A 54495-nucleotide genomic window follows, 5' to 3' on the forward strand; every position below is an offset into this window, starting at 1 on the left:
AGTTGGTGTATTTAAGGCGGTGATTGATATGCAACTTGAAGCGTTGAACCATTGTTTTAATGAAATCAACACGAATTTACTTCTTTTTAATGTTTGTTTGTGCTCGAGTGTGTAACGTCCCAAAAATCTGTACCGAAAATTTTCTTTAAATCATTACTAAAAACCATATTCATAAATAAACCATAACATAATTCAGGGTATTAATTTCCAAAACATGTGTTCATTATCAGAGTAAAACATCCCAGGCTGTCTAATCTATGGTGTGTGCCATGCGATCACCCCGAGCTCTTCCCTCCGCTACCTGAAACCAAAACTGAAAACCGTAAGCACGAAGCTTAGTGAGTTCCCCAACCTACCACATACCCTGCACAAACACATACAACATATACTGTGTAACGCCTGTGTTTCCGGGCTTGCCATTTTTAGCAATGTAATGGTCTAGGTTAACCTTTGTAACCCGTTTTGAAATAATAAGATTTCATTATTTGAGTATTGTTTGTTTTGTGCTTAATTGCTTAATTATGTGGTTTGATTAATTAAGAATAAAAATAAGCGTCAAAATTTAAGTGTAAAATAAACTTGATATCTTCGAATAATGTTGTAGTAGTTGAGACGAGGTTTCCGAATATATATAGAACGCCAAAATCTGACTTCGTATGAGGAAGTTATGATTTATCGAAGTTTCGGCTTTGCGGTATGCAACCCGAAATACTCGATTTGAGATCGAGCGGTTTTTAGTCGAAGCAATCTAAACGAGGATCGAAGGTCTCGTTGTTGGTATCGAAGCGATAAAAAGTTAGGCGAGAACGGACGTCAAACGAAAAAGTTATGAATTTATAACGAAGTTTTTCTGTCCCGGCCTATTAAAAATAAATAATAAAAATAAAGTTAAAATTAGCCGACGGAGTCTAAATAAAAGTTGTAGAGCGTAGTCTCACTTTCGCGTGGATATAAAGAACGTCGAAAACGGAGTTCGTATGAAGAAGATATGAATTTCCGAAGTTTATTAAATATTTTGTATTTAAATTTAATCTTTAATTCGGATGATTATCCGAAGGAGTCACCGATCTGATCCGAAGTACGCCCCGCGTACAGCGAAGCATGACGACCTTCGCACTCGAGTTCTTCGGATGACGAACGCCATGACGTTTCGGAGCAGTACGCCCCGCGTACTCTGAGGCTCCAGCCTCCTATAAATAGGATGCGAGGGCAGCCGAGTTCTTTTGCTATTTTCTCTCTTCTCTCTCCCGTTTTGCATCGATTTGCGTGCCAGAAATACCCCGAAGCCCCGGTATTATTCTTGAGCCCCGAAGCAAGTCCCGAGTGATGGGTTTTAGCCATAAGAACTTTCCTATGTGCACATGGAAAACCCTAATGCTTGGATCTAGGCTTTCTAATAAACATGCTTTGAATCCAAGACTTATAATTACTAATTAGGTTAAACAAGGACATTGAAACAGATCTAGAATCATACCTTTGAGTTCCTTGTTGATCTTGAGGTCTTGGAGCTTCTAGAGTCACAAATGTCACTCCTCTAATGGCTTACAAACACCAAAGCAAGGAGGATGATTTGGGAGAGAGGAGAGGGGAGGAATTTCGACCAAAGGTTCCTTACTTTAGGCCAAGTGTCGAATTCCATCAGCCATGGGGTCTATTTATACTTGTAGACTCCTTAAGGATTACAGATAAGTCCCTATCAGATAATCTTCTCTTAAGGCTATCCAAATCCATTCCTAGATAACTCTAATGGACGATTTTAGCTATCCTAATCCTCTTAGAATTCGTCCATAGTATATCCAAATGGATTTACAGTTTAAAGCTTAACTATCAAACAATTGACAGTTTATACCCCTTTATTTAATTAATCTCTTTAAGTCACCAAATTAATTCTAATTAATTCTATGACTTATATTAATCAAATAACAAATATATTATTCATTATATTATTCCCATAATATATTAATAATATTTATTCTCTCTTAATAAATCATCCTATCAAGTTGCTATGGTGAAGGCAACCCAAAAGGACCATGCACAACCGGATATAGTTACAGCCTTAGACACTATTCCAACAGTCTCCCACTTGGATAAGTCTAGTAACTATACAAGTACAATTTGGTTTGCAATCGTAGCTCTCAAAGACGCTGTCAACTCTGATCTAATCAATCTTGTCCTTTAGATAAGGGAACGTACAGTCCTCTGTTAGATATCATGCTGACAATCCTATGGAATGGTTAGTCAAGCATTTAGGTTTCTCGATCTCTGATTTATTTGACATAGAACTTAATCGAACACATCAATTCAGTTCTGACCGGGCCCGGCACATAAGTCAAATCAAATCATCGAGCGGCCGAGATATCGCTTTTACCTTCTTAGATAAAAGTTACAGATAAACTTCGACTTATATGCATTTACTTATTCATTTACCAACTATACACAACAATACGTTTTATAACACCAAGTTACTGATGCGTTTTCGTATTATCAATGTACAATCAATTAACAAATAATAAACCATATATCTAGGTTTTAAGACTATATGATATTATCGTCTTGCGATCACCTTTTATATCTTATTCCATAAGGTGATTCCAGCAAGCGCGGGTTTATTCCAATGCTCAAAACTAGTTCATAAGCACTCATGAACGTTGCAGCAATCCTTTGCTATGTCTAACATCATTTAGACATTCTACACACCAATTCACGACAATCTTCTTTCATATCTACTTCCAACATATGAACGATTGTGGACCATTTGAATAATTCGATTATTCCTAATAACCTCAATTATTCTGGAAGTCAAAACATGCAAAGTGAAACAATAGCTAAACAATTAACATAAGATAGTAACATTACTCATAAATAAAACTCCTTTATTTAATCATCAAATGTCAATTACATTTATCTATTACACGTTTCTAATACTATCTAATCTATGCTAATATCATCCTTCAGCCCAATACTCCTAGCATGCTGCAAGTGCTTAACCCTACTCAGTCCCTTCGTAAGCGGATCTGCTGGGTTATCTTCTGATGATATCCTCTTAACTACGAGTTGTCCTTCTTCTACACGATGTCTAATGAAGTGATACTTTCTGTCGATATGTCTTGATCTACCATGATCCCTCGGTTCCTTGGTTAAGGCAACCGCACCTTCGTTATCACAGAAAATCTCCATTGGCTCCTTTATGGCAGGTACGACTCCAAGATCACCGATGAAGTTCTTTAGCCATATTGCCTCCTTCGACGCTTCGCTCGCTGCAATGTACTCTGATTCGCACGTTGAATCAGCTACGGTTTCCTGCTTGGAACTTTTCCATGTCACTGCTCCTCCATTTAGGGTAAAGACCCAGCCCGACTGCGAACGGTAGTTGTCCCTGTCGGTTTGAAAACTGGCGTCACTATACCCTCGCACCTTCAAGTCATCACTTCCTCCGAGGACTAAGAACCATTCCTTCGTCCTCCGAAGGTACTTAAGGATATTCTTCACCGCTATCCAATGGGCTTTGCCAGGATTCCCTTGATATCTGCTAACCATGCTCAAAGCGAAGGCTACATCAGGGCGAGTACAAGTCATAGCGTACATGATTGAGCCAACTGCGGAAGCGTATGGTACTTGGCTCATTTCTGCTATCTCAGCTTCGGTACTCGGACTTTGAGTCTTACTCAATTTGGCATTACTTTGTATCGGTAGTTCTCCCTTCTTTGAGTTTTCCATACTAAAACGTTTTAGTACCTTCTCTAAGTAAGTATTCTGACTAAGTCCAATTAGTCTCTTACTTCTTTCTCTTATTATCCTTATTCCCAAAATGTAAGAGGCCTCTCCGAGGTTCTTCATAGCGAAACACTTCCCGAGCCAGGACTTTACCTCCTGCAGAGTCGGGATGTCGTTTCCTATGAGTAATATGTCATCGACATATAGAACGAGGAAGCTTACTATACTCCCACTGGCTTTGACATATACACAAGATTCGTCTTTGCTTCGTACAAATCCAAACTCTTTGACTTTCTCATCGAAACAAAGATTCCATCTGCGAGATGCTTGCTTAAGTCCATAAATGGACTTCTCAAGCTTACACACTCTATCCGGATGCTTCGGATCCACAAACCCCTCTGGCTGAGCCATGTAAACATCCTCAGCCAACTTTCCGTTAAGGAAAGCGGTCTTGACATCCATTTGCCAAATCTCATAATCATGAAATGCGGCAATTGCTAACATCACTCTAATAGATTTAATCTTTGCAACTGGTGAGAAGGTCTCATCATAGTCAACTCCGGGAGTTTGAGTAAAGCCCTTCGCGACCAATCGCGCTTTATATGTGTGTACGTTCCCATCCACGTCGGTCTTCTTCTTGAAGATCCATTTGCACCCAACGGTCTTACGTCCGGGCACGTAATCAACCAAATTCCAAACTTGGTTATCATACATGGATTGGATCTCGCTATCCATTGCCTCTTTCCACTTTACAGACTCCGGGCCTGCCATGGCTTCCTTGTAGCTATTAGGTTCATCAAGATTTACTAGTGTACCATCACTAATATACGTGTCCCCTTCGGTAGTAATATGAAAGCCATAGAACTGGGGATGAACTCTAACTCTATCGGAACGTCTAAGAGGTAAGGATTCGTCAATTGGTTCAACCGGAGTTTCCTCCTCGGGTTGAGTGCCAGCGGTAGAGGTTCCTTCATCCATCGACTCTTGAATCTCTTCAAGTTCGATTTGCCTCCCACTGTCTCCTTGGCTTATGAGTTCTCGCTCTCGGAAAACTCCTCTCCTCGCAACATTGTCCTTCGGTCTATAGAAGAGATATCCAAAGGATGTCTGCGGGTAGCCGATGAAAATACATCGCTCACTTCGAGGTTCAAGCTTGTCGTGAGTATCTCGTCTTACGAAAGCCTCGCAACCCCAAACCTTGATATGTGCCAACGAGGGAGCTTTCCCTGTCCACATCTCGTGAAGTGTTTTGGCAACCTTCTTAGTAGGGACTCGGTTAAGGATATGGGCGGCAGTCTCTAAGGCATACCCCCAAAAAGAGATTGGTAGTGAAGCACGACTCATCATAGAGCGAACCATATCCAATAAGGTTCGATTACGCCTTTCTGCCACACCATTTAACTGCGGTGTCCTAGGAGGCGTCAATTGCGAAACTATTCCACACTCCTTGAGATAATCGTGGAATTCAAGACTTAGGTACTCTCCTCCTCGATCGGATCGAAGCATCTTGATTTTCCTGCCCAATTGATTCTCCACTTCATTCTTGAACTCTTTGAACTTTTCAAAGGTGTCTGACTTTTGCTTCATTAAGTAGATATACCCATATCTACTATAGTCATCGGTAAAAGTCACATAGAAGCGGTTCCCATCCTTCGTGGTTGATCTAAACGGTCCACATACATCGGTATGTATTAGGTCCAATAGACCCTCGCCCCTTTCACAAGTACTTGTGAAGGGCGACTTAGTCATCTTTCCAAGCAAACAAGACTCGCATGTGTCATCTTCCCTAAGGTCGAATGACTCCAACACTCCATCCTTTTGGAGTTGGGCTATGCGTTTCTTGTTGACATGTCCAAGACGACAATGCCACAAGGAAGCTTTATCCATACTAGTGGAAGAATCAATATTCAAAACATCATTTCCAAAGTCATCAACAATCATAACAGTTTCATATATTCCATTACATGGTATAGCTTCAAAGTAAAAGACACCATTTAGATAAGCCAAAATAGAACCATTCTCATTATTAAAAGAAAATCTAAATCCTTGTCTAAATAAACCATGAAATGAAATGATGTTTCTTGCCATTTCTGGCGAATAGCAACAATTGTTCAAATCTAAAACTAAACTATTCCTAAGCACTAAGGAATACACTCCAATCTTGGTTACAGGCGACGATCTTCTGTTCCCCATGATTAGATTGATCCTTCCTTGCTCCACATCCCTACTTCTTCTTAGTCCCTGCACATTAGAACAAATGTGATAACCACAACCGGTATCAAGAACCCAAGAAATAGCATGATTAGAATCGTTAGATTTGATTGTATATATACCTGCGAAAGATGGCTTGATCTTTCCTTCTTTGATTGCTTGCAGGTAATCCGGGCAGCTTCTCTTCCAATGTCCTATCTTGTGGCAGTGGTGACACTCTGCCTCCTTCGGGTTAGAGCAGGGCTTGGCGGGATCAACTTTGGTCCCACTAGAAGAGGCACCATCTCGGGCTTTCACCTTGCGATAGTTCTTCGATGAAGCTTTCCTCTTCTTTCCCTTCCCTTGTCCAATAGCCAAGACAGGAGCAGCGGGCGGATTGGGAGTAGGTGCAACAGACTTGTCTTTAAAGTTGCTCTCAGCAACCCTCAAGAGACCTTGGAGCTTGCTTAGGGTGACCTCTTCTTTGTTCATGTGGTAGGTCATCCTAAATTGATTGTACATCGGAGGCAAAGAGTGAAGCACCATGTCGATCGCCAAATCCTCACCGAAGTCAACATTTAACTTGCGAAGGCGGTCGACATACCTTTGCATCTTTTGCAAGTGCACGGTAAGAGATTCTCCATGACCCATCTTCGCGGAAATCATGTTAGTGAAAATCTCGTACCTCTCTTGTCTCGCGTTTTGGTGGTACCTTTCCAATAAGTCTTGGTGCATCTCGTACGGGTACATGTCCTCGTAGGACTTTTGGAATTCGGAGTTCATGGTGGCGATCATGATGCAATGTACCTTCGTTGCATCTCGCTCATGAGTTTCAAAGGCGGTGATTTCGGCTGGAGTAGCGATTTCGGTGTTGATTTTCTCGAGCTTCTCATCAAGGACATACTCTTTGTCCTCATAGCGAGCAATGGTGCGAATGTATCTTATCCATTCGCTAAAGTTCGTTCCATCGAAGGTGACCTTTTGGCAAAGGCTCATCAATGTGAAAGAACTAGCAGCAGCGTTGTTTGCGTTCGACATCTTTAATTAGAAAAAGACAAAGATAGATTAGAATAAGAATCCCTAATTATCACCCAATAAGAAAATTAGGGCTAGGATCCAACAATAACATTTACATACTAGAAAAGGGATGCCGTAATCTAACATGCAAATAAATTGAAGGTAAGTGAATGACGATTCACTAATTCTCCATCACGAAACTTAAACTATTAGTCCTAAGTGTTTTTGAGAATTCCTAGGTTCGGATGAGATTCATTGAAACTATTCAATGGCATGTTTAAATCTCGATATGCCCCTCTTGTTTGTGACTGGGATGCCGAGGATCACAAAGCGGGTGTGAATTACCATGCAAATTCACATGGCGCCTTCATTGTAACAATCACCTATTCGATGTGCCGGTAAGCCACACACGCTCCATTGAACTATGATAAACAACGAATCACCCTTTGCCACCTTCGCTTAGAACCAATTAGTGTGCCGGTAAACCACACACGCTCCACCAACATCTTAGCAAGGTGCAAAGTGTAATTTCATGGGATTGCATCAATTCACTTTTCCTAAAGTAACTAGGATTGGGAAATTTTAAAATATGTGTAGTTACTTTGTATTTCTTATTATACTTTTAATGAGAGGATGAGGCTGCCCTATCCTACCCGTTCGGCTAACGACCCTCCACCAATCAAGCAAGCGGTGGGTGTGAGTGTACACCCATTAAGCGCCATTTTATAGGCCGCAACCTTATACCCACCTTATAGATCGGCTTCGTGAATGAGGCCTACTAACGGTAAGACTAGCATTTAGTTATACATATATATATTATTCTAGTAATATCTTATTAGTATAGGGTTGTATTTTAAAACTTTTAAAATCTAGGGTTTGAAATTTAAGTTGTCTAAATTAAAACTTTTAATCACAAAAGTAAATTTCAAAACATGAGGGTAGGTTTTAAACATTTAAAACATGGAGGATCAAATAACAAATAATTCCAATTAACAATTAATATCCTAATTATCTATATTTGATTTATTCAAGATTTCTTTTCAAAATAATCAATTAATTATCATATAAGGAAATTAAGTATTTAATTAGTTGATAATTACCTTTAACTAGATCAAGATAATAGTTATATTTATCAGAAAAACGAATTAATATTGATCTAATTAGTTTATGGTAAGTTAAGATAAGATAAACACAAAGAAATCCCGAATCTGGCCATTCCTGACGCCTGGACTCGCCGAGTGCACAAATGGACTCGCCGAGTCAGGCCTACTCGCCGAGTCCACTTTGAGACTCGCCGAGTCCATGACTCAGAAACCAAAAATCGAATTTTGCAGGTTTGTTTCAGTTAATCAAGCAACAATTTACAGAAAACCAAGCTAGGCTCTGATACCACTGATGGGTTTTAGCCATAAGAACTTTCCTATGTGCACATGGAAAACCCTAATGCTTGGATCTAGGCTTTCTAATAAACATGCTTTGAATCCAAGACTTCTAATTACTAATTAGGTTAAACAAGGACATTGAAACAGATCTAGAATCATACCTTTGAGTTCCTTGTTGATCTTGAGGTCTTGGAGCTTCTAGAGTCACAAATGTCACTCCTCTAATGGCTTACAAACACCAAAGCAAGGAGGATGATTTGGGAGAGAGGAGAGGGGAGGAATTTCGACCAGAGGTTCCTTACTTTAGGCCAAGTGTCGAATTCCATCAGCCATGGGGTCTATTTATACTTGTAGACTCCTTAAGGATTACAGATAAGTCCCTATCAGATAATCTTCTCTTAAGGCTATCCAAATCCATTCCTAGATAACTCTAATGGACGATTTTAGCTATCCTAATCCTCTTAGAATTCGTCCATAGTATATCCAAATGGATTTACAGTTTAAAGCTTAACTATCAAACAATTGACAGTTTATACCCCTTTATTTAATTAATCTCTTTAAGTCACCAAATTAATTCTAATTAATTCTATGACTTATATTAATCAAATAACAAATATATTATTCATTATATTATTCCCATAATATATTAATAATATTTATTCTCTCTTAATAAATCATCCTATCAAGTTGCTATGGTGAAGGCAACCCAAAAGGACCATGCACAACCGGATATAGTTACAGCCTTAGACACTATTCCAACACCGAGATCCCGAGATCCCGAGAAGTGTGATTCCCGAGCCGAAGCTCTGCCCTTGAGAAGTTCGATTTTTGTGAAGATCTTCCAGATCTGCTGAGGATTACTACTTCTGCAAGCCGTAGTGCTGTCCGATCATCTTCTGATCAAGTGAGTGTATACTATCTTTCATAAACACGATAATCATACAAGTATGGTTCGAGTGTATTAAGTATATTGTTGTTTATAGGTGTGAGTGTGTGGTTACTTTCTTCTAACGCATAATCATGAAGTATTTTATACGAAATACGTGTTATGTGTACATTTTGTGTTATATGTGTGAATGTATATTCACTCTCTTCTATCTCATAGATCTGATTTGTTTTCTATGAAATACGCGTTATGTGTGTGTGCCTCATCTGTTATGTGGAATATGTATCCATCAAAGCATGCTATACAGGTTTTTATCTATGAATAAAAATGTATATTTTTATCTACTAATATGTTGGGTAGAACATGGGTAGATAGTTGGTGTGTAATAAACAGATGAGAGGCCTCGTTGTTGTTTGATTTAGTCATCTAGCGGAGTTTAGATGACGAACACGGACTTTTCTAGACAGTCTTGTGGAAACATTAGCAGGTTCGCCACCTGTAGGTGGTAATGAACTCGGGTGTTCATTCGCTGTACTCCATCCCCCTCATGGTTGCCTTATTTGACTTATATTGCTGAGGAACCCCCGAAGCATGTGTTGTCGCCCCGATGAAATATTCTTAGACTAGGTCCCTTATGTTAGTTGTTTTAGGGACATAAAGTGAGAATAACGGGAATGGGTAATTGGGTTATTGTTGGTTGGTGGAAATTAAATATAATTATTTATTGTGGGTTGAAAACCCTATATGCTCACCAGGCTCCCAAGCCTGACCCACTCAGTTTTATTTGTATTACAGGAAGTGGCGCGAGGGCATAAGATGGATGAACCATCAAGTTGTTTTGTTTACAAGTCTGTATATGTATATATTTGTTGAATGACTTGTAATGTTATCGTTTATGCTTATTGGTCTGTATCGGAACATGACACCCCGAGTTTTGATTATATAATGAAAATACATTTCTTTTATGAAATGTTTTGGTAAACATTGTTTTATCATGTTTTCTTTTTGGGAACAAATTCTGCAACTCTTTCAAATCAAAAGGATTTACTCTGAAATTATTTAAAAGCATAAATGAAAATCGGTCTTTTCTGGCCGAGATTTTGGGGATGTCACATACTGGGCCATGCCCGCTATTTCGGGCCTCGCCCCTACCTCGGGCCCCGCCCGCTTCAACGGCCCCCCTGGCTTCGAGCCCCGCTCGAATACAGATCTGTTTCTCTTAGGCCCCGTCTGTCTCTGGGCCCCGCCCGCTAATCCACATAATACAATTAGCATATAACACATAACTGAACATACCCTACTGTATTCCTATCCTTAGTCATCACCTCTCTTGGGCCTCGCCCCTGTCCGGTCACTAGTGAGTCATGGAACCCCGTCCAAGCTCTTACAGTAAGTGAGATACGGGCCCACGCCCACACTCACTCCATACCTATCTCGGGCCTCGCCCCTGCTCTGCTACTACTGAGATATGGAACACCGTCCATACGCTGCTATTAGTGAGGTACGGGACCTCGCCCACACTCACCTTCCTACCAGGCACATACATGTATCACACAGACTACGAGTATAAACTATTGTAACATCCCAAAAATACGGGCCAAAAATTTCGTTTGTAATTAAGCGATTTGAAAAGCATTTGTAACAAAACATCATACGGTCATAATATTTAATAAAACATGTCTCGTGGCCATAAACCAAAACATAGAACATAAAAATGTCAGAGTACAAAACCCCAAAATGTCTCTTGGAGCGGAAATCAAAAGAGTGTGTGTGATGCGCCGCTACCGTGCCAGCTCCTTCCCCTTGACAGAAGAGGTACCTGAAACAACAACTGAAAACCGTAAGCACGAAGCTTAGTGAGTTCCCCCACTGTACCACATACCATATAATCGCATAGCATACATACTGCCAGGCAATTCTGGGGTGCCCGACCTACCCGGTACGGCCATTCTGGGGTGCCAACCTACCCATGCGGCCATTCTGGGGTGCCATCATGCCCGTGTCAAGCCATTCTGGGGTGCTAACTACCTATGTCAAGCCATTTTGGGGGTGCTGACTACCCGTCAGTCCTAACGACCGAACCTCGGGGACTGCTCCCCTTCTACTACCTCTAACACATATAACAGATCATACTGGCATATAAACATATCATCACATACTGTCAGATATAGTTGGGGTGTCTAACCTACCCTTCGGTCCTAATGACCGAACTCTACTACTATCACATATCATGTCATCATCTAATGTAACAGGTAGTAGCAAACCTAGATGATATCACAAAGACAATCATCTAACATACATCTCTTACTGGTGGGCCGACATTGTGGTCGTAGATCCACCGCTACTGAAAGGTAACTCACCTCGAAAGTAGCTGCTGAAGTCTGCTTGCTAAGCGCCTGATTGTTGGATCGGAAATCCTCCGGCTATAAATCATAAACATAGGTTAGCCTCACTTACACACCCTTAGGTCAAATGACTGACCCACCCTTAGTTCAAGGTCAACTCCTTGGTCAAGGTCAACTTCCAGTTAACTGGACTCGCCGAGTCACGGCACCGACTCGCCGAGTCCTTCTTCCACTAACCCGGTCCCACTCTACAAGCCCCTTTTTCCCACTCACTGAGTCGCCCTTAACTCACTACTCGGGACAATAGGACCGGCTCGCGATCCGACTCGCCGAGTCCAAGAACAACTCGCTGATTCCATGCGAGCAGACTTCCCACTCGCTTTCAGATCCTCATCCGAACATCCTTCATGAGAATTTGGGGTTTCTGGGACTATCGCAACATGTTAGATTGCTAATTCTACGTGCAAACACGAAGGGTTGGACTTTTGACACTTAAACCCTTCGTACACAGTAACAGTTCATACGACTCGTCGATTTTGAAGAACAACTCATCGAGTACCAGACAATCTTCATAGGACTCACCGAGTTGTTCTTCTAACTCGTCGAGTCTAAGGCCATCTTCATAGAACTCGCTGAGTTCCACTTTGGGACTCGCCGAGTCCCTTGACCCATTTTCCATATAAGCCAAATCAGAGGCATGCAACGCTTCAAAACCACAGATCCATGATCCTGGGGTATGCTTAACACGTAAAGTTGCAACCTTTACGTGCATGCATGGCCCTATAAGCTCAAAAATGCAATTCCAAGCTCTTTAAGAGGTCATGCACTCAATGGGGTCCTTAACCACTTCAACCACATCAACTTTATGCTTCTAACACATCCATAAGGTCTAGATTTGAAGTCCTTTCAGATCATTAAGCTCATACACATGGAGGTTGGTGTTTTAGGGCTTGAAAACCACCAAATTGGGACAAAATGGGATCTAATGAACTAAAGATCAAGGTAGAGGCTTTACTACCTGAATGGAAGCTTCTCCCAATGTAGATTTCAGATCTATTCCCTCTTTTGCACTCTTCAATCTCTTCCTTTCTTCTTCTAAGCTCCAATTCCCTTCACCAAGCAAGAACTCACTTCACAAGCACAAAAATGGGGGACTAGGGACTTTCACTACAGCTCTCTGGAAGTGTTAAGGACAAGGGGACGAGTTGATGTGTTTAAATAGTGTGACAATACTCGGGTTAGGGTTTTTGCCCAAACAGGGCCTACTCGCCGAGTCCAAGGCTCGATCCCCGCATCTCATCCCGCTCCTACTCGCCGAGTCTACCGATTTCCGAGTCATGTCCTGTCCAACTCACTGAGTCTCCACTCGACTCGCTTGATTCGAGTCTTAACTCGAAGGGTTTGGAGTTTCGCGACTTGACTCACCGAGTCCAATAATAGACTCATCGGTTCCAAGGCAATCTTCAACAGACTCGCCGAGTTATTCATCCAACTCGTCGAGTTCCTCCTAATCTTCATACTACTCGCCGAGTCCACTCGAAGGACTCGCCGAGTCTATTCAATCCTTCATACATTCAAAGGCTTTTGAGTCATGCAGGGACTCCAAACTGCAGATCCACTCTTCCAAAGCCCATTCCTCACGTAAAGTTGCAAACTTTACGTGAAGCTAAGGAGATCTAGGCTAAACACACCACATACTAGGGTTTAAGACAACCATGCATCATCTACACCCTCAAGACTGATACTTTATGACTCTCTAGGCCAGAATACACTTAGATCTGAAGTAGCAACTTCAGATCTGGGCTCTAACTCGAAATGGTTCAAGAACATGGCATAAGAGCCCCAAATCTCACAATCAAGATTGATCTACATGCAAAAGAGTGAAGATAACATCTTATTACCTTCAAGATGAGCACAAATGTAGTAGATCTCGGATCTACACCTCTCCTTTGAAGCAAGCCTCTTGATCTTCAAGTTCCTTTCAAAGATTCCCTCCTCCAAAGTTCTTTTCTCTCAAATGATGAAGGCTCACTCGTTTCTAGGGCTTCTGGAACTCAATAGGGAAGTAAAGAGGTTGAGGGAGGAATATAATGTTCTTTATATAGGGCACAACCCCCGGAATCAGGGTTTTCCCTCTTCAGCACCAACTCGTCGAGTCCAACTTCCGACTCGGCGAGTTGGCCACTTAATCTGTGCCCTAAACCCGCTCCGACTCGTTGAGTTCCTCCCTGGAGTCGACGAGTTGACCCCTTTGTCTTAGGGTTTTCTTTCCTTTCTTGGCCTTTCTGATCTTGGGTGTTACAGAGTGAGTCTTTCAAAGGTTTTAATTTGGATAAAATAATGGAAGTGGCTATGTTTTATTTGTAAGAATTTTCAACAAAATATTGTCTTCGAGTTCTTGAAGTGGAACTTGAAGATCACATTAAAGATGTGAGAGAAGATGAACGATTTAATATTTTGAAGAACATTGAAGACCTTACAAAAAATGCAGCCGAAGAAATAAGCATATAATATTTCATAATGTTTATCATCTTGTGAAACTTGCATTGACCTTTACCTATTGCAACAAGTATGGAACACATATTTTTTAGCAATAAAATGGATAAGAATACACAACTGAATTTGTGATCAATTTTTGACTGATAGTTTAGTGTCATATATTAAAAAATTTGTTTTAGAAGTATCGATAACAATATAATTATGAATACATTTCAAGATATAAGACCTCGTATTATCCAATTGCAAGAACTTTATTATAAATATTGAAGTTATTTTTAAATATTTGAAGGCACACGAACCGACCCGCCACTATTTTTTTTACACTTTCATTTTTTTTGTTTCACTTACCCCCGGACACCCGTGTTCCCGAGTCATTATTAGTTATTCGAGTGTGCACCCAATACCTCATTACTCAGAATATAACCAAAAGAAACTCAACTTGTCTCAAATAGATTCCTGACTACACTAAGATATATTGATGACATTAAAATCAACAACAATTTGGAGTTTAGGACCGGCTAATACAACAATACGACTAACCAATATTAACTCTCAATAAGTTATATCAGCTTGATTCTAAGTTTCTAACTTGATACTAAGTGTATCATTAGGGTTTAAGGTTTAGGGTTTAGGATCTATCCTCTTAAATTAACCTAAGTCGGACCACCCATAATTAAGAACATGGCATATCAATATACATCTTAAAGTTTTCTTGAAAAATAGCAACAGCTTGCAAAGAGAACAAGAACTCGATCTACGCTTAAAGAAATGTTCCAAGTTTGTCCAAATACTATCGGAAATTGATAGATCTGTGCATTCATCCTAAATTCCTGATGTAGTGTCAACGCGTCAATTACATGTCGTCGCTAATACCCACCTTCCTTGTAGTGTCAACGCAATAACCAAAAGACTTTACATGCATGCTTTCATCTTAGATATATATGCCTCATTTGAATTCAGTAATATGATTATAACCCATGACAAGTGATATTGAAGATTGAATCATGACAATGGTTGAGTTTTGGTTATGGATGTAGGTTTTCTTCAACTCATGTAACAGAAAATTCCAATTATAATCGAGTAGAATACCTCATATGAGGATTAACAAGCCATAAGTTGACTAGAGACGGTGCATGGAAGTGATGGAACTAACACCCAATTATGAGAAAAAAGAGGCCTTTAAAATCGTGTAGATCACCATAGCGTTTTGAGCAATTGGAAGAGCACTAATCTACTTCAAAAACTAATGAGATAACTCATATGAACTAATAGACTTACAGATACTATATGCTATGTTTATTGTTCAGAGACGCCAAAGAGGCCTATTAGCTCAGCTGGTTAGAGCGTCGTGCTAATAACGCGAAGGTCGCAGGTTCGAGACCTGCATGGGCCAGTTTGTTATCTTTTTATTTTTAAACTTCATTTACGTAATATTCCCTGAAGTTTTCCTTATTTTCAATTTTAAGTCATTGATAATTATGATGTTATAATTTGGAAACATCGTGGCCCATTAGCTCAGTTGGTTAGTGCGTCGTGCTAATAACGCGAAGGTCGCAGGTTCGAAACCTGCATGGGCCAAACTAAAAGTCGAATTTTTTGTTGAACAGTTTCATTTACGTTATAAACGCTAAAATTGCCTAAGATTGTCCTAGCGAAAACAACATTTTTGCTCATATTTCACAACTGTATTAGATCATCTTCAAAGTTTTTTGGAATGTTATATATGAATCAGTCGGTTTGTTTTACATTAATAATACCAACTATTTTTTATATTATTGAATTATTATTATTTTTAAGTTTGATGTTTTATACAATTAATCGTTTTTATTTAATAACATTCTATTTTATTATTATTTTCATACTTAATTTTTTACTCTTCTATATTAACTATTAAATCTGTAACGCTCTTTCAAAAAAAAAAAAAAAAAAAAAAAAAAAAAAAAAAAAAAAAAAAAAAACTATTAAATTTGTAATGGTCATATAATATTTTTATCGTTTCTTATTTTTATAGTTATATACATAAAGTTGTTTGATGAGATAAGAAAGAAATATCAACTTCAATTTACTAGTATTTATTGTAATTTTTTGTATAATACATTAATTTGTTTAACTTATTATTAAGTCTTTTTTTTTTTTTTTTGATAAATATTACATATTTTTTATAGATAAAGAATTAGATATGGGGGACTTCATAGTATATTTTACAAAGATGAGTGTAAATTAGTTCATTTTTTAGATAATGGAAAGATGAAATAAAAAAAAATAATAACTATAGATTGAGAGTTGAAGTCTGGTTTAGAAAGAAATGTTTGATTTAAGAAGTTCTAAAAATTTAAGATCTGTCCATACTCTTACACAAATAAAAACCTTTAAGTTTAAGAAAATTTCGTACAACCTTACAAAATTCATTTCTTTTTATTAACATGTCAAACAATTACGTATCAAAAATCAAAAATATTCTAGTAAGAAGCAAGATACAAAATAATAATAAACCTAGAAAGCCTACTATCATAGTATCCAAATGAAAATTTTCAAAATCAAAGCCCGATATCACTATACCAAAACAAATTCTTTTTGGCCATGAATCTCAGTGGCCATTCAACCAATAGAAAAAGACATAAATACCCTTTTCATCCTGGTCATAAAAGATAAACCTAGAAAGCCTACTATTAAGTTCCATGGCACCTAGTTTTATCTCATGTAACAAACACAACTCTAATGCATCATGAAAGATCGAAAAGGTCAAAAAAAGGACTTGTAAGAAAACAACAATATAACCAAATGAGAAAAAGACATAAATACCCTTCTCATACCGGTCATAAAAGCTAAACCTAGAAAGCCAAATGCATCACGAAAGATAAGTAGATAACCATGGCTCATAAGACATTCAATCAAACCACAAATTAAAGCTTCTTAAATGTCAAATTTAACAAATTCCTTATAACTACCATGCCAAAAGTCTTAAAACAGATGTATCCAAAAGGTCAAATAAGAAAACAACAATAAAAAACCGGGTGAGAAAAAGACATAAATGCCCTTCTCATCCTCATGTTTCCTTAGCAGGACCCTTCTTTGCGGCCTCAGCAGCTGCCTTTTCTGCTTCAATCTCTGCAACAATGGCATCAATTTCAGCCTCCTCAAGTTGCCTCAGCCCTTCCTTTGTCATCACAGCAACTTCTATATTCTTCCCTCCACTTTCAACAACCTAAACACATCATAAATCATAATCCCTAAGTTTCAAACCCAAAACAAACAAAATCAAAATATAAATTTTACTCTAAAAAACCTTACTTCAAGCAAAGCACGAATGGCAAGTTTGATAGTTTCTTGACCAGATGTTTCTTTGTAATTCTTTTCAAGAAATTCCCTCATGGAATTGGAGTTTCTACCAGTGGCATTAGCTTTCCAAGCAGAAAATGTTCCTGAAGGATCGGTTTGATATAAAGATGGAACACCAGTATAAGGATCAAATCCCACAATTAGAGTTGAAAGCCCAAATGGCCTCACACCTCCACTTTGTGTGTATTTCTGTTGAAGACCTGCAATGTAACGTGTGATATATTCAACAGTTACTGGATCTTCAACAGTTAGCCTATGGCTTTGGCATTCGATTCTTGCCCTGTTGATAAGAACACGGGCATCTGCTTTAAGTCCAGCACAAGCCAATGCTATGTGATCATCCAAGCTTACAATTTTCCTAACTGATCTGCAAACACAGGGAAGTAAAAGTTTCAGAAAAGAATACTACCTACAACATAGTAAGAACACACGAACATACATGCCATAAACAATCATTGAAGTAAAGGATTTGTATGTAGATTGTAGCGAGCATTATTTGCCTCAATTCTCTCTATTCAACTCTAATACACGATATAATCTTCAGATCCAATTTCGGAGCTGATACGAAATCGTAATTCCAGTCATACTAATGTATATGATTTATAAGTGTCGCTGATAAAGCGAGGAGAGACTTTATGTGCTCAAAAGGCTGTTAATTTGTGAAAACAGGATCGCAATTAGGGTTTGAAATGTACGAGCATGTCTGCGGATATTTCGTATCAGTATTGGCAAATATCATTTGAAAGTAAGCGAAGAAGATGAAATCGGGAATAAATGGTGTATACACAAATGAAAGCAGAAGTAAATTAAGCATAGCTCTTCCTATTGAAGAGTCACGATGATGATTTTTTGTTCATGTAAATAAATTACGAGAGAGTTTCAGTGTGGACCTTGAGTCTTGAAGTTTAACGGTGGACTTCTTCTCGACGCCAAGGACGATGGTGTCAGTGCCACGAACACCGACGGCGGCGTTACCCTTGCGTACGGCTTCCAGGGCGTATTCAACTTGGAAGAGGTGACCATCGGGGGAGAACACCGTTATAGCTCTGTCGTATCTCGCCATAGCTGATCAGATTCTACCGGAGATTTAGGTTTTCGTTCTCGGATTCGAACTTTTAGTTTTGATCCGGGACCAAAAATACAGAGCTCTTAATAATGGGGGATCTCTCGACTTTGGGAGCAAGGCAACTCATTTAGAAAAGAAACAAATAGACCCCCAAACTTTTAAAAATTGTAGTTCACCCCCCAAAACCTTTTTTTTTTCCGGTTAACACTTTACACCGTGGGTTTAGAAATAATAATAATAAGAAAAAACATCATAAATGGTCCCTGTGGTTATCTAAAATCTAAAGTTTAGTCCCCGTGGTTTAAAAACTTCATAGATGGTCCCTGTGTTTTTAAAACTTTTGATGTTTGGTCCTTTTTGCTAACTCGTTAAGTTTGTCCGTTAACTGAAGGGTATTTTCGTCATTTCACAACCACAGAGACCATTTATGATGTTTTCTCATATTTAAAAAAAAAAAGAAAAAACTAAATATAATTATTTAATATATAATCTCTCTCTCTCTCTCTCTCTCTCTCTCTCACACATTTGAAAAGAAGTTAAACCATCTGGACCACCATTTCTTTACTCTAAAGCTTATGTATAACAAGAAAAAGAGAAGACCGGTGTCAAACAAGATCCATGTCTTGTTATTCACCTGACTTTCGCCATGAACCGCCTCCCATAACCATACGTGCAACCGATCCCACCACCGGAGCCATCGCCCTAAATTTAGACCTCAACCCAGTATCATCGGAGCCACCATTGATCTGAAACATGGCTAGAACCCACTGAAAAACCCATGGATCTTCATTTCCTCTACCTATGTCGCCTCTCTCTTGTCTGTACTCCTTCTCCCCTCGATTTCCCTTACTCCATCGATTTCTCTCTACGTAGTTGTTTCTCTTTACCATCACCAGCTTCATCAATTTCATTTATGAATTCCTCTTCTAGCTCTTTATGAGTTGCGATAAACACTAAGCTTTGGCTAATATCTAAACACCGACGATTGCATCCTCCTTTCAGATACCTCTTATTGATGGAGGAAGATCCCAACCTGGTGAAATAAATTAAGCCTTAGAGTTTGTTGTTGGTTCTTGATGAAATTGATGGAGGGCGGAATCAATTTCATGAGTTTTAGATGGGTGAGATTGTATTGAAGCTCACAAATGCAGAGCTTTTAGAGGAATGCGACAATGAAGATGATACTTCCGATTTAGGTCAAATATTATAGGCAAAGCTTGAATCTAGGTTACAGTTTTAGATTTTGTTTTGGGCTTACAAATTTAGGTCAAATTATGGTGATCTTGCAAGGGTACGACATCTTCAGATGCTATTGAGGCTTATATCTGGTAGAATTGTGAGAGAGACAGCAGCAATAGCGGTGGTTGGAGGTCTGAAAATTGTAGTGGCGATGGTGGTGCTTCACCACCGGTAGGTGAGTCTCTGACCGAAGGAGAAAGAGTATAGATCTGGGGTTTTTTCCATTTGATTCTTCATCGAGAGAGAGAGAGAGAGAGAGAGAGAGAGAGAGAGAGAGAGAGGGAGGGAGGGAGGGAGGGAGGGAGAGAGAGAGAGAGAGAGATTATACATTAAATAATTATATTTAGTTTTTTCTTTTTAAAAAAAATAACTGAAAAGATCATAAATGGTCTCTGTGGTGTGAAATAACGAAAATGCCTTTCAGTTAACGGACAAAACTCAAGGAAGTTAGCAATAAGGACCAATCGTCAAAAGTTTTGAAAGCACAGGGACAATCTATGACGTTTCTAAACCACGGGTACTATACTTCAGATTTTGGGAAACCATATGGATCATTTATAATGTTTTTTCTAATAATAATAATACTCAGTTTCGGGTTTTAGCCAACGGGTAACCCCAACTAGAATGGTGACCTTTTTAGTTTTTACACCAAATTTTACTTTATTCAGTCATGTATTGAAATATCACATCAATAAACATATTTAATATTTTAACAATAAGATGATGTATTTTAGTATAAATTATTCACAAATTGGTGAGGGGATTATATATTTGTATCACATGCTCAACACATACATATAAAAGCATGGCTAATAGCGAAATTCGGGTTTCCATGATTACATTAAAAGCTAAACAATCTTCAAAATGTACTAATCGTGGTCTAATTCTAATCCAACCCTTTTCCCTTTATACTAAGCCATATTCTTGAAGCACATTTGAACATAGTAATTGTAAAGCATATATTTGGTAAATAACAATGATAATATCTCACAAGGAAATCTCAACTCATCAATATCACATCAAGTATAAACAATGTACCATAATGTAAATGCAATGAGATGACGTATATACGAAATGTAACACATACTACATCTATGAATCATATGCTATATTTTATGTTTGTTTGATTGTTTCTGTCATTGTATATTTCCATTGATTGTTAACTCAGATTCTAACACCATCTACACACTATAAACAAAAGAAAAAAAAGTCATTAATGAACATACTTACAAATAGACACATGTAAACAATTTTACACTAGATTCTTAAATCATTATTTACATTTATATTTTATTTTACTAATTCATCAATTTATCTAAATATCTTTTAAGGTTGCATTTGTTACGTGAGACATGACTATACAGTATGGGATTAGACTAAACTCAACTGTACAAGCTTTTCAATACAAGGGATTGTCTGTCCCAGCTTCAGTCCCTGTCCCACCTTCTTAAATCTTCTGGTACATGACAAACACAGTACAAGGCTGTCTGTTCAACAAACTGGGCATTACCTATCTATAAATGAAACCTATCAAACGATCACTTGGATGTTTTTTGGGAATCTTTAGCCTTTATGTCTTTAAGTGCTTTATTCCTCATCTCTTCGGTTGCATCTTTAAGACCAGTTTTTGTAAGCACAGAAGGCGCCACAACTCCTTTTGGATTCATTGCGGTTCTAATTTTGAAAACTGTCCACGCAGCTCCTACCGCATGGCCCGCAGCATCCAGCCCTTCATTTGTTGCCTTCGCCGCCTCTTCTCCATATCTACACACAAACAAATTACACTGAACAGGTTATACTGCGTTTCACATGCATTATACTGGTCTGCGTCTGAGACTGATGTTAATAGTACAAAAGATGGAACAAATATTCATAATAGACTTACCTGTGGTTGACGAGTTCTGTTGTCACAGTAGATGATGTTGACATTACATTCTTTCCAGAAACTTCAAAAGCATCACAAATTTTGCCTATACACATAAAAAAGTTGCAGTTTTTTTTTTTCATTGACATCTTTTATACCTTTGGATAAAAAAGTTACAGTTTTTTGTTACATTGAGAATTATGTAAGAGAGAACTTACTAAATCCATCCAGAGTCGCGAGTGCTATTTCCCCAGGCAAAAACTTGAAGAACTTCTTGCCAAGTTTAGAGCTAGCAACAGAGCTTGTAAAGAATCCAGTAATCTTCAGAACCCCAGAAAGAAGTCCACCAACAACTGTCTCTGTCATCTTCGTCACCTTATTAACCCTAAAAGAATCACCCACAGAATCAAAATGCAAATATTCACAGAAGAATCTTGGAAACATATAAGAAAATAGTTTCAACTTTCAACATGAACTTCAAAACCTGTGTATAGCCTTTAGAAGTTCAGGATTAACTGCTGTGTTGCTAGCAGGTCCGATCTTTAGCTTCAAAATCTCATTACCCTTGATCAATCTATCCACTGTAACATCTCCACACCAGAGAATCCCTTTAACAAGTTGCCCTGAACCTGCAGCAATCAATTTTGCAGCCTTCGTACTGTAATCCTCCACATTTGGGGCTAATGTCGTCCAATAAGCTCTACAAATCTGCTCCATCTCTTCCTTATTTGCATCCATTTTCAGATCTGAGGGACTCATTCGTTCCGCCATTGTCAAATCCAAAGCCCCCTTCTTCTCCTCCACTTTCTGCACCGAGAAACTACTGCAATGCTCCAATAACTCATCCATCTCTTTCAACAACTTCTCTTGTCCTTTCGAAGCAAATGTCAATCCGTAATTTAACATCATAGCGTCGTGTTCTTTCTCCTTTGGAGCGCGTAACGAGAAGAAATAATGAGACTGGTCTAACTTAACGCAAGCCTCGTGCCTCGCCAAGGGCCATTGGATCTCTTCACCAACGCGTGCGAGAATGGCGATCAGACTGTCGGATTGACGTAGTTTGACTATCGAGAAATCTCCCATCGCTAGTTGCACGCTGTGATTCTTATCAATTAAATGTAGGATCGCGCCTGGAACAGAAACGATAACTTCTTCAAGTGATTCGGATGGATCGTGTGGCGAATTTGGGCCAGAGTCCGGGAAGAGATTGTCGGACGCGTCATTCGTGTCTGCATTTGGATGAAGCGACGATGATGATGATGATGATGATGGCTGATTAGGGTTTGATGATGAGGGCAATGGAGGTGCGGAAGGGTCGATTTTAGGGCACATTAGGGTTCTTGGAGATTTTGGGGTGGAATTAGGGTTTTCTGACGCCATGTTTGTTGAATTTTGGGTGAGAAATTGAAGATCAAGATACGCTGGGGAACATGGCAATGGTAAGTTGGTAACGGCCAGAAAATGGGAATCACGAAGAAGAAGAGCGCGTGGGCGTACAAATACGCGCGAAAGAAACAGTTTAAACCAACGTTTTAAAAACCGGTTTTTATAGTTGAACCGGTATGGTGATTGGTTCCCGATTCAATCGGTTTAACCGGTTCGACCGTCGGGTGAATTGGTTTCTATATTTTTCATGTTTTTTTTTCTATTTTCCTACAGATACATACATATAGAAATTATGAATTTGATGTTTACAAGTTCAAACATTAAAAATAAATATAAAAATAAGTTGTAGATGAATCCAAATACATTAAAATAACACATAACCATAAGTTTTAGTGTTTTACATCAATCCATATACATCAAAAAGAAAATAAAATATAATACCGAAACGAAATATAGTTATTGATGAATACAAACACATCAAAAGAATTTATAACATTTACCATATGTTTTTATTTAGAGAATATTAAATAAATTTGAAAAAATCATCAAAGTTTATTATGTAAATGGTTCTTTTTCATATGTTTTTATTTGGTTTAACCGGTTTTTTTCTAAAAACCGGCCGGTTCAATCCGGTTCAGAAATCAATGTAAAACCGGTGACAGTTGAACCACCCCCTCTCCCGGTTCCCGGTCCAACCGGTTCAAACCGGTTTTTAAAACATTGAGTTAAATCTCCCCCTTGTTTACTTCTTTCACTTGCATCTACGAGTTTTCTATAATGACACATTTTACCCTTTTATTTTGATGTTTTTTTTATTTGGTCCTCTTATGTCCTAGCCATATCCTCGATATTTTTATGATTATATTGAAAATGATATCAAATATGAATCACATTTTTTTTTTATATTTGTTGTAAAGCTAACATGTTTTTTTTTTTTTCACAAACATTTTATGCATCTTAAAATAAAAGAATGGATACTTATAATTTTTGGAGTATAGAATGTGCAACAAACCCAATTTTTGATTGTATGTCAATCTAACTTTTGTTCAGCAATCTAGAATGTAAAATCCAACGAGCACTATATTCCCCTTTTGATGCAATTATGTCATTAAGAACAAAGTATTTTGGAAAAATCAATTTGTATCATGATTTTATAATGGTTTGAATAAGTTATTGTATTTTCGATTTACCAATAATAAGAGATTAATCCTATAGAATATTTTTTATGTAGTAGACCAGCCCGTTTTTTAAAAATAAATTGTAATAAATGAGATATTTGATGATTATAAATTTGGATTACGAAATAATAATAATATTGGTTAAGAAAGATTTCTTCTAAAAATATGACAAATTTAGAGGTAAAAATACAAACAGATCAAAGTTTGAGGACTAAGCGAGAGTTCTTTATTATTTATTATTATGCATTTTTTAATATATATAACTTTTTTGGTTTATTTTATATATTGTCATGTTTGTATATTTTACTTCTATCTTTTAATTATATGTTCGTTTACTTTTGATTATATTTTAGTTTAAATATTTTTATTTATTTACTACTTAATTATTTCTATCAATTACTTAATAATATATAAATCATATAACAATTGAATAATATTTTTAACTTTTTTATAATCTTGAGGGATTAATTTTTTTTAATTTTACTTTTAAAAAAAATCCCTATGATTTTTCCATATCTAAAGTTTAGTTATCGTGGTTTAAAAACATAATAGATGGTCTTTGTGCGTTCAAAACTTTTGACGATTGGTCTTTTTTGCTAATTTCGTTAAGTTTTGTCTCTAAACTGAAGGACATTTTCGTCATTTCACAACCACAATGAATATTTTCACTTATTAAAAAAATAATAAAATAATATGCAAAAGGGCTCTCTCTCTCTCTCTCTCTCTCTCTCTCTCTCTCTCTCTCTCTCTCTCTCTCTCTCTCTCTCTCTCTCTCTCTCTCTCTCTCTCTCTCTCATCAAGAACACATATACACACAATAAGAACATACACTCCCTATAACCTCTCTCACCACTATCATGTGTGTCCGGTGTGTATTCATGCAGGTACAATTAAAAAATGAAGAACAGAGACAAAACTAAAAATAAATAAACATCCTTTACTCGATTTTTGAAATCCAAAATCCATTGAGATTTAGTTTCGATATAATTTTTTTCTCATATCGTGTACCTGTGTTTTTTGTTCACCAAGTCAAAATCAATATCTAATAAAATTATCCAACAAAAACTTCATTAAAACAAAATTCAACCCATCCTCAACATTGAATTCCAGGTCATCAGAACAATTTCGAAGCTCCATTTCGATTCAAGCACAAACACACAGTGACAAATAGAAGTTAATTATTTGTTTTCTACAATTACGTACGAATTTAGGCATGATTTATACTTGTGTTTTTTGTTCAGCAAGTCAAAATCAAAATTGAAGAAAAGCACACACAAACACAGTGAAAAATAGAAGTTGAAACAAACACACACAACTAAAATCAAAATCAAAATCAAATCTTTAAGTTCCTGCAAAAAATTCAAGCATTTGGGTGTTAATCCCGATTTTTTAAGAACACGCAAAAATCATTTTTTTTAAGAACATACCTTGTGTGTTATCATGAACTCAATATATGTTGAAGAACGATCCCTCCAGTAACGCCTAACATGTTTGATGAAGTATTACATCAAGTAAGTGAAATCAAAATCAGAGTATCGAGAATTAAGAACACAGAATGTAAATAAGATCTAGTTTCAGCTCGTATTATGCTTCACGGTTACAGAGAGAAAATAGACAAGACAAACTCCAAAAACTCTTATCTAACTCTAAGTAACATTTCCTATTTATAGGAAAACAGTAAAGCATACAAAAAATTACAAAGGACTAAACTTCATAGTTTTGACATAAAACGCCTTTGCAAAATAACATTACATTTCGACACCTTACAACACTACTACTACCTTTACAATCTCCCCCTTTGTAAGCAGTGTCGAAATCAGTTGATCAAAACTTGAGCAGCCATGTGTAATGTTCTTTGAATTTCAACATACCAATTCATCACCTTCTTTAGTTCAGCCTTATCTCCATCGTTATTCTTCTCACAACTATTCATACACATAATTAAGTTTGTATAATGAGCAGTTGTATATCTTTCAATTTCGCTTGTTTGGAAAAAGAACTCCGATGATTTTCCCTTCTTACTCTTCCTAGCAAAAACTATACCAAATGGCTTCAAACATATTTCACCATCCACATACTTCTTCAACTGAGCTTCACTCATTGTCTTGGTTTGAGGAATAGTAACTTATTTTTCCATTGTTGCAACCAACTCAACGTTTGTCATAGCTAGACAATAATAGTAATTGTCTATGAAAAGCTTTATATGACACAGACCCAAATGTAACACATCCTTGCTTGTGTTTTGGAGTTTAGAAGCATCTAAATCCTTGAGTATATATGCAACTTAAATCAAATCATTCAAGTTCATCAAAGGGAAATCAACAATGGAAAAATCGAAAGGTACTTTATTTGCCCTCACATCGTGATATCGAAAATAATGCAGCATATTTTCGAAAAGTTCACCTTTCGTTATATAGAGCACTTGAACAATTTTCACCAATGACCAAACCTCTTCTTGTTCCTTCTCCAACACTACATGGAACCTTAGCTTTATGTGAGAAAAAGCATCCTTGTTCTTGAATCTATTCACAACCTTATATTGAGCAGTGAGAAACATCATCTCGTTGATGGGAAAATCAAGCTGAGTTATATCAGAGTTCTCAATTGCATAACTCTTCCTTGGATTTTTCTTGAATTCATACATTTCGTTGTATGCAACTCTGGCTTCAATATTTTCATAACTGTGCAATCTCGTTGGATCACCTTTGTTCATTGTAGGTGGATCATTTGCACGAAGCATTAAAATACTCTGAATATGACGCTGCTTCTCCATCTCTGCTTCAATTTTTGCCTTTCTTTCTTCTTTGGTCTTTTTAACAAGAATTGTTTTCCCTCTGTCTGAAGTTGTTGTCGTTTTCTTAGGTTTTGAACTACTTTCCCCTTCACCAGTTGACCCAATTACAATGCCTTTTGTGATTGGCCTTCTAGTAACTTTAGTTACCATTACTGGTTTAGCCTTCGAAAATATAGGTTTTGTTGTAGGAATTTGAGTCTTGAAAACTTTACCCACAACTGTTGTTTCTTCATTCATTTTCTCAGAAACATTTTCTCCTTTACCAACACCTTCCTCCCCCTCCCCCTTGCACCCCTGTGATAACAGGTGGGACATTCGTTGGTAAGATAGTGACAAACTGAGACAATGGAGCCAACATCTTTTGAATTGCAGCCTCGAAGTAAAGAAACTTCTGATCAACAAACTTAGGAGTAAAGATTGAGGATGAGCCAGACTTCGAAACAATTCCCTTCAATTCTTCAAGCAGAGTAGTAAGATTTCCAAAACTTGTAACAGCAGCAGTTGCTTTCTCATCAAACTTATGATCAAAAGATTGATGAGTTTTAACAAACGTAGTAACACCATCCGTTATAATATCAACTTTCTCAAGAAGAGAAGAATATTTGTTATCCAACTCACGAAGCTCTTTGGATACATCAACCTTCAGTTATTCAAGCTTGTGATTTACATTCTCACAAACCGTTTTAACATCTTGCACAAAAAGAACATCACGTTCCTTTGCAATCCGTTTCAAAACCTTGAGCGCATCATTAAAAGCCGAAGATGCATATTTGACTCATAATTCGGTATTTTGATCCATGGAATCAAGCTTTTTCGAAAAGACGAGATTCATAAGCATTTATCAACTTTTCCACTTTCTTGAATAACCGAACCTCCTGAGCTTTAAGCATCACATCGACTTCAATACTTGAAACGGAATTCTTACCCCCTGCATCTGCTTGGGATTGAAGTATTGAATTGAGCTTTTTGTTTAGAATCTTGAACTGCTTCCCGGACATCAACATATGATCTGGGATATCTTCTTCTTTTGGATCAAATTCCAAATCAGCAAATGATCTTCCAAACCCTCCATCATCGGTATCATCATCATTATGAGGTTTAGGTGGGTCAGTAGATTGGGATGAAAAGAGAGAAGCAGGAGTTGTCCTCGCAACTTCAGGAGCTGCTTAGGAAGGGGTTGTACGGCCGAGTAGCTCGCCGTGGGGAGCGCCGATCCTTTTTGTCAAGAAGAAGGATGGTTCACACCGGATGTGCATTGATTACCGGGAGTTGAACAAGCTGACGGTCAAGAATCGTTACCCCTTACCGAGGATCAATGATTTGTTCGATCAGTTGTAGGGAGTGTCTTGGTTCTCCAAGATTGATTTGAGGTCTGGATATCATCAGATGAGGGTGCGTGATGAGGATATCTAGATGACAGCGTTCAGGACTCGTTATGGGCATTACGAGTTCGTGGTGATGCCTTTTGGGCTCACCAATGCACCAGCGGCGTTCATGGATCTCATGAACAGGGTGTGCATGCCGATGTTGGATCGTTCGGAGATCGTGTTCATCGATGATATATTGGTGTATTCGAGGTCCAGAGAGCAGCATGATGAGCATTTGAGGGAGATCCTAGGAGTTTTGAGATCGGAGAGGTTGTACGCCAAATTCTCCAAGTGTCATTTTTGGTTACGGGAGGTCCATTTTCTAGGGCACCTCGTCAACCATAATGGGATATTGGTCGATCCGGCCAAGATTGAGGCGGTGATGAGCTAGGAGGTACCGAGATCCCCTTCGGAGATCAGGAGTTTCCTGGGGTTGACCGGATATTATCGAAGATTCATTCAGGATTTCTCCAGGATTGCGTTTCCTCTCACCAGGCTGACCCGGAAGGGCGTGGCTTTCAATTGGGGCCTGAGCAGCACGCCTCATTCAAGACACTTCGCCAGATATTGTGCAAAGCCCCAGTGTTGGCCCTTCCGGAGGGAATGGAGGACTTTATGGTATATTGAGACGTGTCGATATCGGGTCTAGGCGTGGTACCATATACACGAACCACAAGAGCTTGAAGTATCTGATGGGTCAGCCCAACCTGAACATGCGTCAGAGGAGATGGTTGGACGTGGTAAAGGATTATGAGTGTGAGATCCTGTACCACCTGGGCAAGGCTAACGTAGTAGCCGATGCTTTGAGTCGTAGGGCAGAGAGTACCCCTTTGCGAGATGTTTATATGAGGTTGACAGTGATGACACAGGTGTTGGAAACCATTCGGTAGGCCCAAGTGGAGGCCATGAGACCGGAGAACCGCAAGCGAGAGCGGGTGATTGGGCAGATATCAGAGTTCATTGCCGATAGCCAGGGGCTTATGACCTTCCAGGGCCGGATTTGGGTGCCATTTGAGGGTGGGGCACGTGCTATTTTGATGGAGAAGGCGCAAAGGTCGAGGTTTTCGATATATCCCGGGGCCACTAAGATGTATTTGGACCTGAAAAGAGATTATTGGTGGTCCTGTATGAAGAGGGATGTGGATTGGTTTGTAGAAAGGTGCTTGACCTGTCGTAGGGTTAAGGCTGAGCACCAGTGTCCGCATGGCAAGTTGCAGCCGCTTGAGGTTCCCCAGTGGAAGTGGGAACAGATTTCCATGGATTTTATCACCAAATTGTCGACGACTGCGAAAGGCGTCGATGCAATTTGGGTGATCGTCGACCGGCTGACGAAGAGCGCTCATTTTCTTGCTATCAGTGAGAGCTCATCAGCAGAGAGACTAGCAAAAGTGTATGTGAGAGAGGTGGTATCGCGGCATGGTGTACCGATCTCGATTGTGTCGGATCGAGATGTGCGTTTCACCTCCAAGTTCAGGAAGAGGTTCCATGAGGAGTTAGGTACTAGGCTGCATTTCAGTACCGCTTACCACCCGCAGACGGACGGACAAAGTGAGCGGACGATTCAGACGCTCAAGGACATGCTTCGGGCATGTGTGTTGGACTTCGGAGGAAGTTGGGACACGTATCTACCTTTGGCTGAATTTTCTTATAACAAAAGCCACCATTTGAGCATTGGTATGCCTCCCTTTGAGTTATTGTATGGGAGGAGGTGTCGGACTCCCATTTGTTGGGGAGAGGTAGGGCAGCGAGTGATGGGCAGTACTGAGATAGTGCTTCAGATGACAGAACAGATACAACAGGTTAGACAGATATTGTTGACGGCCCAAAGTCGCCAGAAGAGCTACGCGGATAGGCGTCGATCCGAGCTCGAGTTCCAGGTTGGAGATTTTGTACTCCTGAAAGTGTCTCCTTGGAAGGAGTGATTCGATTCAGGAAAAGGGGAAAGTTGGGTCCCCGGTATATTGGACCATTCAGGGTTATTGCGAGGGTGGGCAGGGTAGCATATCGATTAGAGCTACCTGCGGAGTTGAGCCAGATTCATGATAGCTTCCACATGTCGCAGTTGAGGAAATGTTTAGCCGACGAGTCGGCAGTGGTACTTTTGGAGGATATTCAGGTGGATGTGATTCTGAATTATGCGGAAAGGCCAATCGCGATCCAGGATTAGAAGATCAAAGTTCTGAGGAACAAGGAGGTGTCACTGGTGCAGGTCCAGTGGCAACATCGGAAAGGGTCCGAGCTGACCTGGGAGCTGGAGTCGGAGATGCGGGTGCAGCATCCAGAGTTGTTTGTCGAATAGGACTTCGAGGGCGAAGTCTGATTCTAGTGGGGGAGAGTTGTAACATCCAGATTCCCAGGTATCCTATGTTAAGTATTTATATGGAATCTATGAGAGGGAATCGGCGAGTAGGCGCTCAGACTCGCCGAGTAGGATCGCACATCTTTTGGTCTGATTTAATGAAGGACTCGGCGAGTCCATGCTGTTTAATGAAACCTTAATATATCGGGTTTGGGACCTATTTAAGGACCCTTATAGCCACCATTTGCGGCTACCAGACCCTTTAGTGAAACCCTAATAGTGCTTGAGCGTTTGTGAGGGAGAAGAAGCCATTATTAGACCTTTGTGGGTTTGTTTTGCAAGAAGAAGTTGACTCCAGCTTAGAGGAGGCCAAGGAGGTTGCTTATTTGTGGATTGCAAGCAAAGGACATCATCCTTGAGGTAGCATATCGATACTTTTTTGTTTTGTTAGAGAATCCATGGATCTAGGGTTTTCTATACCCTTTATTGGGTTGATTTGTTGTGAATATGGTCCCTTATCATGTTTAGATATCAGATCTAGATCCATAGTGGTCCAAAGAACTTATTCCATCTTGCTTTATGAAGAGTTATGGAAGAAATGGACTTAGGATATTGTATTTGGGGCTAAATCATCAAGTAGTGTCATTTGGACGTTGCATGAGTATCAAGTTTGAACCTTTACGTGTTTATTGATCTTGGGGAGGTTAGATCTATGAATTAGAGGAACAGATCTGACCTCAGAAGGTTATTTGAGTATGAGCATGGAATGAACTCACCGAGTCCATGAGCGGACTTGACGAGTCGAGTCGGGGTTGCCCCGCGATTCGTGACAGGTGTAACTCGTTGAGTGGAAGGAAGACTCGACGAGCCATGAGAGCCTGAAAGGATTCAGAGGACCCGCTTGAACTCGCCGAGTCACCTTTGTGCACTCGACGAGTCGGGTCAAAGTTGCCCGTTGACTTTAGGGTTCTGGTCAAGACTGATTCAGGAGAGTTCAGGGAAGGGTAGAATGGCCTTCTACTCAGTCTGTAGAGAGAGTATTGATTGGGAATGTTATTTGAATAATAGGAGGAGGCTAGGTCGGGACGTTGAGCACGAGAGTTTATCCGACTTCATTGAGGTGAGTCTTCTCACTATACTTTACTGAGAGTTATGTGACAGAGTATTTGTATGTTTTTGCATGATGTGATTTCTATGTGATTTATGCTATGTATGTGCCAGAGTTTTCAGAGCTAGGACCGTAAGGTCCTCAGAGTTAGGGCCACAGGGCCCATAGAGTTATGGGACTGGAGGGTCCCACTGAGACACATTGACCAGAGGGTCAACCAGACTTATAGCCTCGAGTGGCTGATATGTAGTGTGCGTGGTATTTTGGGGAACTCACTAAGCATTTATGCTTACAGTGTTGTGTTATGTGTTTCAGGTACCAGTGAGGATCGCAGGAAGGCGCCGACCTGATCAGTACACACACGAGGAGATTTTATATTTTGATCTTGAGATGTGATGTTATGTTTGACTATGTGATACAATGGTGTTTTTATAATAGTTATGAATGAAAATGTGTTTTATAAAATGTGAAAAATTATTCTGAAAATTTGGGCATTACATGAAGGGACCTTGAGTGATAAAAACAAGGTCCCATTAGTTGTAGGTGTCCCATGAGAGAAATAAGGTCTTAATGGATTAAGACCAAGCATTTAGAACTTTATGGATGTCCAAAGTGATAAAGTTCAAGACTTTATGAGTCCTAGGCATATTTGGTCGTTGGATCTAGAGTTTGGGCTTAAGTGCTTAAGTCATTAAGCACTTATTAGGGTTTTGGTGAAACCCCGCGTACGCACAACGTAAGGTTCTGTACACCCAGCGTACTGAGTCAATGACCTCGTTTTCCAGTCAACGCGAGGCTCGTGTATGCCCCGCGTAGCCTTGGGGTACGCCCATTGTACGCGTTCTGTGGACTTTTGGTAATTTGGGCTACTTTTTGTGCTAGTAAGGTTTGAGCCTTTGTTGGACTTGGTAAATAAGATGTTTTGTGTCAGTTAGTGGTAGTGGATCATGGGGTTAGTGTTGGATTAATGTCTAAGTCCATAACTATATTTGGTATGTACTTGACCCGACCCGGCATGGTCCATTTGGGTTGCACTTCACCGACACAATTTATATGGATAATCTTTTGAGAATAGTATGTTTATGATTAATATTAATATATTATAAGTTCTAATATATTAATATGGAATCATATTATTTAATTAGTATTGATCAAGAATTAATTTAGAATTAATTAAGTGATCAAAATGAACTAATTAAATATGGACTCTTGTATATATGGAATGGGCCAAGTTCATTTAGGTTGGGCTAAGCTTTCATGGATAGTCCATGGAGTGTTTAACCCATGGATCATATGAAATGAAAGGTCATGGGTTTAACCCTAGTCTCCATACTATATTAAGATGTCCTTGGTTGGTGAAATGGGCACTAGTGTGGATACACTAAGAAGGGCTAGCCAATTTCACAAGAGAAAACCAAGTATCCATATTCTCTAAAGTATTCCAAGGTGTCTTGGTGATTTGTGATTCCACTTGAGGCTTCCACACTATTGGGGCTAAGCTCTTAAAGCTTGAAGACATCAAGCTACATCAAGATGTATGTATTCTATCTTGTTACATTCATAGTTTTTGTATGCTAGATTAGGATAATACCTTGGATGTTCTTATTTGCATGTATAATAGAGAAAACATAGATCCAAGGTATTTAGGGTTGCATGTACACTTAGGAAGTGTTAGAATGCTCAAAACCCAACAGTGGTGTCAGAGCCTAGACTTGTTTTCTTGTTATACCTGCAATAGAAGCTGAAAAAAACGAATTTGTTGTTGTCTGATCATTAGACTCGGCGAGTCCATGCCTAAAAAGTGATCAAATCGATCCAACTCGCCGAGTTGGTTCATGCACTCGACGAGTTGGACCCCCAGACAGCATATTTTCGAGTTTTTTTTGGCTAGAAATGGACTAGGAACATTACCCTAAGTTGTTTTTGAACTTATAAACTTGTTTTTTGATGTGGTAATGTTCATGCTAATCCAATTTCAAAGATAATTGTCAATAGATTCATGTTTTGTATTAGTTTAAGGTTTAGACTAATTACACGAAAAAGTTTGATTTGAATTATCTTGTTCTTATGAGTTGCTTAGATTAATAGAAAAGTTAATTGAAATAGTTGTTTTCAATCCATTTTAATCTAAGAGTTGAGTATAAAATGTGTTTGTGTAACTTGTCCTCAAGTTACATGAAGAGTCACATTAAAGACTCATAAAACTCATAAAAGTTTGCAATGGTTACAAAATGAAGAGTCTTGTGTCATTGAATAATTTTTTATGACTCCATAACTTGTCCTCAAGTTATGGAAGTTCAAGAGTCACTTCATTAAAGAAAAATATGTAACCATAATTAAATCCATAAGTTATAAAATAAAGAAAAAGTTAGTTCTTTTATTAGTTTAAAGTCTTCCATAACTTGTCCTCAAGTTATGGAACTTGAAGAGTTTTTGGATTAAAACTACTTTAAACACATAAGTTATGGAATTAATTAGTTTTGAATAGTTTCAAAACTTGCCCTCAAGTTTTGGAATTTGAAAAGTTTTCCTTATGAATACTTTAATTCCAAGTTAGCCCTTAGAATTTTAAAAGTTAAAATTCAACCCTTATACTTTATAATATTATAAGTTAATAATATATATATGTATAAGAGTAAAGTCAGTCTTACCGCTAGTACGCCTCATTCACGAAGCCGATCTATAAGGTGGGTATAAGGTTGTTGCCTATAAAATGGCGACTTAATGGGTGTCTGATGTGCACAAAAGTACTCACTAATTTTAATATTTATAACCTAACAAACTTAACTATCTATGCACTTATAGGCAGTGTACCTAGTCAGATTACAGTATAGCTTGGGTAAGTCGGGTGTCGATCATAGGGAACGGTGTTCTAATTAATTTACTTACTATTAATTTAATCTAATTTATTAACAAATTTAATAAAGAGTTTTATCTGGTTTTACAAGATCAGATGAACTTAAACCCAATTCAATAAGTAAAAACACACACTCTTGTTTAGATTGAATCCACTTCTCCCTTATGGCTAGCTAACAATTACGGATTACTAAGTTGGTTTTTAATTATATTAGTAATTTAGTTCTATCTTACCAATATTTAACTAATTCATGTCAAACCATGTATGTTCACACATAATTAAACACAGAACTAATTATAGTTGTAAATACGCTATATAAGATTTGTTGTGTAAACGCAATTATGATCACAATTCTCGTTCTCTAGCACAGCTAAACTTTATTTATTCTAATTATTAACTAAGATTGGTCAATCCTAGCTCTAACAATTCAATGTTCACTAAATTATTAGGTAAACAGGTTCATGCAGTTTAACGGTCACTAAGCTACACAGAACATGTAATTAAGCAATTAGATAAACAAATATTAACATGCTAGGTCATACAAATCAAACACAAGCAAATTTTCACCAACTAAGCTTAATCCATAATCATATAACTATTCATAAGTTCAAAGCTTCATCTAGCTAAACAAGAGTAGCTAGATTCAGCTGCTCATCATAGTAATTAAAGTAACACAGCTAAAACTAATGAAAGACATGTTCTAAAAATAAACCTTTACTTCTTTTGGTGTTGAAAACCCTCTTCCAGAACCTTTCTTTCGTTCTTATTCGTCTCCTGGAACTCTTTTTCTTCTGCCAAAAGTCCTTCTTTTCGTAATAATCAGGAGAACTTATATAATCCTTAAAAACTCGCACCACGTCGTGGCCAGGTTGCGCCACGTCGTGGGCTTCAAGCAATCCGTATCCTTCAAGGAAATCCTCCGCGTCGCGATGCTTATCTTCTGGAACACCCGTGCCACGTCGTGGGCTTCATCGCCACGTCGTGAATTTAGCTCTTATCGTGAATTTATTATTTTCTTATCTTCCAAGCCTCCCAGGTTCCCCATTTTGTCACCTTTGGTCCCTTTCTTCGAAAATCCTTTGTATTGACTGAAAATAACAATTTAAACTCATAAGTATCATTATTCTAAACATATTATCAATTTATTAATAAAAATGTACTTAAATACTGCCTAAAAATAAGTATAAATATGGCAATATCAGTGTCCACTCTCACCCACTGCTTGCTTGACTGGTGGAGGGTCGTTAGCCGAACGGGTTTGACAGGACTAGAATTCTCCCTTCATTAAAAGTATTAATGATAATACTAAGTAACTAAACTCTTAATAATACCCAATCTTAGTTACTTAGGAAAAATGTGAATAAGGTGCTAATCCATGAAATTACACTTTGCACTTTGTTTTAAGTCGGTTAGTGGAGCGTGTGTGGTTAACCGGCACACTAACTTGGACTTAACAAGGTAGGTAAAGGGTGAATTAATATTTATCATAGTATCGATGGAGCGTGTGTGGTTAACCGGCACATCGATTGAGGGGTAATTTATTAAGGGTACCAAGTGATTTGCATGGTTACTTCACACCTTGTTTTGTGATCCTCGGCATCCCAGTCACAAAACCTGAAGGGCACACTCGAGATTGAAACATGCCTTTGAAAAGTTTAATGAATCTCAAAGATCTAGGAGTTTCAAAACCAATTAAAACCTAATAATACATTTCTTTTATCTTGGTGGAAATCGGTGAATCGTCATTCACCTACCTTCAAATATTTTATAGCTTGGATTACGGCATACCTCTTCTAAGTTATAAAATAGTTTGTTGGGTCCTAGCCATAATATTTCATATTGGGTGTCATATTAAGGACTTTAAATCAACTATCTTGAATATCTCCCAAAAGTTGTCTGGTTTAGGCACCTATGATCTTCCCAAATCTTTTGAAACAAGGTTTCCTAATGAAGATGATGTCCCATGGATATCATACTTCTTTCACCTCCTCCAATTATTCTCCCCAACCCACAAGTTCTTAAAAAAGTTTAAGGTCACTCAAGCCCTATTGGCAAGGCAAGGTCTAGGTGTGGTCACATCTTGGAGATGTAGTCACATATTGACAAGCCGGGAGAGTTGGGTGTCAAAGTCTTGAGAAAGTTGGTGGTTCAATCACTTTCTAAGTCACATAGTGAGTTCCTTTGGGACACCCATGAAACAGACTATGACAAGACCCTTAATGATCTTATCTATTTGTTAAGATCAACTTCCTTAAAACTTGATGGACATTGACAATAGTGACACAGGAAATCCAGAAAAGCATTCTCTTCCCAATGGAAAGGGATCGGCCATAGTCAACTCGGTTGACCAAATGGTAAAGAGATAGCTAAGTCTGTGATAGTCCCGTGTACCATTATCAAAGGGTACATATGTTTATATTGCCAAAGGAAGGGGCATTGGTTACGAAGCTGCCAAATGTACCTAAGGATGTTAAAGTCAATAAGTTTGACTCTACTTCAGGTAAAGTCCACTATCTAACTCTGTTAAGTTTCTATTATGAGATTCTTGATACATGATGTGACCGGGTCGCATGGTGGTGTTTTAAGAATCACAGAAAAGTAAAGAAACTTAAAGAAAGAATATGCTAAATCTGATCACGTAAATGGATTTCTATCGCATAACTTGAAGATCGGATTCTTGAGCTACTTCTTAGGAGTTATGAGATATTGCTTAGGAATAGATAACAACAAGTTTTCATATGGGTTGTAAGGATAAGTTTTTCCGCAAAGTTTTTAAAATAAAAGAAAATTTTTTATTTTATTTATTGTAAAATATCCTTACAATGGCATTTGAGGATAAATTGTTGCTTATATGATTCCATTAATAGCAAGAGTGGAAATATGAAATTGATTCTTTCATTTGTGGTAATATCTAAATTTACCAAATAGGGAAAGATTCTCATCACCCAAGTTTCAATTGGACCGGAACTTGGAATCATGCAAGTTGTATAGCATGATGAATGAGAACTTTCAAGTTTTGGAAAATTAAGACTAATTACTTGTTCACATGGATGTGTGAGTCAAGTAAAGGACTAAGGGATCGAGTACACATTCTTGTGCACTGATTAAGTCCACCACAAAAGTTTGATAAGACTATTCGTCATAGTTTACTAAAGCTCAGTAAATATGATTATACTTATAAGCTTAAGTGTAACTCTGAGACATTGGAAAAGGTTCCAATGTATGGCAGAGCGAATAAGAAGAATCAAATTAGGCAGAAGGATAAAAGTTTCTCAAATCTGAAAAGATGGGAGAGTACTTAAGTATCAGTTTTGTGATCATCTTAATGATTAAGAAACCATATCAAAATTAGTTCTCTAAGGAAAATATTAGTGCATTCTTATCACTAAAAAGAGGAACTTGAATTGTTGAAATGGTTAAATCAAGAAGATGAGTCATACTTCGTTGCAATACAAGTCTTAGAGTCATACTCCAAGATTGTATTTTGAGTGACATGTCTTAAAGAAGGTTTAAAACACTTGTCAAATGTAAGAGTAAAAGTTTTCTACTCTTGTACATTTGAAATTGGTAAGTTGTGATGTTTTGGATAAAACAAAGACCAACTTAGGCCAATTGTGTGAAGTGTTTGTCTTGATTAGAATCCGCACTGTCTCTTGGATGTTTGACAAGGAAGTCTTATAGGTCAAGAGGACAGTGGGAGTCTTAAAGGTCTTGAAAGTCTCAAGAACTAATCAAGAATAGAACCTGAAGTTCTTCACTAGCACACGACTTGAGGTTTATAACCTGTCGTGTTGACATATCTGTGCCCATTCCAGTTAAAGTTGGCTTTGCATATGAGTTCTTAGAGTTCTCAGTTTGTTGCACAACAACTTGGAAGCAATGGCAGGCCCTTGAGCTGCCAGGTGGCAAGAAATTAAGATTGAGTTCAGTCCATATGAGTTTGGATTTGTCATTATCCTTGTCTTGTGACTATGGTTATGACAATTCACATGGATAAGAACACATACACCAACAAATCTAAGTGTCATAAGGTTTCTCTCTGATTCATGAAAATGATGGTGACGAAACACTTTCACTAAGTAGATTTTAGCTAGATAGCAATTGTGATATTTGCATTCTCAAAGTCGTTAGTGGAGCGTGTGTGGTTTACCGGCACACTAACCTGGACTTGTGAGAAGTGGCAAAAAGGTCTAACCATTATGATTACGGCATCCCTCTTCATAATTGTTTAGACACACAATTGTGCTATCTAAGGGAAGGTGTATGATTTTGATAAAGTCTTATCAAAACAATCTAGTATCAGAAATCTGAACTTTGGTAAGAAAGTCAATGAAGTATTGATTTCTAGAAGTCCAGGTGATTTCTGAGAACATGTCAAAGCTAGTGGGAGCATAAGTTTTATGCTAATAATCATCATGTTAGTGGGAGCATGATAATTATGATAAGTATTGCAAGCTAGCAATGTTAATTATAGAAAACAAAAGGTTTCAATTGGGAAAAATTGTTTTGCTATAATTAAGGGAGAGGAAATTATACTTCATCTCAAATCTATAAGCTTAGATCGTGAGGTTTTAGTCATTTAGTCAAGGATATATATGAATTTCATGTTGGAATGGCTCAACATAAGGAAATTCTGTATATGGGTCCATTATTTGCGTTCTAAAATTCGATTATGATTACGGCATCTCTTTTCATAATCTGAATTATGAGAACTTGGCAAATAGAAATGGAAATTGATGTGTGTAAAACCCACTAGTTTTAAACCTACTTTTAATTATCAAATAACACACAAAAGGCAGTGAACCTATCAGTTGTGGTATAGTTTAAGCAAGTAGGGTATCGAACACAGGGAACGGCAAATTAAATACTAAAACCTAATTTATCTAATTTAACTAATAAGTAGGGGTTTTCTCTAGTTTTACAAGACTAGAAACTTACTAATTATTACTAACTTAAACTAGAAAACAAAGACTTGACTAGATTCAATAACGGAGAAGTACTTCTATTTAGTTCAACTTAATTGATCCTATGGTTGATTTCGAGGTAAAAGTGCAATGGATTAATTCTTTTGCTAGTTACCGATTCAATTGATTAATTCCGTATTCACTTCATTAATCCTTAGCAAATAAATCAATTTAAACAATGGCCAGTTGTCTATTTCAATTAAATTTACTAGATATAATATTTGGGTTAAGTTAGACTTGCAATAGCTAATTAATTTATCTTTTAATTAACTTCTTGTTTAATGGTCATCTCACAAGCTTGCACATAAATTTACTTGATTTTCTTATTAATCCTAGTTTCATGTTCATTACACTAGACATATGACTAAAAGTGTTCACCAAGCATATGAGATTGATAACTAATAGATGTTCATGCTAATTAATTATCTCCCTATTAACAGAAAATCAATTATCATTCATACACAAGGTTCTTTAGCAAGCTAAAATAACTAAATTAACCAACATAGAATTAATCCTACCAAGAATCAAACCATATTACCAATTTCGTATCCCCAAATAGAAGTTTAAAGAATTTAGCTCATAACTAAGGTAAATAACAGCAAACAAATAAGTTCAAGTTGCTTAATCATGTTGACAAAACAAAAGAAACAAATAGAATGGTGGAATTATGCCCTAATTACTCCCGGAATTGGATTCTAGCTTCCTTGGTCGACTTCTAGGGTTCTTCTGGCTTCTTATTCGCAGCTAAGCACTTCTGAATCGTCCCAGAACTTCCTGCTCTCGATCTGTGGAATTATGTTTAAATAAGCGGTTCGACTCGTCGAGTCAAGTGGTGACTCGTCGAGTCCCTCTCACATTCTACGTATTGCGATAACTATCTGGGATCCCGAGTCATTATCCTTCTGATTCTTCGACCGGACTCGTCGAGTAGATATATGACTCGACGAGTAGAAGCTTCTTTTTCAGTGTTTTCCTTCTTCATTCCACTCTCAATCTTCTAACCGCTTCTCTTGCTTCCTTTTGCTTCCGAACTTCATTTTTGGACTGAAAAACATAATTTAACACTTTTAAGTACCTTTTGTCCATAATATGCGATAATTTAGCTAATATATGAATAAGAAACTATACTAAATACACACTAAATATGCACATATCAAAATACCCCACACTTGTCTTTTGCTTGCCCCCAAGCAAAACTGAATTTTAATCTCATTAGAATTATGTATAACAATTCCAATCTAACCCAGCCATTATGCCAAGACCGCAACGCATGCATTTGTGTCTAAAATTTTTCCTAAAGAACCCCCCATATTCCAAATACTCACAATCCTCATAAACATTCACCCACTCACCCCGAACTATGCTCATTTTATGCAACCCTCCGAATCCATCCGCAGAAAACCTCTTTACCCTCAAGGTGTTTTTAATCGAGCAACCCAAGCATACATATTCTAGAAAATTACAATTTTTCCGATACCACTATAGAATTCTTTGAATTCTTCACTTCTTTGAACATTTCATCTTTGATATCTTTGAATTCACCAACTTGTACTAGCTTTTGGTATCTTCAACTTTTTTGGATTTTTGGAATTTTGATCTTTGAACTTCATACTTAACTTTGATGCTCCAAAATTCTTATAACTTTTCTTGTAATTTTTTTTCTCTTTTTTTTTTTCATGTATTTCTCACTTTTTTTTTCACTCAAATCCCTACATGCTTAAGCAGGGGCGCTCAATCTCAACCTTTATTGGCTAATGATAAAAATTTTCCTGGATACATTTCAGGTTTAGGCTGCTAAACATATTGCATCCCTCTGCTGAGCGAGGTCGTGTTTTTGTCTCATGATTTCACTGGAATAAGGAGGCCACAAATGCACTAGAACGTATATAGGCTCAACTAAACATTTGGGTCTTCATGTAATTATTAACACAATTCTAACATGGAATCCTAATTTTTACCAAAATTTTCTAATTAAATCCTAAATAATACTTTTGGTATGCAAAATTTTTTAAAATTGACTAGTATGTAATCAACCCCCTACCCCACACTTTATGTAATGCAATGCCCTCATTGCATGATAAAGAACAATAAAAATAAGAAGAGAATTGGAACAAACTCCCCTGGGATAGCAGTCGATAGGCTGATCATAACCATTTTAAGCTCCAAATTGAATCAACTTTAGACATGGTAACATCTCATCCATGCCTTGGGTGTCAAAACTCATGTGGGTCGCTCCAAATATGCAGAAATTAGTGTAAGATCTTCAAGAAAGGAAATGGAAGAATAAGTGAGCAAGTAGGACCAGTAGCAGCATCAAATCAGCAGTCCATCGAGATAAAAAATGATCGACTCGTCGAGTCTTATAGTGGACTCGTCGAGTACCAGCACGCCTTCTCAGAATATGCAGAAATACAAGGCGACTCGGCGAGTCTGCTTAGTGCACTCGTCGAGTAGGCCACTGAACGAAAAAACTTGGTATTTTGCAACTGTTTTAGCTTCTAAAAACTTCTTTAACCCTTCCTCACATTTGGACTCAATTGCTCATACCCCCCTAGGACCGGACTCGACACTTTGACGTTAAAAACTCACTTCCTTGACTCGCTCTTACTCTAGAAAACATCCATGCTTTACATCTCTAACCCATCCTAAATAAGCAAGCATAATTCAATCCTGAAAAATACTAAAGCAAACAACCATTAATCATAAAATCTTAAAGCATACACACCAAATAAAAAGAATAAAACAAAACAAAACAAATTAAAATTGTTTGATTAAAAACACAAAAACATCAATCTTCATCTTCCTCATCATCATTAGCGGCTCCACTTCCCCCGGCTCCGCTTCGTCTAGCAGCAATCCTCTCATCCCAAGATGGAATGAATGGGTAATTCCCACCATCAATATGTGGGATATTGAAGTGGTCAAAAAGTCGAATGTGGGATTGGTTGCTAAAATTCAGCCCCCTTGCCAATTGATCCTCCATCCGCCTCATCTCTACATTGTACCAATCCATTGGTACATCTTCATTTTCGACCGAAATCACTGGCGGCTCGTCCTCCACATCCTGTTCTCTTCTCGGTCTCACCCTCCTTCCCGGTGCATCGGGACCAACAACGGGGTCATCATTTGGGATGGCATAATGGCCACCACCATAGTCTTCAATTATCCGCGCTCGTCGGAAAAGAATGGGATTAAACGGGGGCGTCGGGATCATTGTCATGAAGTTCCAGGCTCCGCGGTTCATCAACCCGAATGAATTCGCCAATCGAGTGACAAACATTCCTCCATTGATACGGGATGTTTTGCGATCTTTGACCGCACCCTCCGAAAGGTATGAAGCAATACACCATGGAATGTTGCAAAAGACGCCGGGTGTTATTATGCTCCATAAGTAGAAAACATCAAGGTTGGAGACCTTGTCATCGTCTTTCCTTTGGTTGATGGTGGAGGAAATAAGGCGGTGAATGAGGCGGTGAGTCGGGGATCGGATGCTCCCTTCTTGTGCAGACTTTGGGATATAGACTTTGTTTCCTATGGTATTCCACCAGCCCGCACTTGTAATTCCTTCGGGAAATGCCATATGGGTTTGTGCTATGAAGGCCCGAAAGATTGGTGTCGAGACCAAGGGCTGGTCATAAACCCCCAATCGGCATGCAAGATCCACCACTGAGCATTGATGGAACTCTCCCCCAAGGCAGAAACTGAAGCTCGTCGGGTGAAAAACATCTACCCCCCCCCCCCCCCCCCCGGTAAAAGATACCGTAGAGAAGAACTCCAAGCAAAGCTCCAAACAAACCGGTTCTTGAATACGGAAGACCCGGCTCCACCCATCACACACCATGCTGTTGCCTTCATGTTGGAACTCCTTCAAAAGGTAAGGAGCTAGTTCTTCTTCATAGCTAACGCTCTGCAGCCATTCCCAATCAATTCTGTTCAGTACATACACCTCCTTCTTCTTAATGTCGGAGAGCTTCTTCTTCCACTTCCTCATTGTTGAAGTGGATTCAATTTGCGGGAAGTTTAACCATGGAAACTCCCCTTCGCTACCAGTTGAAGATTGTCCTCTTCTGAACATGATTTCTGCAAAACCCAGAATATATAATTAAAAACTGGAAGGTATCTGTAAATTGACTGGACTCGTCGAGTCCATGCCTGACTCGACGAGTCGCATAACCTGCACGAGTCAGTCGACGGGTCGCATGAAATTGGACCTTAAAACTTGTAATTTCTGTCAAGGGTTTTGTTCAAGGACTTCCTACTAAGTAATAAGGTCAAACTAAGCATTCAAAACAACAATATTCATGAAAAATCGAAACCCTAGAATTTCATTATTTTTCAAAAACGGGTTTTTTACATGCAATTGCAGGTATAGATGGCCTTATACTCTCATTTTCTTTAGAAATCAAGAAGAAAGTTGTTACCTTTTGAGTTTAAACCTTGAGAAATTGAAGAAGATTTGAAGATTTCTTTGAATGCTTGAGAGTGTTTGCGAATGGGGTACCCGGCGAGTGTGATGTGGAAATTGAATTTTTAGGGTTAAAACCCTATTTACCAGATGTAAAAGTAATTTCGAAATTAATTTTTTTTTTCTGTAAATAAGACCGACTCGTCGAGTTGTGGTTAGACTCGCCGAGTCTGGTCGCGAAGTTAAATGCTTTTCTGGAATCCATGTGGACTCGTCGAGTCGTGGTCAGACTCGGCGAGTCATTTAAAAATTTGCATATTTTTCAAAATTTTTCTGTTTATTATTAATTATTTCACCCCACACTTAGGCTATGCAACTCTCAAGCAGACATGCCCGATGATTTAGAAGATTTAAGAATAAAAACGAAGGAAAAATAAAACGAAAAATAAGAAGACTAAAAAGTAAAAGAAAGCAAACTCTATTGAACGGGTTGCCTCCCGCCAAGCGCTTCTTTTTGAGGAGTCATTAGCTAGACTCCTTCCCATTTACGTTTTGTCATCTTCAAGCATCGGGAATGTATGCCTCACTTTTTGTGGTTTATACTTGGTCTTGTAGGCGTAAATCTTTTTCTTGTAAGCCCTCTTCAATTCGTCTCTTCTTCTTTTCATTGCTTCATCTTTAGCTGCTTGGGCTTTCCTTTTTCTCTTTTTCTGCTTTACCCTCTTCTTTTTCACCAACTCTTGAACATCCTTCTCTTTAAATTTAATGACTTCATATTTCATGATGGTCCGTGCTCTAGGTTTAGTGGTGAATTGGTGATCAGCTTCTTCCTTCCTATCCTTTATTCCTGCATCCTTTCCCGTGCTTAACCCTTCTCCAAATGGCATCGTATCAATGCATGCCACATTGGTGTGTTGCACCTCCATTCCTTTTTCCTCTTCTGCCAATTGTTCTTCATAAACAGTAACTGAAACCAGGGTATGTGAAGGACTATTCACAAACAGATCAGCTTTGGTCAAGTTTCTATCCAGATCGACTGGACTCGTCGAGTCCATTATGACGACTCGGCGAGTCGGATCGTGTTCGATCACTCCTGGAGTGTTTTCTGAGTTGGCTTCTTCCAGTAGCTTTTCTAGCTCCTCCAAGTCTTTGTTAGCATCTTCAACTTCTTCAAAGTGTAATGTGAACTTACTTGGGTCTTCTTTTAGTAAAATTTCAAGCTCTTTTTGTAATACCTCATCATCCAATTGGATAAATGAGATCTCTTCTCTCTTTTCTTCCTCTTGCTTGACTTCTGGAATAGCTTTAAACATCACCGACTCATCTCCCACTCTTAATGTCAATGTAGACTCACATATGTCAATTAGGGCACACGCGGTGTTTAAGAATGATCTTCCCAAAATAATTGGTATTTCGGGGTCTTCTTCCATTTCCACCACCACGAAGTCTACTGGAAAAATAAAATTGTCCACTTTGATAAGGAGGTTTTCACAAATGCCTTGTGGATTAATTATCGTTTTGTTTGCCAAATGGATTCTCATATTTACCGGCCTTGGTGCTGGTAAATTTAGCTTCTTAAAGAATGAGTAGGGCATCAAATTGATGCTTGCACCTGAATCAACCAATGCTCGTGTAGAAACTTCATTACCAAATTGGCATGGAATTACTATGTTACCCGGATCACCCTTCTTCTCAGGCAGCTCACTCATCAATATCTCTGCGACTTCAGCCAAATCCTTCCTAGCAACAAAAAGGCCTTTAAGCAAGTTAAAGTATTTAGGAGTTTGGAGCATTGTTTCCACAAATGGTAAATTGACTTGTAAGGCTTTAACATGCTCCATGAAGGTTCTATAGGCTTGAACTTTTTCTGCAGGCATGGCTCTGGTTGGGTATGGCAAAGGAGGGTTGTATGGCTTTGGGAAACTGACAGTGTCTTTATTCCCGACTGGACTCGTCGAGTCCATGAGAGTGACTCGGCGAGTCTGGTCGGGTTTTTCTGGTTCTGGTTTTTCTTCCTTCCCTGCCTTCTTCTTGGAGACTCTTAGTGTTTCTGTAAATTCTTCTTCACTGCTGGAGGTTATTATGCTCACGTTCTCCTTTCTTGGATTGGGCTCGGTGTTGCTCGGAAGTTGACCCGGTCTTCTTTCATTCACTTGATGTGCAAGCTGTCCCAGCTGTTTCTCAATGTTGAGAATGGAAGCTTGCTGATTCCTCAACATGTTCCTGGTTTCTTGCATTGCTACATCGTGATCATTATGTCTTTTCTCGGATGCGGTTATGAATCTTGTGAGTATGTCTTCTAAATTTGCTTTCTTTTCCGCCACCGGCTCTTCCTTTTGATAGAATCCCCTCTCCCTCTGTTTGTATTTCTCCTCCTTAGCCTTTTTATACTCTTCGTATGGGAGCCATTCCTTCTTGGGCTTCCTCCAGTCTTCATCGTATCTGTCGCCACTGGAATAAAATACTTGAGCCTTTTTATTTCCATTCTCGTCTCGATCACAATCCTTGGTAAGATGGGGGCCGCCACAATTTTCGCATCCTACCCTAATAGCATGGATCGTTTGATCCATTTTCGTCATTCTTCGGTCTAGGCTATCGAGTTTAGCTATTACCGCCGCCATGCCATCGTTCACCGAGTTTACTGCTCCACGACTCACTTCATTCCTCGGATTGTGGTATTCTCTAGAATGCTTAGAGAATTCTTCAATCAATTCCTTTATTTCCGGAGGTGGCTTTCGGGTGAGCGGGCCTTGTGAATCGAGTAGTTGCCTTGTGGTGACATTAACTCCATCATAAAAGATGGAGACCTCCTGTTGGCTATTTAGATCATGGTGTGGGCAATTTCTAAGTAGGCTCTTGTACCTTTCCCAAGCTTCATAAAGAGATTCTCCGGGTTGTTGCTCGAAGTTGGCAATGGCTTTCTTTAGCTTGGCTATCTTGGAAGGTGGGCAGAAATGGTCAATGAACTCTTCTTTCATTTTGGCCCATGTGGTGACCGATCCGGGAGGAAGTGATTTTAACCAATCTTTCGCAGTGCCTTTAAACGTGACAGGGAGCATTCGAAGAAGCTGGGTCTCGCGTGGAACATTAGGCACGTTGAAGTAGTCGGCCACATCATTTACTTCGTCCAAATGCTTGTAAGCGTCTTCATGATCTCTTCCGTAAAAAGGGATCTCCTTGAGTTGAGCGAGAATATGGCCCTTTAGCTCAAACGTAGTGGTTGCGGGAATTGCGGGTTGCACAAGTCCCGGCCCGGTGTCATCACGCATCCTTTTCTTCCACTCCCCCATGGGGACTTCATCGATGTTAGCCATAGTGATAGCTAACTCTTCTTCAGAATCGGTCTCGTACTCGCTACCTTCGTGAATTGGTTCTTCAATTGTTAATGAGGCACTGGATACTCCTGATTTGCTGCCTTTCTTCTTGCTGAAAACGGATTTCAAATTCTTGAGTGGTGAGTTCTTTGAAGTTGCGGTTTCTCCTACGGCTTTTCCCTTGCTTCTCTTTAGTGCGGATTCCGGGTCTTCCAAAGGTGGTACTAGAGGTGTGTCCGATCCTCGGGTCATGAAACAGCTAAAAAAAACGAAACAAAAGAAACGAAACGCGTAAAAGGAATAAAAACGAAATAAAAAAATAAAGACTGAAACAGCGATGGACTCGCCGAGTCTGCTCGAATGCACTCGGCGAGTTCAAGGCCAAAACAGAAAATAAATATTTCTAGTTATTAAAAACGAAATTTTATTAAAACTAAATCTACTTACTGATTTGCTTTGTAAATAACTTTGTGTAAGATAAATCCCACACAAAGGATCGATTAAACTAGATTTTACTATTAATTTTAGAACCGTTCCCCGGCAACGGCGCCAAAAACTTGATGTGTGTAAAACCCACTAGTTTTAAACCTACTTTTAATTATCAAATAACACACAAAAGGCAGTGAACCTATCAGTTGTGGTATAGTTTAAGCAAGTAGGGTATCGAACACAGGGAACGGCAAATTAAATACTAAAACCTAATTTATCTAATTTAACTAATAAGTAGGGGTTTTCTCTAGTTTTACAAGACTAGAAACTTACTAATTATTACTAACTTAAACTAGAAAACAAAGACTTGACTAGATTCAATAACGGAGAAGTACTTCTATTTAGTTCAACTTAATTGATCCTATGGTTGATTTCGAGGTAAAAGTGCAATGGATTAATTCTTTTGCTAGTTACCGATTCAATTGATTAATTCCGTATTCACTTCATTAATCCTTAGCAAATAAATCAATTTAAACAATGGCCAGTTGTCTATTTCAATTAAATTTACTAGATATAATATTCGGGTTAAGTTAGACTTGCAATAGCTAATTAATTTATCTTTTAATTAACTTCTTGTTTAATGGTCATCTCACAAGCTTGCACATAAATTTACTTGATTTTCTTATTAATCCTAGTTTCATGTTCATTACACTAGACATATGACTAAAAGTGTTCACCAAGCATATGAGATTGATAACTAATAGATGTTCATGCTAATTAATTATCTCCCTATTAACAGAAAATCAATTATCATTCATACACAAGGTTCTTTAGCAAGCTAAAATAACTAAATTAACCAACATAGAATTAATCCTACCAAGAATCAAACCATATTACCAATTTCGTATCCCCAAATAGAAGTTTAAAGAATTTAGCTCATAACTAAGGTAAATAACAATAAACAAATAAGTTCAAGTTGCTTAATCATGTTGACAAAACAAAAGAAACAAATAGAATGGTGGAATTATGCCTTAATTACTCCCGGAATTGGATTCTAGCTTCCTTGGTCGACTTCTAGGGTTCTTCTGGCTTCTTATTCGCAGCTAAGCACTTCTGAATCGTCCCAGAACTTCCTGCTCTCGATCTGTGGAATTATCTTTAAATAAGCGGTTCGACTCGTCGAGTCAAGTGGTGACTCGTCGAGTCCCTCTCACATTCTACGTATTGCGATAACTATCTGGGATCCCGAGTCATTATCCTTCTGATTCTTCGACCGGACTCGTCGAGTAGATATATGACTCGACGAGTAGAAGCTTCTTTTTCAGTGTTTTCCTTCTTCATTCCACTCTCAATCTTCTAACCGCTTCTCTTGCTTCCTTTTGCTTCCGAACTTCATTTTTGGACTGAAAAACATAATTTAACACTTTTAAGTACCTTTTGTCCATAATATGCGATAATTTAGCTAATATATGAATAAGAAACTATACTAAATACACACTAAATATGCACATATCAGAAATGGTATAGCAAAAGACTGGTTTAGTCTTTATGTGAGACATCATGAATCGTGTCCCATATGCTTCGGATATAGGATCGATTACATGTGCTATATTCATCCTTTCTAAAATTTTCCAAATGCCTGGGGCATTAAGGAGGGAAAAGGTTTAGAACTGGATATGACTAAAAGGATTAAACAATTGTCGAGGACAATCTAAGGTTTACCAAAGATTGTTTACTCAAGGACAATTGGAAGTATAGTGATAATTCTGGAAGGACCATATTGACATAATCTGTAAGGAGGCAACTCTTGTTCAGAAGTGATAGTCAAAATGGAATCTGGAAATGTTTCAAAGTTAGAATTTTCAATCTGTGTAAGATTAAGGAAACTTAATGCAAGAAGGATATTTCCAAGGAGTTGATCTCATTTGGAATACTCTGTAATGATTGTTGCCAAGTCTTTGTGAGTTTGTGCATAATCGTTACAAGAGTATCAATGCATATAAGTTTAGAATCTAACAGATTTCAGTAAATGGCATGAATTTGGAATTCTTGCATTTGCAGTAAGGATTTGGGAGTGTAAAAAGAGAATCATTGAAGCTATGCTCAATTGATCTAGTTCACAAAGTAAAGATCATAGACAAACATAGTATGCATACTTGGTGTGTGGCATGACTAGTGTTTAAGAAAACATAGTGTACATGCTTGGAGCATGGGACAACTATTGTTTTAAATTCAAGAATAAAGTTGATAGCTGAAACAGTATACAATGAATAATGTGTAATCATATGGTGATAAATAAAAGGTGTTTTATTTATGTTCAAAGGGTTGATACCATATTGGATTCAATTATTATTGTGTTTCATTTTGCATGTTTTGACTTCCCGAATAAACTGGGTTATTCTTCCAGAATGACTAAGTTATTCAAACCATCCACAGTCGGTCATATGTTGGAAGTAGATATGAATTAAGACTGTCATGCGTTGGCTTGTAGAGGTCTAAGGTGTTGGACAAAGGGCTACAACACTCATGAGTGCTCATAAGTTTTGAGTATTGGATTCAACTCGCGCTCATTGGAATCACTTCATGGATTTTATCACGAGTGATCATGAGACGATAATATCTTATATTCTTCAAACCTAGAGATATGAGTTGTTACTATGAGTTGATAGTACATTGATTGCACGAAAACGCATACGGTAACTCAGTGTTATAAAACGTGCCTTTGTGTATGATTCAACAAGTAGTAGAACAAGCCATATGAGTCGAAGTTTATCCGTTCCTTTTACCTTCGGGATAAAAGCGATATCTGTGGGCCCCTCGATGATTTGATGATGACAAATGGAAGTGCGCGGCCGGGCCAGGACTGATTTGATTTGTTCAATTAGTCAGTCGTCATAAATCGCAAATCAGGAAACAACAAATGGACAGAGAGAATGATTATAATACATGTCTCAGTCCATATGATATCTAGAATGGAGGAATATATGATCCCTTATCTAATGGACAAGTCATTGACAAAGGTCAGAGTTCATCTACAAGGTCAGAGTTTGACAGCGGCTTTAAGAGCTACGATTTCCAGTTAGGTTTGAAGTCATACACAATAATAGTTTTAGACTTATCCAAGTGGGACACTATTGGATTAATGTCTAAGTCCATAACTATATTTGGTATGTACTTGACCCGACCCGGCATGGTCCATTTGGGTTGCACTTCACCGACACAATTTATATGGATAATCTTTTGAGAATAGTATGTTTATGATTAATATTAATATATTATAAGTTCTAATATATTAATATGGAATCATATTATTTAATTAGTATTGATCAAGAATTAATTAAGTGATCAAAATGAACTAATTAAATATGGACTCTTGTATATATGGAATGGGCCAAGTTCATTTAGGTTGGGCTAAGCTTTCATGGATAGTCCATGGAGTGTTTAACCCATGGATCATATGAAATGAAAGGTCATGGGTTTAACCCTAGTCTCCATACTATATTAAGATGTCCTTGGTTGGTGAAATGGGCACTAGTGTGGATACACTAAGAAGGGCTAGCCAATTTCACAAGAGAAAACCAAGCATCCATATTCTCTAAAGTATTCCAAGGTGTCTTGGTGATTTGTGATTCCAATTGAGGCTTCCACACTATTGGGGCTAAGCTCTTAAAGCTTGAAGACATCAAGCTACATCAAGAGGTATGTATTCTATCTTGTTACATTCATAGTTTTTGTATGCTAGATTAGGATAATACCTTGGATGTTCTTATTTGCATGTATAATAGAGAAAACATAGATCCAAGGTATTTAGGGTTGCATGTACACTTAGGAAGTGTTAGAATGCTCAAAACCCAACAGTTAGGCCCAATAAGGAGGTTGGGCCCAATTTAGTAAATTGGGCCAATAGTGGACTTATGTGTATGGACTTTCAAGTTAGGGACTTGGTGTGGGACCTTGACCCAACAAAAGGGAATGGACTTAATGAGTTATGAGGACACTTAGTCAAGGGAGTAATGCTGGGTATTAACTTAGTATTTATTATTATTATGTGACAGTTCAAGATTCCCGGTGAGACAACAGTCAGAGATTTGTAGTATCTCAAAACTACTTGCGAGGTGAGTTACCTCACTATACTAAGGGGTCTAAGGAACCAAGGTCGGCCCATTGGATATGTTATCCTAGCAGTGTTAGATGTTGAGTATGAGTTAGTGTTGCATGCTAGTGGTTATGCCAGTTAGGTAGGTCTGTAGGACTACCTGTGTTGTTATATGATTATCTGCATGCTCAGTAGTTATGTTATATGTCGATATATTATGTGGGGTGGTTTGAGGTGATATTGCTCCGTGCGGTAACATACAAACCCGAGAGCATTCCAGATACGAGTTGAGGGCCAGGCGGAGGATGCCAGACTCGTACTGTGGGCTTGGGAGCATTCCAGATACGAGCTGAGGGAGACTCGTACTGTGGGCTCGATGGCAATCCAGATGTGAGCTGTGGGTAGGCCTGGCAATGGAGCGGGTTTTGACCCTGATCCGATCCAAACCCTTAACAATTATATGGGTTAGGAACATAGTTTTTGATCCGTTTACCCGTTAACGACCCGTACCCGCTAACCCTTTTATTAAAAGGGTCAGGTGTGGATCATCATTGATCCGCTCCATTTATAACCTGCCTCGTATAAGTTTTAGAATTATAAATTTTAAAATTATAAATTTATATTTTATACTACTTAAAGTTTACTTTTAATTACAATTGAAAGTCCAAAAAGAAAAGACCAAAGACTAAACTGTTTTTACATGGGTCTCGAGGACTTGATTTCTAGACTTCCAATCATCTACTAAGAATCATGATGTCATTCATTTGGATTCCATCAAGTAATCATCAATTAAATTTTTATATCAATAAAGTCATTTATCAACCGAAAGAAAGTTTTTAATTGCTATTATTTATCAATGCAATTGACGGTCAAAAATCAATCAGAAGTTACTATAATAATGAGTTTAATTCCAATCGAAAGTCCTCGAGTACTTAATGTGTTTTCTAAATCAACATTTGTTTTATTTGATAAATGTTATTTTAAGATTTATGAGAAATATGTTTGATTTTTCAAAAAACCTATGGGTTACGGGGCGGGTTTGGATATATGTCGATTCGGTGGATAAGGGTATGAGTTTGACTATTCAAAACCTTGCGGGTCACGGAGCGGGTTTGGATCGGATTTTGAAATTTGTTAAAAGGGTTTGGATCAAGGTCGATTCGCTCCAAACTCGCCCCATTGCCAGGTCTAGCTGTGGGCCCGAAAGGCAATCTAGACTAACACTGTGGGCCCAAGGGTAATAGAGAGGAGGAAATTTGGTCATTGGTAAAGGCTGTAAGGGTTCTCAACATTTCAAAGGATGTTTTATTTGAAGGGATGTTGCAGCATTATAGATTAGATGTTGTTCGAGCAAACAATGTTGCTTTCGATTTTTCAGTAGCAGATTTTCCATTGATAAATCTCAATGATCTCATCAATATTGCTAAGATCCTGAGATGTACAAATGTTTCGAAGCTTCAATTGACCAACAAAGAAGATATTTTGCTTGGCTTTACATACATATATTTGTGTATTGACAATTACTATACTTGTCTTGCAATGACAGATGTGGAGCTTACACTTGCGATGGGTCGACAAATTTCTGTGCCTCAATCAATTTTGAAAGATCAAAAGAGTAATTTTTTTTTTTTTTTTTTTTGCTGATGGTGAGATATGCATGAAACTGATGGGAGTAGTATTCATTGGAAAGGATAAGAAAGGGAAGAATACAAAGTTTTTGTTTCAAGTTTGTGACGTAGAAAAATATACCAACTCTAAGTATACTGATCTTCTAGTTTGTATGAATAATTTCAAAAGGAACAATGATGGTGATAAAGCTGAGATCAGGAATACAATCGTGTGGTATATGGAGATAAGAAAAGTTATACATCAAGCGGACAAGATGCTAATGACTTATGAGTCGACACTGTTCACAAAGGGGGAGAATGTTGAGGTCGAAATTAGTTGTGAGGTGTCGAAACGTCCTTAGTCTTGTGTTAGTGTCGAAGTCAGTCTTGTATGTTTTGCATAGGGGTGTCTGTATGTCGAAGCTTTAACGCTTAATCCCTTATGTATTTTTGTATGCTTCTGGTATCCCAAATTCCCAATAAATAGGTGATAGGTATAAAGTTAGAGGAACTTTTTGAGCTTTCGCTATTGTTCTCTAAAACATTCTTTATATCTTTTCTAAAGCATAATTGAGCCATCCAGATCATATTTACTTTCGGTGTTCATAATTCATTCGATACTCTAATTTTTGTTCTTATACTCGACTAATAACAACTACAAAGTCAATAAACCAGCCGAGTCAACCCAACCGAGTACATGGGGGATACTCTGCTTGGCCCAGAAGTTGGGGCTTTGATCGCGTATGCCCATCGTACCATTTGGTACGCCCAACGTACGCACCTGGTTAGCCCCATCTCTCATTAAGAGCTTAATACATCAAGTCCTTACGTCCCAAACCAAATCCAAGCCCCAAATGTCTTCTTTAATCATAAAGTTTCAAACTTTATGGTCTTACATGACCAATAAGTGGTTAACACTAAAAACCTTAACTACTTAACCCATTAAGACCTTGTAACTCATGCATGGAAGGGAAGAAAATGATTAAGACTACATTTTTATGTTTCTAAACACCTCAAAACGTCTGAAAGGACAACTTAAATGGATTGGAGTAGCTTTGCTCATACTCAAAATATCAAACTAATGGGACCAAAAGGACACACATTTCATGGCTAACTTAGATCTATGTATAGCTTCATCAAGTTCAAAGTT

General features: G+C 38.2%; 2 protein-coding genes and 2 non-coding genes across 4 annotated transcripts; 2 read left to right on the forward strand and 2 right to left on the reverse strand.

Moving 5' to 3' along the window:
* Positions 1–15352: 15352 nt before the first annotated feature.
* TRNAI-AAU (transfer RNA isoleucine (anticodon AAU)) lies at positions 15353–15426 on the forward strand. The gene has a single exon. It is a non-coding gene; the product is annotated as a tRNA-Ile (tRNA).
* A 111-nt stretch (positions 15427–15537) lies between these two features.
* TRNAI-AAU (transfer RNA isoleucine (anticodon AAU)) lies at positions 15538–15611 on the forward strand. Its single transcript has one exon. It is a non-coding gene; the product is annotated as a tRNA-Ile (tRNA).
* A 1308-nt stretch (positions 15612–16919) lies between these two features.
* Positions 16920–18533, reverse strand: LOC111881236 (proteasome subunit alpha type-7). The gene is made up of 3 exons (XM_023877655.3): positions 18263–18533; positions 17325–17739; positions 16920–17238 (listed from the first exon to the last, which is right to left on the reverse strand). The coding sequence occupies exons 1-3, from the start codon at positions 18433–18435 to the stop codon at positions 17080–17082; spliced, it is 747 nt and encodes a 248-aa protein (XP_023733423.1). The 5' UTR covers positions 18436–18533; the 3' UTR covers positions 16920–17079.
* Positions 18534–20939: 2406 nt separating this feature from the next.
* On the reverse strand, positions 20940–23353 carry LOC111881329 (protein EARLY-RESPONSIVE TO DEHYDRATION 7, chloroplastic). The gene is made up of 4 exons (XM_023877739.3): positions 22026–23353; positions 21760–21926; positions 21563–21647; positions 20940–21441 (listed from the first exon to the last, which is right to left on the reverse strand). The coding sequence occupies exons 1-4, from the start codon at positions 22919–22921 to the stop codon at positions 21216–21218; spliced, it is 1374 nt and encodes a 457-aa protein (XP_023733507.1). The 5' UTR covers positions 22922–23353; the 3' UTR covers positions 20940–21215.
* Between the last annotated feature and the right edge of the window lie 31142 nt (positions 23354–54495).

This window comes from Lactuca sativa, chromosome 4, assembly GCF_002870075.4.
Source record: "Lactuca sativa cultivar Salinas chromosome 4, Lsat_Salinas_v11, whole genome shotgun sequence".
Lineage (NCBI taxonomy): Eukaryota > Viridiplantae > Streptophyta > Magnoliopsida > Asterales > Asteraceae > Lactuca > Lactuca sativa.

What these genes read in the sequence shown, in the direction of transcription:
- LOC111881329 (XM_023877739.3), bottom strand. Translation starts at nt 22,921, where the DNA reads ATGGCGTCAGAAAACCCTAATTCCACCCCAAAATCTCCAAGAACCCTA. An exon ending in CTTCTAAAGGCTATACACAG is followed by an intron (nt 21,927 to 22,025) that starts GTTTTGAAGTTC and finishes TGATTCTTTTAG; the next exon opens with GGTTAATAAGGTGACGAAGA. An exon ending in CGCGACTCTGGATGGATTTA is followed by an intron (nt 21,648 to 21,759) that starts GTAAGTTCTCTC and finishes TTATGTGTATAG; the next exon opens with GCAAAATTTGTGATGCTTTT.
- LOC111881236 (XM_023877655.3), bottom strand. Translation starts at nt 18,435, where the DNA reads ATGGCGAGATACGACAGAGCTATAACGGTGTTCTCCCCCGATGGTCAC. An exon ending in GTTAAACTTCAAGACTCAAG is followed by an intron (nt 17,740 to 18,262) that starts GTCCACACTGAA and finishes CTGTGTTTGCAG; the next exon opens with ATCAGTTAGGAAAATTGTAA. An exon ending in CCATTCGTGCTTTGCTTGAA is followed by an intron (nt 17,239 to 17,324) that starts GTAAGGTTTTTT and finishes TGATGTGTTTAG; the next exon opens with GTTGTTGAAAGTGGAGGGAA.